General features: G+C 42.3%; 1 protein-coding gene across 2 annotated transcripts; it reads left to right on the top strand.

The window, feature by feature from the left end:
* The first annotated feature begins 2,469 nt into the window (after positions 1 to 2,469).
* LOC139963553 (uncharacterized) lies at positions 2,470 to 35,880 on the top strand. Of its 2 annotated transcripts, none has more exons than XM_071964409.1 (2): positions 2,470 to 2,626; positions 30,046 to 35,880. In XM_071964409.1, exon 2 carries the CDS (start codon positions 30,319 to 30,321, stop codon positions 32,353 to 32,355), a length of 2,037 nt encoding a protein of 678 aa, XP_071820510.1. In that variant the 5' UTR covers positions 2,470 to 2,626; positions 30,046 to 30,318; the 3' UTR covers positions 32,356 to 35,880. The 2 variants fall into 2 exon arrangements, with proteins under 2 accessions (XP_071820510.1, XP_071820511.1); XM_071964410.1 differs by lacking the exon at positions 2,470 to 2,626 and adding an exon at positions 17,057 to 18,049.
* Positions 35,881 to 60,948: the final 25,068 nt, after the last annotated feature.

Here is a 60,948-nt window from a genome sequence, read left to right as displayed (position 1 = left end):
GCTAAAATTGAGCAGAGAGCGAATAAGTACCAGACATATAAACACTGGATATGTAACTGCTTAAAGCAGATGGATATGTTTAATATCTTCATTTCTCTGGAGGTTAAATGTGGTCGTTTGTTTTCATTTGTGTTAATAGTTTGTCCTGTCCCAGGAATTGTTTAATACCTTTTCTACTATGAGTTATTTTATATACAATACCACTGACAAACAGAAATACATGTAATGTTATAATTCACTGTGGCACTTAATCTTTAAGGCTGGACATTTCCTAGATGTATATAGCTACATATAACCAGGGAGATGTTACAGGTGTTACACTATTTGATTTGATTTGATTTATTTATTTGTTTTTCACGTGTAAATTTACAGTGTGAAGGAAGTCTTCCAAAAAGCGTACAACAGCTTAACAAAGAAGAAGACTCCCTGTATGAAGGAAAGAAGAAAAGTATTTACATAACAATACAAAATAGAATAATTCGATAATCAATGAATACTATATATGGTGATAATATCTACGATAATGATTTGTTAAGGTGCAAATGAATGGGTGACTTATTAATATCTGGATATAACGTCTTTGGTCAGATGCTTTTTGAATATTTTACTGGAGACTTTGGTTTTGAAGCTCTCTGTTATGGAATTCCATGTCTTTATTGCACGATTTCTAAGACGAAGCCTCCCAATTGATGTTTTATAAGAAAAGTAATGTGCATTATCAGCATTCCGTGTGTTGTGGTGATGTATCACACTGTTACTAGTTAAAAAAATCATGAAATGTGTTTGGCAATAAACCATTCCATGCCTTATATGCAAACGTGGCAAGATTTACACGAAAAATGTCGGTAACTTTTAATAAGTCACTATAACACTCCTGTTACAACCGATAGCTCATACCTGAATCTGAGCGGAAGTTGTTACCTCAATTTGCTGTTGAGCAGGATTTTCCTTGATGTATATAGCTACATATAACCAGGGAGGTGTTACAGGTGTTACGCTATAACACCTTCTTGTTACAACCGATAGCTCATACCTAAATCCGAGCGGAAGTTGTTCCCTCAATTTGCTGTTGAGCAGGGTTGGCAGTTACATCTGTGAATTGTGTAGTAAAACGTGGTAAAAAAAAATGTTTTTACCGACTCATATAGGCTTATATGGAAACTTGCGTCGAACTGAATAACAATCAGTTTGTTCTTTGTGGAGAATTTAAAAGAATTCAGATACTTTCGTTTTCAAAATTGGTTTGGTTTTTTTCAAGCGCAATAAAAAAATGCTGTCCATGCCCCCCTGCCCAGGGAATTTGAAACTGGACACTGCATGGTGCGTAGACAAAGCATTGCAGCTGAGTCCTAATTATCAAAATTTAAAGTAGCTGGGTACTGTTGGACCCTATTATAATTAGTTACTCCAGAGCTCAGGTGAGCTAATTTTTCGTAGGTAAAGTAGGCCATTTGGGGTCCAAATGGAACCCACTTATACATGCTGGTGTTTATAGATTGAATTTACTCAGGAAGTCGGGTTATACCATAAGAGCAGGCCCGTAGCAAGAGTAACCGCTTGGGGGGGGGGGGGGTGGAGTGTCCCCTTCCCCTTTGAGAAATCTGTGCTTATCTCAGGGGGGTTGGATGCCAAATGATGCACAATTATGCCATTGTAGGCCTAAACCATGAAACTGATAAAAACTTAGCGGCATTTTTGGTGGTTTATTGGTTTAATGGGATAGGAATTTTATCCGTCAAGACAACCTTACCTTTCTTCTCTCTCTTTTTTCTTTTCTTTTTTGGAACTAGGAATCTTGAAAGAGAAATGAAAAATTGGGAGGGGGGGGGGGGCACGTGCCAACGTGTCCGCCTAAGAGTAAAAAGAGTAAAGCACTTTGACCAATCCTTTTTTGTGTCGAGAAATAACAACGAGGTCAATCAAGAGGCCAAGTTAACAGAAATGAAACTGAATTTGCAATGTATTTATTCTACGGTGGTTCTTAAAAGACATGGTAGTCTTGATAGATGTGTATTTACTTTTCAAGCTACATGTTCCTCAAAACACACACACACACAAAATTGCATGTTTTGTTAATTTAGATTTCTTGCAAAATATATCAAAAACGTTATATGTTTTGAGTTTTCAAGTAACACTAGCATGAATATTCACAAAATGGGTCATATATTGTATTTTTGCTGCGTAATTACCCCGATGGTTTGGCAAGAATTCAAAATCATGATATTATGTCGAGATTCTGTGTTGCAAATAATGTGACAACACGTCAAAAGAAGATATACGTTGACTTATCAAGTCAAACTAACATAACTTTTTGCAAAAGTTGTAAAATGAAGTGTCATAATAACACAGAATCCAGGTCCAGCCTGTCCTGTCAAGACCACCGTACAATCTTTTATTAGACTCATGTTGGGAAATCAATACTGGAAATCCCCAGGTATATACACTGAATGGTATTTGCACGTGCTGTATGTGCGTGGTACCGTGAAATCTCGAACTTAACCGCTGCATGACCTATTGCTCAGCAAAATAGTCCGACAAACCGTATCATAATGAGCCAGTCGGTATATGTAGATGGAGCAGGGATATCGTCTGTTTGGCAAACAATCTTTGGAAGGTTTTAGTACAGGTAAGTCCCTTTTCAATTCTACTTGGACGGGTAAATTGTGAACTGTAACTTATTTAAGGACAATATCTTAGTACATTGCCTATTATAAAGAATATAAGGCAAACTGTTGTCGGTAGTCCACACGAGTATGACGGTTTATCTCGCAGGCTTGTTGCGACCTTTGTATACACTACACGAGTTGTTGTAAGGATTTCCGTTCGCAATCTGTGTGGACAGTCTACGGTTCAATTCGGCTATTCTAGATTGCGTATTTCCATAGCTTCTGGCCAAGAACAATCAACTAGGCTACTGTAGGCCTATATCAGGAGAAGAAAAGTATAACCTAAGCAGTGAGCCTGCAAACTAAAATTTAGTAAATGATAATGATAATAATAATTGAGGATTTATAAAGCGCAGACATCTTCTATATAAATATTATAAAGAAGAAATGGATTAATCATTGCACGTATTATTTAATAAAACTTTACATGAGGGTCAACCTATTCTGAGATATAACAATGGCAGAATCCATTTTAAGATGAGGGGGGGGGGAGAATCGTTGTGAGGATAATTTTAGTTTTTGAAGATTATTTTTGCTTTTGTTTTTTTTCAACACAAATTTTTCAATAGTATCAAAAGTTTCATCAGTTTCAATAGTTTCCAAATTTTTCAAAAGTTAAATGTGGCACAAAATAAGTGGGCGTGAGGGATGGTCGGGGGGTGGGGAAGGGCTAGGCAGTAGACCCGGCTCTGTCGTCACTTCCCTGACACATTTCAGCTACCACCCAGGATACTCAGTGAAGGAATTGTATACAATACGACTGACAAAACATCAATAAATAACATTTAAACAACTGAATATATTGATTTACAATTAACAGTAGAACCTCCTGAAATTCTAGCTAGTTAACTGGCTAATATACATCATTGCTCACTTGAGGAATTATGAGAGATATATTTTCTAGCTTTTAGTTAATTAGATTGTTGACCAGCTTACTCCAAGTGTCTTTTTGTGTCACATATCTTGTCCAGTGTATTTGTGTATATCTTGTTGTAATAATAAGCTGATTGTGAAAGATGATAACGCCCTAAGTTGGGCACAAACCTATCTGTCAACAGTGGTTAAGTATATAAGTATAAGCACTGTGTGTTTTTGTAGGGGACTTAACAAACACATGTTTTCATGAATGACTGCAGAGATGCATGCATCCTTTTCTGAACAGACGTGAACATTTTTGAGATGTCGCAAGATTTGGTGCACAGGGGATTTACAGTAAGTTTTAATTCCTAATAAGTGTACTGTACTTTAAAAGAATAATCCAGGTCAAACTTTCTTTTTGATATGTTGAAGAGGAACGTAATGTAAGCATTCTGGTGAAATTTGTATTCAATTCCTTTTGACATATTGACAGTTGAAGTTATCTGATATTCTACCAAAAGTGAACTTGAGGCAAACAGGTGTGATGTCATAGTTGCATACTGACAAATAATGTTTTTTGTATTATTCTTTATTAGCACGCTATCATGAAAAGTTTCTTGAGATTATGTAATTGACCTGTCTTGGTCGTTAAACAACCTCTTTTTACCAATTAGTCTGCAACGCCTGCCACATAATTGTTCATGTATGAGGGTCTTTGTGTGAATGCTGTATGATTAACTACACTGTAGACATGAACACGTTTCCACACAGTGTTGACACAAAGGGCCTAATGGTGTTAAGAAGTTATGCAGGCTAATTAAAGAGTCATGAGGTTGAGTTACGACCGTGGCAGGTCGATTACATAATCACAAAACTTTCCTAGCTCTAGGGTGCTGTAATTCGGAGCCAATAAAGCAGATCTTTACAGTGTAAACTACAGAAAACCATCAAAGGAAAGGCAACTTAGGCAACTTTGGCAACTTTATATATCAAGGAAAGGTCAGGAAGAGGTTGAAACAATGAGTATCATCTCATACACAGTCCATGGATGGCCAAAAGTACCAAATCTCTGAATTTTTAATCTTCTAAGAGTGTTTATTCATATTGTAACTTAGCTCAACTGTCTGCTTGCATCCAGACAGGATATGTTGCAACTACATATTGCACTGTGGTAAAGCTATAGTTACTAAGGGCCACTGATTAAATCACTCATTTCCACTCAATTCCTACGTGTGCATGATTGGTATCTTGGCAATTCAACTGAAGGATTACGTTATATATAGCAATGGTTAGGATTAGACGACAACAATAATTGCACAATGTTGGTAAGTCATAAAACTACAGTCTTATGTCATATGTCATATAATAGTTATAAACATTAGAAGAAACCATCTCCAGTCAGTCCAGTGTATGGCCTATTTCAAGGTAATTTTGTACAGTTCCTGCCTGTATCGACTCTAAATTTAAGAGACCTTATCTTCTGAGGAACAGCACATGTGCTGCCAGTTGTCTTTAAAATTTATTTTAAGTTATTATCCATGCAAAATTGGTGCTGTAACTATTATTGTGTATGATATATCAAGTAATGGAAAAATTGACACATCCAGTGTATCATAAGCCATCTTAAGTCTTTATTGATCTACTATTGCCACTGAATGTTACCATGGTGATAATCAGCTTTTACATTTTGAAATTAGATATAATATATATAATATATGTATATATGCATGTATGTATTTACATATGCAGCACTCATCACTCCCATGTGACTGTGCAATTAACATCATTTCTACCCAGTGTATAGATGGTAGCAATTATACCATTAAACTTTTTCAAAATTTGTTAATAATTTGTTGAAGTATTCATGATTGACTGTAAATGTTATCCATCCCTCATTTAAGTACAGTAGAAGGACATTTCCTGTAAGCTGAATATCATTTTAATTAAGTAAATCATCACTTTCATTTCTTGCTATCGGTAATGGGGTTAATTTGGTTAAAGTGTCTCATCATACTGTATATTTACGTACCTTAATTCACACACAATTTCATCAGATTTGCTGTTTTATGACTTCACTATTAAACAGATACTTTATAAGACAAATACGGTTGTCAGGCTGGTTACAATCCTACAGTTTGATATTTGCCCCCAAAAATAAAAATAAATAAATAAGGAAGTGATTTCGGATTTGAATGGCTCTATAGAAACAACAAATATAAAGATGAATTGTCACCTCAAACAAAATTGCGGACCAATCAGGAACCCTTTGTACGTGAAGTTTCCTTTTATATCTCATTCATACTGTATACATGTACAAACATTCTGATCGGTCGTACACTCCCGTTACCGAGGAATACATCGATCAATGAAGAGAAAAAAGAAGAAGAAGAAACTACATAAAATGAATGTTCTATAAATCTCAAATTCATTTCAGGTTAGATCAAGTCTATATGTAAATCAATGTTAGTTGAAAAAAATTCTTAAAATCCCCCGACTGAGTTATGAGATGGGGACATATATGAACCTAAATTATAGAAATGTTAAGGACGAATTGCGGGATTTCATAAAGGAGTGGAGTTGGTATGGCAATCGGGTCATTGAAGCCGAGTCCAATGTATATGGTTATGAGGTCGGGGTAGTGGGGTGGGGCCCTTCTCCAGAAAAAGAAATGGTGAATTCAGAGGCCAAATAAAGTAGATGAAAAATGAAAGATTGTTCTGTAAACATAAATATACTCTTTGATGATTTGTTTAAGACTGAACAGAGGCATTTTGCTACACATGATGTATAGCAGTTTAAATAACTCAGGAACCAAGTAGTATTTTTATAAGTGGCAAAACTTCAGAGCCTTCAAACCTGCTACACAATATTTGACCACTGAATTATTCTGTGTGATAGCAATCAATTTTAAGACATTTACTGTAACATTGAAGTGTGTCAATTGATATGCATTGAAATTCTTTTTGTTAAATGCCTTAAGGGAATTTTTTAGTGGCAGTCTATATGAAAAAAAAAAACTCCATAATTTTTTCATCGCCACAGTGCTTGTAGGGGGACTTTTCATCCTATGATTCAGGAGAAGTGAATTTTTGAACCTCGCGCCAACTTAAGTCTCATACATTTTGAAAAGATTAAAATTTTCTGGCAGGACAGGCCGACATTTCAAGCACTCTATCACAGAAACTAAAATTCATCACAGGGCAAGGCTTATAGGGTTATACAAAGACAAAAAATGATATGACTTGAAGGACTGGATCCCATTTTTCACCCGAAAAATCCTTTAAAACTGTGTCTCTCATTCACTCATTCTTTGCCAAAGGCCTATAATTCCTGGAAAAGATGAACCTCATTATATTGGTTTATGTGATTGTAAGGAACCTGTCCAAACTGAAATTAATGATAAATAATAAAAATATAAATTAATGATTAATAATAAAGGCCATGATGATAGGCATTGCTAGTTGCATCTTTATAATGGAGTGCATAATGCAGACACTCTTGTGTGCTTTCCATTGAAGAGTCATAAAGAATTGGTCAGGACGTGATAATGCTTCAACATAGGTTGGCTTGTTCCTACTATATAGGAATGATGCAATAGGGAGATTCCCATTTGAAATAGTTGGGATCATTTTCCTGGCAAACGGATGATCGTACTGGGTGATTGTGAGGGTTACAGGGTAGTAAGAAAAAAATCTGTTTAAAAAGTTTAGCTTTTAAGGTTTGTTCAGAAGGGAGAATTCAGTACTACAATATCATATACCTGTGCATGTCACAGGGTTGGCCGGTTTTTACCGGGCGGTTTTTACCGCCCCGGTAAAAACAAGTTTTTTACCGGTTTTTACCGGGAGGTTTTTCCCACCTATAAGTGGGAAAAACTGGGAAAAACCGGGAAAAACCTCAAATTATATAGAATTCCTAAAAACTCATGTGGAACTTGTGGGTAGAATCTACAAGAAAATGGCATCTTATGGTAGGGGGTTGGGTTACATCCAAAGAACAGCTATGATTTATAACTTTTGAGTTTACCGATTAGACTATTATAAATAATTCAAATAAATAATATAATGGATGCTCAAATCAACCAACTTTATTTTCCTATCGAGATGCATATTTCCATTATCTAGAGAATGGACTCGTATCAAACTGTTGGTGCCTCCTAGGGCTATGGTTCGTCATATTATACATGCCACATTAGTCCGCTCAGATCCAAATGATGATTCACATCCAAGAACGATCACTTCATGTCTGCGATAAATTGTACTCTGTTCACACTTCGCACTAGGCACTGTACTATGCTTATATTGCTTATAGGCACTGTACTATGCTTATATTGCTTATAGGCACTGTACTAAGTGACTGTTGTGACATCAACTAATTTGAGAATAAGTAACAATTGGAACAGTTACTTGTGTTGTTGATACTCCTACCTCTTCAGTTAGCCTATACACAGGAAGTGCCCAGTATCACCTCACCTGTCCACCTCAAAGTGTTTAATCACTCATGCATGAAGTTGTATAATAATTGGACCATGTTTGCATCAAGGTAAACAGTTTGGTTGTGTGAATGGCTCCATAGGGCCATTGTGCGTTTAAAACTTTAATTGGGCCCATGTGCCTTACAAAGTTTCAAAGCAGTTTCTATTGAGCCCCCTGGATTGAAGTTCACCTCAATAGACTGTTGCCTACTGTATTAATGGAATGGAATGAACTGTCTGAGCACATAATATTATATTATTATATGGTTCCTTGTCCCTTTGAGGCTTTGGATGCCATGGTTCGCCACTTCGTTCTATCCTCCGCTGTTCATGCCACATAATAGGCCTGAAGAATTTAGGAGGGGTGAATGCCCCAGTGTAGACCTATAATGGTTTGGGCAATAGGCAATGCATACTGCTAAAGAGATCGTGACAGAATAACTATACATGTGCAATACGAAAAATACTCTTTTTTCCACAAAAAGTAGAATAAGAATGTGATAAAATAGCTCAAAATGAAGCTAAGAAACTCCCATATTCAATAAAATATGCTTGTCATGAAACAATATCGTGCCTACTGATGACCCTGCATTTTACGGACAATTAATACTAGTTTTCGAGACGGAGGCGGTTTTTACCGGTATTTACCAGTTTTTCCCGGTTTTTACCTGGTTTTTACCGCTTAGTGGGAAAAACAGGGTTTTCCCGGGAAAATGCCAACCCTGGCATGTCAACACTTTGCCTTAATTTAAAATTAAAAATTAAAAGGGTTGAACTTAATAATATTGTCTGTTCCTGGCCTCGTCAAAACAATCATAATACTAAATTGGCAGAGGTTCAAATCTCTGAATTTTCAGTTGAGTACAAAATCTGTTTTAATAGTGTTTTGGAAGGAGTTAAGTATTTGGGTGAAAGTACTATTCATGTCTGATATCCTCTGGAGGAAATGCTGAAATAATGTTGACTCAGTTTGTACAAAATCTGTTTTAATAGTGTTTTGGAAGGAGTTAAGTATTTGGGTGGATGTACTATTCATGTCTGATATCCTCTGGAGGAAATGCTGAAATAATGTTGACTCAGTTTGTATAAGTGTTGTTGACTTGAGTCAGTGACTTGGGCTCTTATCACATATTTCTTGATATGCGACTTGACTGGGGATAAATGACCTTTGACTTGACTACAAATGAACTGCGACTTAACTTGACTCAAGTACAGTACCAATACAGTGACTAATTGACTAGAATTTAATTAATATGATTTTTTAACAGTATCAGATCTTGCTATCAATTGGTTTTTTATAAAATTGGGAAAGAAATAGTAATTTCATGGGAGTGAAGCAAATATTCAGTTGATTTTAACTTGACTCAAGTTAACTTGACTCAGCGACTTAACTTGACTCAAGTGCCGATACAGTGACTAATTGACTAGAATTTAACTTATTTGACTTTTGGACAGTATCAAATCTTGCTATCAATTTTTTGTTATAAAATTTGGGGAAAGAAATAGTAATTTCATGAGAGTGAAGCAAATATTCAGTTGATTTTAACTTGACTCAAGTTAACTTGACTCAGCGACTTAACTTGACTCAAGTGCCAATACAGTGACTAATTGACTAGACTTTAATTTATTTGACTTCTTGACAGTATCAGATCTTGCTATCAATTATTTGTTATAAAATTGTGGAAAGAAATAGTAATTTCATGAGAGTGAAGCAAATTTTCAGTTGATTTTGTTCTGGCACAATCTACTTGCTAAAGGAAGACGCATATCGTTTTACTGTACAAGTAGTTCAAAACTTACCATTTTCTCAGTAATTATATATTTTTCCTAGCATATTCTAGCATACTGGATTCTGGTGTCAAAAGTATGAATTTAGTCTTCAGTAAAACTTGGCATTTACACTAGCATATCATCTGGGATCCCTAATAATTGACACATACCAAGTTACGATGAGAAAAGAAGATTTTGCAACGTTTAGACGATATTGCACCATTAATATTTCAATATTACTGTGTATATCCCATCATTCTTGAGCTCAGTATTGTTTTGATGTCTCATTGACAGGTTTCTTAATTGTGCTGCATGATTTCTTTTAGCATAAATATAAACTATTCATTTGGGTATCTCATCTTTCTTGAGGTATGAATTATGCAGAGTGTTTAAGCTTTGTGTTTTAAGCTACAGTATGTGGAGTGAGAAATATAGGTGCTGAGTTTATTGGCAATACCGCTTTGATTGTTATATATGGTGGTATAACAGTCTTTGGTTTGATGATGTTTTAGGCAGGTGCACAACCAAATGTACCTGGGGAGGGAGAGGGGGAGGGACTAAAAAACAAGGCCTCAGTCTCCCTCCCTCTCCCCCTCTCCCCCTCTCCCCTCTCCCCCTCTCCCCCTCCCCCCTCTCCCCCTCTCCCCCTCTCCCCTCTCCCCTCTCCCCCTCTCCCCCTCTCCCCCTCTCCCCCTCTCCCCCTCTCCCCCTCTCCCCCTCTCCCCCTCTCCCCCGCTCCCCCTCTCCCCCTCTCCCCCGCTCCCCCTCTCCCCCGCTCCCCCTCTCCCTCTCCCCCTCCCCCTCTCCCCTCTCCCCCTCTCCCCTCTTCCCTCTCCCCCTCTCCCCCTCTCCCCCTCTCCCCTCTCCCCCTCTTCCCCTCTTCCCCTCTTCCCCCTCTCCCCCCTCTCCCCCCTCTCCCCCCTCTCCCCCCTCTCCCCCCTCTCCCCCCTCTCCCCCCTCTCCCCCCTCTCCCCCCTCTCCCCCCTCTCCCCCCTCTCCCCCCTCTCCCCCCTCTCCCCCTCTCCCCCTCTCCCCCTCTCCCCCTCTCCCCTCTCCCCTCTCCCCTCTCCCCTCTCCCCCCTCTCCCCCTCTCCCCCTCTCCCCCTCTCCCCCCTCTCCCCCTCTCCTCCCAACCCAACACTGACAGACAAAAGTTTGCAAATTTTCTCCTTCCCTTAATCTAGTCCCCCATGAGATTCAAATTATCCCCATGTTACACAGGCTACATACTAGTAAGAAGCTGGTCAGTCAGGGTAAGTTCTGAACACTGTATTATCTTATTTCCTGATCATATTTATATCTATGTCGTGCAGTTTCATATGTACAGTAATTAAGAGAGGAAGGGAAATGTTGCTATCCAATCCACCCCTTACGTACAAGATTAAATTACTTAGGCCTATGTTTAATCGTGACACAGCTGGAGTTATTCATTACTGATACATGTCATTCACTGGAAAACCCTGCCTCACATCATTCACAAAAGTACCTTGTTGGACCTAATAGCAGTGGATGATTATATGGGCTATACCTATGCTATGACTGTAAAAGTTGCTTTTATATTTGACTTGACATGACTTGAAATCTCTGACTTGGTTTATACAACACTGACTGATTGTATGCAACTACCACAGAAAAATTGTATTGAAGTCAAATCTCTTCCTTTGGATTACCCCCCCCCCCCCTCCCCTCATAAAACCAAATCATTCTTAGAGCTTTATGTGTAACTTAATGCTGCCTTTGTTACCTTAGCCTTGTTTTGCTGGTAGGTAGGAACTAATTCTATGCTTACATGATGAATCCCAACATAAAAAGATACAGTGTTATTTATTGGCATACAGCTTTGATACCAAAGCACAACCACTTTATAGTTATCATTTCTATCCAAAGAAATTGGCTAAAGAAAAAAAAAATTACTGAAAAATAATAGAGCGACTATTTGTTACCGCAGCAAAGATTGCAAAAACTGTTGCCATGCAATGGTGGTAATGTATTTTTACAGTATAGTTCAGATGCTCCATGCAGCTACTCTCTGTTCAGGGGTCATCAACACAACACACATTTTCATTCTTGGTTAAGTTCCCTTCAAGTTCACACCAAAACCAACTCTTCAACCAATGCAGTACATAACCAACATAGCAACATATAAGTCAATTCACTTAGTAGGAAATGGATCCCTAACCAGAGGAAATATGTTGTTGTAAATGAAACAGGAGTAGTTGGATGTTGAATTCCAATGCAGGCAATTTCCAGGGAATTAAATCTTGAAAAAAAGCCAAACCACAAACTTGTGCTCCCTATCAGTCTGAGACTCTTAAAGCAGCATTTTGTGTTTTGTCGCCGTTTTCCACTTTTTTGACAAGTCCATCGAGTTTTTTACAATCACAAAACAGCAAACTAAGATATTAGCCAAGTTTTCCCTGCTAAAAGCGTTATTTGGCGAGTAATTAAGGACATTTGCAGATAATGAGAAAAGTGTCCTCTGACAAATTACACATTTAATATTAATCGCATACTGTTCCCCAACCCACTAGTTTGAAATCAACCAATCAGAGATGCAGGTTTAGTTATGAGCCGTTGCTAAAAATAGATTCAAAACGTCGAGTTGGTAACTTTGTACAGTACAACCAGCTCCCTGGTACTCTAACAGCTCCCTGGTACAACTCCCATAGACAATCTACACAAACCGTTCGTAGCTTTTAAATATTCATATTATGGGCGAGGTTTATTTCATCCCAAAGGAAACTATCTTCAAGAAAAACAAAGTTGAAAGTTGTAAATTTTTCGACTTTTATGCCACCATTTGAAGTAAGATTTGAATAGATAAGCTAGTTATGTATGTCGTTATGGCATCGTGGAATCAGAGAGGTTGAGAAAAACCATAGAAAAGGACGCAAAATGCTGCTTTAATATATTGCCATCAGGATACAGTGTCGTACATATATACATCATATGTAGAGTGACTGACAACAGTCTCTGCATTAAACAAGGTGTTAGGTGGTGGGCATGGGGAGGGGATTGCACAAGAGGGAGGGGAGTGGGCATGGGAGGAGGATTGCACAAGAGGGAGAGGAGTGGGCCTGGGGAGGGGATTGCACAAGAGGGAGGGGAGTGGGCGTGGGGGGGTTGCACAAGAGGGAGGGGAGTGGGCGTGGGGAGTGGGATTGCACAAGAGGGAGAAGAGTGGGCCTGGGGAGGGGATTGCACAAGAGGGAGGGTGGGCCTATGGAGGGGGTTGCACAAGAGGGATGGGAGTGGGCCTGGGGAGGGGATTGCACAAGAGGGAGGGGAGTGGGCATGGGTAGTGGAATTGCACAAGAAGGAGGAGAGTGGGCCTGGTGAGGGGATTGCACAAGAGGGAGGAGAGTGGGCCTGGGAGGGGGTTGCACAAGAGGGAGGGGAATGGGCGTGGGGAGAGGGATTGCACAACAGGGAGGAGAGTGGGCCTGGGGAGGGGATTGCACAAGAGGGAGGGGGTGGGCCTACGGAGGGGGTTGCACAAGAGGGATGGGAGTGGGCCTGGGGAGGGGATTGGATAAGAGAGAGGGGAGTGGGCCTGGGGAGGGAGAGTGCATAAGAGGGTGGGGAGTGAGCCTACGGAGGGGATTGCATAAGAGGGTGGGGAGTGGGCCTGGGGAGAGGGATTGCACAAGAGGGAGGAGTGTCCTCCCGTCCCCCCATGTAAACCATAAATTGTAACTTAATCAACTCAAGTTACAACGTAAAGGAGACACATAACCCATCCATCATTAATTGGATATATTACGACAGAGAAAACTGTCATAAATAATTACTTCCTCAAATAGCTAAGAAAATTCTGATTCCTTTTTGGAGAAAAATCTGATTCCATTTGGAATACATATAGATATCACAGATCTAACATTCCTTCATGTGCAAGGTTGAAGACTTGACCAAGTTTAAAATACTGAATGACATCAAGCAACTTCCACTTCGTTTCTGTATGTTTTTCTATCTTTATTGCAATGTTTATGTTCTGTCATGGAGATGGGTTTTGCAAATCCTGAATCCAAAATGTAGAAGCTCTTGACATGACTAAATGATGACAAACGTTGGAGTCAAGGTCAAACACTGTTTTTACAGTTTATCTTGAAAATAATAAAAAAATGGGCACAGAGAAAGTAAAAAGGTTTTCAGATCCTGGTACCATGCACTTTTACATCACAGATTTACAGTTTCATGGCAGCTCACAGACAGGACATGTTAAACTATTGATATTGTGTCTCCCAAATTGAGCAAGATCTTTCTGACCTGTTTTTGGGGAAGTTATTCATCACAAAGGTCTGTGTCGTACATTAAAGGTATACTGTATTGGCCCCAAATATGCTAGATATTCAAACATGGTCTGCACCTTTGGTCAAAATTCTTTAACTTTTTTTATTACAACCTTCGAGGAAACAGTTCCTCACTGGGACATTCAGTCATCTTGTGTGTTCCTTAAAAAATGTCTGAGAACAATTTGGAGAGTAAAGACCTCCAGGAAAGTACTTTTTGAAAACTTCTAGCAATTATAGCCAGCTATAATTTAAGGGCCTATACTGACTACCTTTAAAGCTAAGGATGACGGTTGGGTGTGTGTAGTCGCTTAAAATAACACGGATCAATTTGTTTGGGCAAAGGTGAGAGCTCTTCTGCTTTTGTTTTAAACATCGTTTGTTGTCACTATATAAGCTATCTGCATTTTCAAGTTACTTCCTGAATACTACAGTACTGTATGTCAGGCTTTGTGGAAGATGTCATGGTTTTGGTTGACTTGTGAAAATCTGAAATTGGACCAATTCTAATCATGCACTATTTGTATCTTGGTGAGTTTTAATGATAATAGAAGCATTTCTAGTATACTGTGTAGGGTTAATTAATTAATTAATATACGTCCGGATATCCCCCGAACATGTCCTCTTCTGTATTAAAGCGCGCGTCCAGGTAGATTTTAGTACAGCATTTTACAAAAAACGTCCAGATTTTATTGCTAGCTCCAACCAAGTTGTAATAAATTACACAATGGACAGAGTTTCTCAACAGGGTATTTGCCTTCTACAGTAACAGCTGATTCCATTTGCGTACTGTCAATATAGTACAGTCCAGGAAACCCTTGTGCAGGAATTATTCTAGGCAAGTTTGAGCTGTTGGCCATGATTCTGGGATTATACCTGTACACAGAAAGTCCTTTCAAGAGGGTCAAATTCCGTAAATTGCTTAAAACAGACTTTATCTGTCAAACTACACTGTTATCAAATGTCAATACAGTAGTATATACATCATGGCTTGAGCCATTTTATCTTCACTGTGTGGACTCCATGGTCTAGAATCTTCAATATTGGTACTTTGGAACTAACACATCATACGATTGTGTTGCAACATAAACTGGTTATGTCATATCTGTGACATATGTGTATATTCAATGGCAGGGTGAGTGTCTTTATACTTTTGGGTCTTTTGTGTCTTTATATATATATATATATATATATATATATATATATATATATATATATATATATATATGACTCCACAGAAACTTAAATAAATCTAGAACTTAAATTTGGAGACCTAGTTTTTAGGCAAGCTGACCGAAGTCAGTCTCTTACATTCATATTTAACGTCTATGATTATGAATTGTTAATTGTCAACGACTCTGTAACTGGACGACATACATTAATCTGGGAGTGACTCGAACTCGGGACCTTATGATTGCAAGGCACCGGCGTTAACCACTGAGCTAACACTCCTAGACAGTGGTTTGGTACTAATAAGTTGAGCTATGCGTGTAGGGTATTTTGTACATAAAAATAACTGCACATTCTTAATGATTTGTAAGTAGGTTGGGTTTAAAGGGGCGTGGGACCAGCCACAGGGAGATACTGCCAAAAGTCCTTCAACTTTTGCTGACCTTGTTCTGTATATACTGTCAAGGCAAGTAAACACTGGTTGTTTTATTTGTGTTTCCTTTAATGATTCCAGAGGGAACTAAATATGTATCTGAATTTTAAAGTGAGTCATGTGATTCAGAAGTGATTATGGGAGTGCATAGCACAAGCTAAAGTGTTACCAATGTGTGTAATTAACTCATTCAGATATGAAAGTGAACTTAGGACATGGCAAACAGATGTGTGATATTGTCTGTACTAAGTTTATAGCCAAACATGTAAACAGGTCTGTCCTCGCTATGCCTGTTTAGTTTTGCATAATTAAGTACCCTTGAACTACAATCTGAAATAATAGGTAAAAAGGCTGATATTTTGTCTTTCGTGAGGAAGTTTGTTGTAAATTCTTTTCTTGTTTGACAATAAGCATTGAACCGCCGGGCTGTATTTAACAATTCAACACAAAAGACTAGTTTTGTATACCCTGAAGCAACTGGGCTGTGAACTAAATATTTGATTATCATTATGATTGATATCTCTGAACAATTGAGAGTCTGCATTGTTTGGGTTTTGAAGTTTAAAGTAAAACTGACCCGTACTTCCTCTATATTTTGCTGTGTCATGTTCTTGGCTTATACAGTTCAATGGGCGGATCATATCCCATTCGTCGTCGCCCGATTGTTTTATTTTGGACAATACCATTCGATAATAGGTTGGCGTCGAATTTGATAATGGTAAAAGCTATATAACTAATATTCATACACTAAATCAAAATAGGTTTGAGGGATGTGAAGTGTCTTTCCGTTTTAGGTTGTACACAACTACAAACACCCCTACTTCATAGTGGAATATTCGGACCGGAGACGAGTGGGGCTTGATCCCAATAATGCACTGTATTGTATACATGTGTCTATTGTTCTAGATTATGAAGATATAGATGGGAGCTGACAAATTTTTACTTCAAAAAGTAATTTCTGAATATCTTCATACACATTTTATTTTAGCATCCATAAGAGGGGGAGGGGGGCGGTTGGGGAACACACATAAATATGTTGCGCACATCTGTGTGCACCCTCCCCTCCCCCCTCCAACTTCCACATGACCGGCGCTGCCCACTGGACGACGTCATTACTTTTGTTGAAATTATGTTTTCACGTGCTTGTATCTCTCTACAGTTCATGTTGTAAAAGATGAGGTGAAAAAAATTGGAAGATATATAAGTTAATAAAGTTTCTTTGACCCTTGAAATAATTTTCACCTCTCTTAGAGTGTGTATTTTTTGTTTGGGGTTTAGATAATTGAAAACTTTAGTAGCTGTAGTTTCAGTTATGATCCCTTCACTGCAGCTTTGCCAGGCCGTGTGGCAAGGATAAGACAGAAAACTCTGTAGCTTTTACAATTGTGTTTGTCCGTTTTCAGCTTGGTTTCTTTCTTTGTCATCCCTCGGTATTTTCGATGATCACGCTATATCAATTTTACATGCAACATGTGTTTCCAGACATATATCTGGTGATGTCATTTACCTGTAACCGATCTAAATATTCACGATGATGTCATTAAGGTGCAGTACCTTCTTTTGCTCCATTTCGTCATCAACAGTGCTTGAGTGTTTCCTCTAAGCTGTGAAATTCTGTTGGGAACAATTTAACTTCCAAAACCTCTTTGAACGTTCAGCAAAGTGGAAATGAAACGGTGTATATTACACATTACACAGCTAAACAATAATGCCTGGTTTGTTATTCCTTTTGGTAGAGTAATTATTTGTGAGGTGTCTAACTATTGTTCTTTAATATTTAGAGTAGTTGAGTAAACACATATATACAGAAGGGAAAAGCTAATAATAGCAGTGAAGCAGTCTGGCATGGAGTTCAATTCTTCGATGGCATTTTACTGCATGTGAAAACAAATTCTACAATTAGTTGAATTGCCCCTGGAGCCACAATTGACTGTATATGCTGAGCTGACTAACAAGTGGGATTTTTTATTTCTGGAAAATTCCATTTTCTCCTTTAACCGGCGGGGGGTCTTTGCAACGGCAGACATATTTTGTGATCATCAAATCATGGATGCTTCCGGATCCTGGATACTGGGTGTGATAAGAGGCCTTTTGTCGTGCTGTGTATTAACCAAATGAATGAATATTCACTGGAATTCATTGATCACCAATGAATGATTAGGAAAGGAAACTTTGGAAAGTGATATTATTTGGTCGGATGAAAACTTTTCTTTTTTTGTCAAAGATGTTTTGGGACTTGAAAGATAATGTACTTAGGTCCTTGAGTGTATGAGTTTACACAAGTTTCTGTAGAAAAGAAGTATCTTGGCAGATTTTGCATGGTGCTTTCATGCTGTGTTTATTAAGTTAAAGCTGAAAAACTGCCATTAATTACTCCAGCTCTGAAGAGGTGAGTGCTTTAAAATTCCTATTCTTCCGTGGCATATTTATTACAGCGAAGGTTCATTGTTATCCTTCATGTGTACTCATCTTAGTGTATGACACAGTGGGCGGGTTTAGGGGCCGGGTGAGGGGGGGGGGGAGGGGACGGGGAAATGGTTTAAAGGTTTGAAATTGTTTATCATTAGCATTTTGATTCCATCTTTTGATAATGTTCCGTTTATATTAGGTTAATTGTGGACGAGTGGCACATTCCTGTCGGTCAAAGACCTGTAAACTGTAATTTTAAACTGTAATTTAAAATTTTAATTTTAAGTTTTATGTCTAAGAGGACCTGAGGGTAAAGTGAGTCAAGTGCATGGGGGGGGGGGTGGAGAGTTAATTGAACATGTTCTTCCACTTGCATTAGAAGAATATCCTTTTTTATTTTACAGTATATACTGTATAATGAAAGGTACGTTCATCTGATTCAAAAGAAAAAATAAATGTCTCAGTGTAATTATGCAATTTTCCAGAAATGATCTTTACAATATGAAAATGGAAAGTAAGTACATAAACATATATGTGCCTGCTATGAGAAGTCATATACTCAACTTAAATGCAATTGCTACATCCAACATATATGTATCACAACAATAGATCATGAATGTAAAAGAACCATATTACTTTCATCAAAATATTGTCTGTGATATGAATGGCTCACATTTATCGCACATAAAATTATATTGCATGTATAAACCGGCCTTTGATGCTGGTGGGTATAAGTTGTCGAGGTAATCATGCAGTTTATACATAACTCAATTTTTTTCTTTTACAATAAATACCAAAATTTTGTAATCAATTCAAATTTAAATAGTGAACCAATTCTTTCACAAAAGGTACGTGCACATACAAAAGTTTGGTAACCAAAATAACTCGGAACTGTCCTGTGGCTGTGATATTCGGATGACAGACAATGTGAGTGACACTTTTATGGAAAAGAAACCAAATATTCCACACTGCTGGACTAGACTTTCAAAATCTCATCTCGGTTTCTTAAATTCCTAACCCGAGATAGGATTGATTGAAAGTAAACCTTTTTTGGAATGGCTTATAACCCTCCATTCTTCCAGTGAGTGGAACACATTTAGTGGTCTTTGATGTCCAAAACAAATATTGGCGATCAGAGGTTTTATGTTGATTTCTGTTGAGAAATGAGACAAAGATTCCTGAACAGCCCAGCCCAGACCATGATATGATGGATAGGCTAGGATTAGGTACATGTAAAGTGCTATGAAAGCATGATGACCATAAGGATAAATGTGAGTGCTGATGTATTGCTTGAAAGGGAATCTCCCAGAGTTACTAATAGTTGGTCTATTTATATTTAAATAAACATCACACAGCAAACCTCAGCTTATGAATATGGTATTTCTATATAGTTAAACAAACAGTGTATATGTTTTATGATGCTAGAAATTTACAGCAATAAACTTTACATCCAAGGCAGTCTCATATGACAGGTATCTCTTTAATATTTTGGGAAATCTTTCTGTGAGGCATTGAGGAAGTGAGAACATCACAGTAAGATCATGTTGTTTCCTTTATAATGATCCTCGCACTTGGACTGTTTGTGTGAAGTTATATTCTGAAATGACTCCTCAATTTTAACCTTAATGAATAATAGTGTCTCCCATTCACCCCTGAAAGAAACTACTCAGTCAAAGAAGAGTAAATATTACATACTACCATATGACATCATCGGCTAGTATATGTAGCACAAATAATGACAATAGTGTTCTTTTGAAGAAGAAGTAGTCAACCTGTTTGTATAGTTTCATGAATCTTCCTTATTTGCTTTTGACTAGTACTGTTCCCCAGCTTCGGAAATTTTACAAGATACTTAACAACGAAACAGATCCTTAGGCGTTATAATTCACAGGATTGGTGAGCGACCTCTGTTCCAAGGCAAATATCTGTCACAGAAAAAAAAAAAAAGATTCTCATTTTATATACATAGTAACTTTAATAACAATGTCCATGCAGTACAGTAGGTGCATGAGGATAATAACAGGGGATGCATATATAAATACAACACAAGTAGAGGAAGATTTCCTGAAATATTATTATTGTAGAGATCCAACACTATCATAATGTATTCTGGATAGATGAATAACAGTACAGTACTGTGTAATAAAGTAAAATGCAAAGTAACAAAGTAAAGTACTGTATAAGAGTAAAATGTAAAGCAAGTATGTCACGAAGAGGAACCTGGAGTAACTCTGTGTACATAGAAAGCTTCCCTGCTTCAATTTATATTCTCCAGCAAACAAAGTTTAAGCTAAATCCCTAACCACACAAAACAGCCAACAAAAGAAGCACCATTGGGAAAACGCTAAAGAAGTGATTCTCGCCAGCTGAACCTGAACACACTACCCCTAAGACCAGATAAACAGGAATGACATACCCTATTGTGTTGATAGTTTATGTCAGCTAAATGACGATGACCAGGAGAATAAAGGAGTGGTCTAAATCTATGAGATAATGGCATGGACATTTGATAAGCAGTGAACAATTTTGACCAGGACTAAATAAGTCTGTGCATGCAGAAACCTTGCAGAGATATAACTATGATGCAGCATAATCTGAGTTTGTACAGTACAGGAAACTAAATTGTTTAAGAGAGATGAAGAGTAGAAAGAATTGGAAAAGGTTAATATACTTCAACGATTGTGAGAGTCAGTATACTCAGAGAAGGTTGTAACTGACTTGTAAAATACAGTACCTCACTGATCTTTTCTGTTGCTATCACATATAGTCTAAGTTGACCAGATGTCCCTGCAACTTTAGGGGACAGTTCCCGGAATTCCTTTAAAGTTAAAGAAAATCCATACATAATGCAAATATTTGCAGCTTAGCCAGATTTTGTAAAAGAATTTTACAGCAGATGTTAAAAAATACATAATTTTGGTATGTATTATAGTGGTATAGAGTGGTAGCAATTTTACTGCAGAAAATTATTAATATTTCTGTTGTTATCACAAATAGTCTAAGCTTAGTAACCAAAAGTCTCCAACTTCAGGAGTTCAGGGGACAGTTCCCGGATTTTCATGCGCCGTCCTGGATTAAAAATATATCCCCGAATAATACATATTGTATCCATGGAAGAGGATCCCTGAATTTACGAAAAGTGGAAGAATCTCAGTTTTACCTGTTTCATATTCACATATAATATGATCGCTGAATTTGTAAAAAAGCACCATTGAAGAATCTCAGTTTTACCCTGTTTGGTTTTCCATTCATAGGGACAGCGTGAACCTGTTGTGAACTGTGTGGTTTTTATTGATAATGTTTCATAGCTATAGTCCTCATTCATAGCTCTGTGATAAAGGCAAATCAAGATCTTTGAATGATTTTTTCACAGCCAGTGATTCACGTGAAAGGTATCATTATCTAGCAAAGAATAATATGACTTCCTGTGTCATTTCAGCATTTTGGTGGTTTTAAGTCTTGTGTTGATTTTTTGGCAAAGGGGTTTTTATCTTGGACTTAATATATTAAGTTTGTGAATGAGGTGTTTTGAATGTGCACTCATGTAGTGACCATCATCCTTGATACGCAGAACCCCAAAACAATGAGAGATCCTCAAAATGCCCTCCATTGAAAATATAATTGTGTCAGCATGGCTGGGAGGGTGAGGGTGGGGGGGGGGTGGGGAGAGTGTCAGCATCAGTATCATGTCCCTGGATTTTGTGGACAAAATATGTTCACCTTAATATAGTCTCCATGATCATTTATGCCCAAAGTATAATTTGAAGTAAAAATATTCTCATGACATTTGACAAAGTTATTTCCTGCATACATGTACAAGAAATTCAAAATTCTCATTGCATAGTATTGTACACACAGGCACTGTCTTATCTGTTTCAACCACTGCATGTGTAATATGCTACATGGTTTAATTGTCAGCAACTGAGATTGCTGGAAGCTTGCAGACTAATAGATATTGGTCACTTCATGCAGTATCCGATTGGTCAGGTCAAGACCAGACCTTTCATGGTGTTAAAAACTCACCATAATCTTCCAACTCTGGTCGTGGATACGACAGGTTTCATCAGTGCAGATGCTGTGGTATTATTGCAACTAAATATTGAAGCCTCTTATATAGAGGGCGATATCGTAGGAAAAACCACCGATCAGAATATTGCATCTTCACATTTGTGTTACTCGTCATTTCTGTTTGATTTAGTATATGATATACATATTAGAAACCAAAAGCAACTTGTAGAAGAAAAGAAACATGAAGAAACATGTAGAAGGGATGTTTTATAAAATCTCACATCTTGCAGAGACAAGTTTTGCAATCACACGACCTGATGTGCCTCCAGTGAAGTATGCTTTATTTGTATACCAGTCATGAAGCTAGGAGTGTTAGCTCAGTGGTTAACGCAAAACGGTGCCTTTAAATCATTACGTCCCCGGTTCGAGTCACTCCAAGATTAATGTATGTCATCCAGTTACAGAGTTGTTGACAATTGATAATCATGGACATTAAATATGAACCTAAGGACTGACTTCGGTCAGCTTACGGCTTTGATAAGCCAATGAGGCTTGTTCGTGACTTCCTACTTGCAGGAGGATCGAAAATACATACATACAAACATACAAGATTGGCCAATATCTTGTCTAAAATTATAAGGTAAATGTGATGTTATAATTGCAGTGTCAGAGCTGTGTTTGTGACTTGAGTCACCTTAGAAGTTCATTTAGCTACAGTACAGACAGACAGACATACAATACTATATAAAGGTAAAAGATCCCATTTTATAAGAAACAGATTGTCACAGAGACACTAAAAATAATCCTGTGCAAAACGGAAATCACAGAATGTTCAACACTCTTTCCTTCTTTTTCTTTGTTTCTCGAAGTGAAACTTAACTGTATTATAATTGCCACACCAACGACTTGCAAAACATCTTTTAATTATAAACATTTTACTAACTAAACCAATTTTTTTGGTGAACAATATATGTATTAGTTGTCAAAACTTTACCAATAATCATTACAAAAAAGATGTTTTCAACACACATTGCCAAATATGCATATTTGTGATTTTTGGTGCATAATGAACATGGCGCTGCCATTTCTCTACCAAAGGATGAGCGTCTCTGTACTGTTAGTGATATACAATTATATATCAAGTAACGACATGTTAAGTATTAACGGTATCACAAAAAAGAATCGAAAGCATCAGGTCAAGTGCTCAAGTTGTGTATGTGTGTGAGAGTTCATGTATATTCCAAAGATGCTTTCTGTATGCACTGGCTATCACAGTACATGTGAACGGAAACTTGCAGCTTTCACTTTTGGTTGAAGCAAGTTTGAATGAATTTTGGATTCCATCGTTTACCATTAAATTTATTAACAATGCATTCGACAGAATAGCTGGACTGCTCATAAATAATATTTTCCTATTGAGGAATATACAAATTTTTGGTGGAAAATTTTGGTTAAAATTGTCATTTTGCATGAATGTTATATAGTACTGTTTATGAAATGCGTATCGAGATGAAAACGTGCACAATCTGGTAAAATAATAATACCCAGTCATATGGAAAGTTGATTCAATAGAAAATCTAGACTGCTAGATTTAATTTATTTGATAAATTTCCATCAATTAATATCAAATGCAAAATGACAATGTTGCTTTGCATGGGCAGAACTATCCCAACTAATTCTTTATAATCTTGCATAAATTTTCTATCGTACACAAAGTCGTTCCTGCACGTAATGTCACATTTTATTTAGTTATTCGTTTTGCCACAAAAGTACAAAGTGGAGGGAAGTCTTCCATAAAGCTTTAAAGCTTAACAATGTGGAAGACTCCCTGAAGAAAGAAAATAAAATAAAAATAAAATACATAAACACATATACATAAATATAAATTACAAATTAAATGTTCAATATAGTAATTACATACAGGTATAAGTTGGTAGTAGTCAGTAACTAGCTATTATTTCCTTACATAACCACTTCTTAAAGGATGTGACTGACTTTTTACTCTTTAAATCGTTCGTTAGAAGAATCCATGTTTTTGTTGCACGGTTTTGTAGGCTTAAAGTTCCAAAGAAAGTTAGAGATCAAACAACAAAGAATAAATTTTTGATCAAACAACACTACATGAAACTTTAATATTTGCAGTGCAAATATTTGCAGTTTTTGCCAGAATTTATACAAGGAATACCATAGTAGATGATGCCACATAATCTTAGTTTGTACAGGATAGAGGTGTAGCATATAGTCACTCACTAAATTGTTCAAGAGAGAAGAATAAGAGGAGAAAGAATTGGAATGGGTTAATATACTTCAAAGTTTGCGAGAGTCAGTATAAACTCGGAGAAGGTTGTAACTTAATTGTAACATACAGTACCTCTGCACTGATCTTTTCTGTTGTTATCACTATAGTCTAAGGTGACCAGATATCCCTGCAACTTTTAGGGGACAGTTCCCGGATTTTCATCAAAGTTAAAGAAGATTATTATGCATGCATAATGCAAATATTTGCAGCCTATTGCCAGATTTCATATAAGAAATTTTCAGCAGATGTTGAAAAATACATACTTTTGGTGTGTTTATAGTGGCAGCATTTTTTTTAACTGTTTGAAAAAAAATAATATTGAGGATTTATTTAGCACAGACATATCCACTGTACCGATAACGGTGCTCAAGGGGCATCACAATATTACCCTGGTCAACGATAACCTGTCAAACATAGAGACAGTCCATCCATATGGCAGCAGCTAGACAGCATCCAACTGATAATTTATCTCACAGGTCCCCATTTATACACCTGGATGGAGAGAAGCAATAGAGAAAAAGTGCCTTGCTCAGGGACACAGTGTAATGATCTGGCCAGGACTTGAACCTGCAAGCCTTAGATCACAAGTTTACTGGCTGATCCACTTTACCACAACGCTCTCACAAAGATGCAAGGAAAACGTCAGTGTAGCCTGTATAAAGTTGCATCATCATGGATGAGTGTACTTTATCGCGGGGGGGGGGGGGGGGAGGGAGTGGGTGAAGAGAGTTTGTACCATTGTACAAATTGGGTGTGGAGGGTTAAGCTGTTCAATCATGAATGTTTGTTTGTACAAAATTAGACAAGTTTGATGCTAGCAGGAGCTTTGTCATAGGCAGAAAAAATAAATAAAAAATGGGTTATATAATTGGACAGATGGGATATGAACAAGTTGATTGAAGCATTGGACAATAAAAAGAAAGTAGAATTAGACTGAACAATAAACAATGTGATGGACAAAGCAGGTCAGGAAAAGAATTGCGGATGAGATAAACAGGTGTCGTTGTACCTCACTACCTCCCTCGCCCCCCCCAACCTCCCCATATATCTCCTATCTCTCCTAATAACCTCCATTGTTAATTATTTCTGCACAGTTTATCTCCTGTAAAATCTTCCATTGGTTAATCCCTTTCATCTCACTGTCCATCGTTGTACAGTAGATACATATCAGGTCTTTCTCCAGGCGCGTAGCCAAGGGGGGGGCGAAGGGGGCAGCCGCCCCCCCTTGAGCATATTTTTAAACATTTTTTTAAATGTTTTTATGATATCGCTAGTATTTTCAAAAGAGAAAATGCTAAGATACAACTTTCAAGGCCTGGGAAGTGCCATTTCCAGCGATCTGGGAGGCATTTTCAGCCAAAATTTTCTTGTGCGCTTCACGCCAATCATGGTGGTGCTCCGCTTAGATAGTTTGCAGTGTCGAATCTACAGTTTCGCCCCTCCCTTGGCAAATTCCTGGCTACGCGCTTGTCTTTCTCATTCTATACATTTGGGGTTTATAAGTTAAATGTATATATTAGCACAATTTGGTAGGAGTAAGAAAGTATTGAAATAAAAGGAAGTGAAGACAAATTTTCTTTTGGGCTTGGCAAATAGATTTACTCCTTGAACAAGGAAAGAGAAAGCAAAACACATACAGTATGTTAACGTAAAGCTTTACAGTAATAATAAAAACGCCCTGCCCCAACTGCAAAGTAAATAAAACGGGTCATCAAAGTTCAATTGGAGAATTTCCTTTGTACAGAAATTTGCTTCTCTGTCAAATTACTTTATTATTGTCGGAACTTGTTCATCGCTGCTGTAATGGCCTATTCTAAGAAAAAACTGTAAACCATATATAACATACCATCAGGACAAAGAAATTGTCAGGTATACAACTATAAAACAACACGGCATAATTTTGTCTTTGTGACAGCATGGATGAGTTTTCAGCTGTTGAGACACAGGACGTAGAGTACAGCAAACTGTCACAGTGTATAGAGTTAAATATAATCGTGACAGAATTGTGGCAGGTGACAAGTTTTAAGAGGGTTGGTGTTCTCATGAAGCTGTTTACATGCTTTGCAGTTTCAAATCAGATTTCCTTTTAAACCAACTGTAAATCCTTTATTTTTTTCCTTCTCCTTAAAAAGCATTGCAGACTCTCCCCAAACCGCGTGCTTCCATCTGAAAAAGTTATCTTTCTGTTGCTTGCAAGTGGCGTTTTGTTTGTGTCGTTTCAAATGCAGCAAGTATTGAAACGTGATACCTTAATTGGTATCTTTAGCTGGACCTGAGATGTCCATCGCTGTATCGTTTGTATACTGTGCTGTGGGTATTGACCGCAGCTGTATGTACTGACTGTACACGAGTGTCTAATTACCAACGGTAGCAAGCTGTGTGTTTATTTTCTGGGATCGATGGTGGTGTTTAACACTTCTCTTACACCTCATTCGAAAACTAGGTCAGATTACTGGCATTAGACGTTTCTTTTTGTGTGAGTCTTCACACCCTTTAAGCAGTAGAAATGGGATCTTCAGTCACGCCCTAAATTAACAGGCGGCGTCGTCATATCGGTCGTTTTCAGTGCTGCGAAACTTGATAAGCTGCAGTCTCTGAAAAACCACTGAGAATTCCTTGAGGAATCTCAAAGTGACTGACACTTCTGGGCAAGGTTCCTGCACATTCCCTGTGAATAATCAGTCGGGGGGGGGGGGGGGCGTACCATGCCACAGCCCAAATTTTTCTTCATTTATCTTATTGCCAGTTCGCATGAATGACAGTACAGTGCCGGTTATAAAAAACTTTTTCTACCTGCAAACATGACACTGGTTTTTTATATTCATTTGTATAAATTTTTAAATCATTTATGGGGTAGCTATTGGTGAAAAGTGGAAATTTTCCCTATTTTTGTAAATCATTGCGGTGGTTTATGCCAATGTAAATTTTCTGCTAGAAATGAATATTTTGAACAAACAATAGGAAAAATTAAGAAACATTCACTATAAAGAATGAGAATTCTTAATCATGCAAGCAAAGGCGGCGGAAGCACTTTTAATCTGGGGGGGGGGGGGGGCACCGACATCAAAGGGCACTTTGCAGAAATTCGATTGGACTGATGCCTTATATTTACAGTAGTACCCTTTATAACTCTTATTGTATTATCTTATTTGCGTATACACATCACTCCATCAACCCCCCCCCCCCTCCAAGGAAAATATGCATACTAGCACTGCAATATCCAATGTGCAAATTGGGAAACAAGGAATAAGTTTTCTTTTGAGACAAAAATCATGCTAGTTGCTAATGTAGGAATCTTCCGAATTAGAGTTTACTTCTTGTCAATATCTTAACAAATTTTTTCCATTTGAAATAGCTTTGAGTTCTGACCCACAGAAATTCATTAAAAGTCAGGGGCGTAGCCAGGATTTGCAAAGTTGTATGCACGACTATCTGAGCGGAGCGCCACCATCGGTTGGCGCGGAGCGTACAAGAAATTTTTTGGTTTTACAAACCCCTCAGATGGCTGGAAACGGCCCTTCCCGAATGTTCATTATGGTTCCCTGACCTCTTGCTAACTTAAGACACCTCCATTTTTATGTAGAAAAAGGGCACATTTTTAACCTGAGGAAAAGTGGGGGGGCACGTGCCCCCCGGTTCCGCCGCCCTTGCATGCAATCGTTTTAAAGCTTTGCCAAAGATAGCACCAATTTTCATGTAAGGTACCTTACATAAACGAAACCCCCACTCCCCTAAGACCCCTCCCCCAGGAATCCAGGATGGCATCCCCTGTACAGGGTGACAAAGGAAGGATCTGCCCCAGGTGTCAACTATAGGTACGCCACTGAGCACATCCTTGAATCTGTTACCTAATCAAAACAAAGAACTGCACAATGATTGAAGGTTTTAGAGAAACAAGGGAACAGGAATTTCTTCAACTACTGTATTCATCATCAACTACTTTGTATCGGGACTATCTTCTCTGTTAGTGTTTACAGTTTATTTGCTGTTTTGAACCTTCTGAACAACATATCCTGAAAGTTCATTCCAAAACTCTGACAGGAAAATGATGAAATAATATCATCAATGTTCCAGATAAATTGGCTGACAGGTATTTCTCCTGTCTGATAACTTAAATGGCCTGTGTGTGACATAACAGATGTTAGTTTACTGTAGGCTTTAAAGGGTGTGAAGACTCGCGCAAAAAGAAAAGTCTAATGCCGGTAATCTGACCTAGTTTTTAATGAGGTGTAACAGAAGTGTTAGACACCACCATCGATCCCAGAAAATATACACACAGCTTGCTACCATTGGTAATTAGAAACTAGTGTACAGTACTAAAGTCAGTACATACAGCAGCGGTCAATACCCACAGCACAGTGTACAAACAATACAGCGATGGACATCTCAGGTTCAGCTAAAGATAACAAGGTATCACTTTCATTACTGTACTGTCTGCATTTTGTAGCGACACAAGCAAAAAGTCAATTGCAAGCAACGGAAAGTTAACTTTTTCAGATGGCCGCACACGGTTTGGGGCGAGTCTTCAATGCCTTTAACTATTTAAAGTAGTGTGTTAACCAACTGGAGATTTTAGTTTTGGTATTATGTCATAAAACTAGACAAAGATGAGTATACTGCAGACAGTGCAGAGTGAACTGAAACGTACAGAATGTGGTTTCTGTTTCATTAAGAGTCGTCTTTGACTACATGTGACCATCAATTTATGATAACAGCTTTTGAGAGTTACATTATAATGGAAGTGAAAGGGAAGGAAGTTGTCACAGCAACAACACGTGCAGTGATGGTGTTAGAAATTCAACAGGAAAAGAGAAAATGCAAGATCGACTCTACATTAGATACTTAGATATATATATGTCTATGTGAATTTCCAAAAAAGTTAATTTACCCTCCATAACTTTAGGAGAACTTGAAATTGTTGATAGATAATGTTTAATTATTTCAATTCCTGTACAGCGCTTCCAGCAGCGTTGTTGATGAACGCGCTATAAAAGTACTATTTTATGATTATTATTATTATTATTAATTGTATAATCCAATTTTTTTACTATACATAGGCCATACCTAAATAGAATGCGTGATATGAATATGTTTTTACGAATTTGGTCTGGTTTATATACATCACCCTGCTAAAGTGGTATCCATTTATGGATTATGAGTAAAAAACGGCCTTTGTTTTACCTCACAGCATTATTTTTCCCTATTGACAAGAACGTTGATAGTGCAAACTCCTCCCTATGCACACATGATGTGACAAGATTGTACATTATGTACATGTAGTTTAATGGTCCCAAGTCCTTGAATCCTTTCAGAGTCCAACCTTGTACAAGTCCTCAAACAAAATTTACTCAAGTCCTACAGCAGTGGTTCACTCAAGTCCTACAGCAGTGGTTCACTCAAGTCCTACAGCAGTGGTTCACTCAAGTCCTACAGCAGTGGTTCACTCAAGTCCTACAGCAGTGGTTCACTCAAGTCCTACAGCAGTGGTTTATTGCGTGACATAAAATCATCAATAATGAAATCACTGGTAGATTCAAGAGTCGCACCTATTTCACTTCATCACTTACCTGAATCCCCGTAATACTTGCACTCTGAGATTGCAAGTAACCATCTAAACTGAAGGTAAAATATCACAGAATTTATCCTCATCTATTCTCTTTATTTCACAGTTTCTCAAGAACAGCCTAATTAAGCGTGAAACATTTATGTGAAGTGGAGCTTGGATATATCAGAGGACTGTCTCTCACCATCGAGGTTCTTCGCTGTCAAAGCTGCAAATTAACTCAAAAGATGTCTTAATCGGAGAATGGCGCCTACCTTGATCATACACAACCTCGGCTTACAATGGATCCAGTCAGCTGTCAGTATTGGCTCTGAGAATTGAAGGGAACATTTTTTTTTGGCAATCCTGAAGCTACCTAGATTCTTCGATTTTTTACACGATGGCATTGATCAGACGGAGACTAAGCTGCAAGAAAGTAGATTTCTTGGGAAATTTTGATGAGTGCTACACCCTCCAAGGACATACCCACAAACATTTAGCCCAAAAGTTTTTCACAGAAATCACCGATCAACAGAAACAGCTCTTGTTATTCTTCGGGGAGAAAGGAATGGGCAAGACTAGACTCGCAAAGCAGACAGCCAGAGAGTTGGCCAAGCTCGTGAACAAGGACACGAGCGAGCCGGCGCTGTTTCTGTTTTTCGTAAATTGCGAGAGATTTGGAAGAGAGAAAGGAGCAGACCTTTCAAATATCAAATTAGAGATTGCTCAAAAGGTCGCCGCAGTTGATGAGAATCTCTCGAAAGTCTTGAGCAGTTCGACCATCGATGAATTCTCGACCAAGCTCTCGATGGGGCTTCGACAGAGGGTCTTTCTCTTTCTCATGGACGGTATTGACCCTTCTTGCAAAGGTGTGATCTCTTTCCTGGACAACCTGGTACAGCATAACGAAAATATTCTCGTCCTAACGACTTCGTGTGCTCACTTTAATCTACCCCGCTTGGGACCGAACGTTTCATCTTACGTGTGTACCGGACTAGAGGAAGACGCTGCCGTTGCTCTGCTGCGAGAAGTAGCGGGCAACGTCAAAGATCTGACGGAGTATCAACAAGAATTGGTCAGTCACTGCTACTTTAATCCGCTGCTCATCATGACCGTCGGACAGCAGATGAACGAGACTACATGCAGTATGGTATACACTGCCAAAGAGGTACACGAAACATTTCAGCATTCGTTCTCCTTAGCAGTGCAGCGTGACAACGTTCCCGCAAAGGACGACGTGTTTGGCAACGTTATGAAACTGGCCAAAACCATCTCCGAGAGTATCGGTACGAACTTTGTCTCCATCGTAGACCAACCGTCTACCTATTTCACGGCTGGAGACGTGGCCAGAGACCTGGGTAACGAAAGCGCTGCCGTCGTGAAAAAGTCCTTCCTACAGGAGCTTTCTAATCGCAGTATCCTTAGCCAGGAGGATGGGTTCTTTTCTGTCAGTGAAATTTTTAAGCAACATTTTGCAGACCAGAGAATCCTCTTGAACCAAACTCAAGACCAATTCGTCCAAGAGATATACAAGGAACTGCGCAGTACATTGCATAAAAGCTTGTCACAGACAGGCGTAGTAAAGATGCTCATGATACACAAAGACAGTATTTGTAAGATCTCAAACCTTGACAAAAGGATATCAAGGGTGAAGGATTCGACGGGTACGTTGAAATATGCCTATCAGGTACAACTGATAATGGCATGCGTTGCTTTCTTACAGAACATACCTCTCAGTGTAGACTTAGTTTCAGAATTTAAGGAAATCGTTTATACGATTCTCCTAAGGTTTCAAGCCCGTAAGACCGAAACGCCCTTTCACAATGACGACGACCAGCAGAAGCGGACAACAGATGTGAGTAAACAGCTGAATCAACTTAGTATTTCCGACAAGAAAAGTGATAAACACATGCCAACGCAGAGAAGGGAAATACTAGAGGCTGCACGAAGGAGGGAACCATCACCTGGACATGAGCAAGGTCGCAAAGAGTATTTGAAATCATCAAGACATGGTGGAGATGCCGGAGCACAAAAGGATGACAAAGAAGGGGCTGATGACTCTGTGAGAGACAGGTTTAGCTTAGAGGTCGCTACTTCCCCGTTTTCTAGTTTCAACAACTTCTCAAGCTTGTCATCCTCGGATGACGCTCAAATGAAAGGAGACACCCAAGTGCCCACGGAGATAGGTGAAACTGCAACCAATCCGGTGAACTTTATATGCAGAAACCTCCCAAGACACTTGCATGAAACCCAACCGAGCTTCCAACCGTCACAACCCCAAGAGGTGTCCTACCATGGAGATAACTCTTCCCTTCCTCCGAATGTAACACTACCGGAAGAACAGTCATTTCATGAGTGGGAAAGTCCAGCATCTGATGCTACTGATGAATGGTCCATGTTTGCCAACGCCGCAAGTTCAAACTACAGAAATATGTGACGTCTTCCAGTCAAGGAACACTGACGAATGTTGGGTTACGTAAACAGAGTCTCGTGGTGAGGTTTCTGGTGAGATGACAAGGCTATTGAGTTATTTGTGATTTTTCATAGTTAATGACTTTCTTGTTAAGAGAAAAAGATGCAAAACACACCTTCTTGAAGATTCCAGTTGTGGATAACTTACGAACCAAAGATATATGTATCTAGAGCTTAGTTTTGTGAATTGCAATTTAGGTCACATGACTTGTGTTGAGGGCATGTACAGGCATCCCTATTATTTATGAATTTTTCTATTCTTTTTTTCATTTTTTTTTATTCCTGGCAAACCCATTGAGTATAGCTTTCCCAAAAGAGTGATTTAGAAGTTATCGGAATGGAATGCACAACTCACCTGCAACAGAAGTGCCAGGCTTCTCAGGAATCGGAAGATTACAGAAACGAAGTACGCCAAAATGAGTGAGAAATATGTAGCACGTTACATCATTTAACGTGATTTGAGCTAAAGACTGAGGTTCTGAAATGTCTGTGATTGTTGAATCAAAATTATGACAAATGTTCTTGAAAACCATGCTTGATGTTATTCACAGACCATGTTGTTTCCTCTACTTTACTTGACTTGCTGTGAACTTTTCAACAGTCAATTTTTATTCTTTTTAAGCCTAAATATAGTGGTTTTGCATAAGATGAAAGAGTCGAATTTGAACAAAGTAGTCCTACCTCCCTTATCAATCTTTTTACCAAATATTTACACAAACTTGTAGAAGGATTTTTTTTTAGGGACAGGGGGGGGGGGGAGGGGAGCTGGTGGACATTGGCAGATCAAATCCAAAAGGGTTCTAGTGCAACATTTTTACACCTTTTACCAACTTTTAGTCATTGATATTTTAATTTATATTTTAAGTCCACAATTTTAAGTCCACAATATTATACTCTTTGTAGTGTGAGAAATCCACTAATGCATCTCTTTTGAGAAGGTTGACTTCATAATTTATCAATTTTAGTTGATATGTTTTGTATTTTTGTGAGAAAAAAAAAGAACGGATTTATTAAGTGTTATCTAATTAGGTCTTCCAAATATACTTCAGTGTCTTTAAATTCTTGTTATACTTTTGCTATTTTGATCATATCAAACTGTAATTTTGATGACATTTGAACAACTCAATATGTGAAGAGGGTCATAACTATAAATCAGCAAATTTATATGGTTTTAACTTATAAATAGGAAAATCCTGCCATTTTTGTGTGTAAGAATAGAAACTTTTGACCTTGCTTTCAATCTATCCAAATATTGATACACTTGATTTATATAATATTTTGTTTTCGTTGTTTCATCAATATCTAGAAGGTGAATCTTTTTTTTTGTTTTTTTGGCTCAGATATTTGATTACCGTTTTTAAAAGCAACTGCGATTGAGTGCACAATCTTGGACATCGTTTATAACAGTATATATATTGTTGGTTTCTTTTAAGTGTCAAATATGAACAAGAAAGAAAGAAGAACAACAACAGCCTAGTTTTCTGAATTTTGAAAGAGAATTTGTATTCAACATTGCAAGCTAAGATCACCCACCCACACCCCCACCCCCACCCCTTTCCCCCACTAGCCTAAAGATTCTAGAACAAAAACTTAAAGGTGGTAAGTTGGACTGTAATGGTATAAATATTATATAAACCAATTTATGAAACTGGAAAGATTTGATATACCATCATATCTGTCACGTCATCCAAGGATACCTGAGAGATATTATATTTATTTCTTACAAAATGTATGGACTTTGAGAATTACCATAAACTGTGGAAGAAATTATGTCAAGTTTGTAATTTTGACCAAGAAAAAAGTTGAGGTGCCTTCTGCTGTTTATTTTTGTCTTTTTTGGTGAGGCCCAGTGGCACATTAATAATATGCACTAAAATGTTAGCTTTTATCTTGTGAGGAACTGAGAGCCTGGATATTTAAACCAAGTGTTTCTACGATGGCTATACCATTGTCACAAAATTATTGTTGTATTATTTGTATTATTATTATGATTATTACTATTATTATGATAAGTTTTAACATATAACTAAGAATGAACGTTCAGCAATTTCAAACATCCTTTAATATTACTGGATTAAAATGCTATAAATTATTACCCATATGTATTATATCTTCACAACATCCCATTATTATTTTTTATTTATGTATGATTTTTGTGTGCTTTTATTGTTTTTATATGTATGAGTTCACCAGATGTCAAACACTGAAAAACCTTGTAAACAGGATATATCAAGACAGCAGGAATTGATACTTCTCATACTATTCATGTGGATGTGTTATATTGAGTGAAGAACTCTTTTGTGTCTAGTAGAGGTCAAAGGTCATCGGAGGTCACCAGAGATCAAATATTGAAAAAATTTAAACAAGATATCTCAAGGTATGGATACTGTTCATACTTGGCATGTGGATGTGTCATATTGATAGAAGAACTCAATTGTTTTGGTGGAGGTCAAAAGGTCATCTGGTCACAAGCAGTCAAACTCTAAAAACCTTTTAAACATGATATCACATGTTAGAAATCATGGATTTGTCTCTTACATGGCATATGGATTTGCCATATTAAGTACAATAATCTTTTTGTTGTTGGTATAGTTCAAAGGTCACCAGAGGTCAAACTCTTAAATTTCTTAATCATGATATCACAAGGTAGGAATCATGGATACTTCCCATACATGGTGTGTGGATGCATCACATTGAGTACAAGACCCCTATTGTTTTTGGTGGAGGTGTGTATTTCCTTAACAGTAGACTCACCTGTGTTTAATAATAATAATAATAAATGAGTCTTATTTAGCGCCAAATCAGTAGACAAAAGCCACTGCTCAAGGCGCTTTACAAAAAAAAACAGATTAATTTACAAAAGAACAAGTGAAAAGATGGGTCTTAAGTAGACTTTTGAATGTAGAAAGTTTAGAGCATGTTCGAATGTGATCTGGTAAATTGTTCCAGAGATAAGAGCCAGAGTATTCAAAGCTTCTGTAACCATATGTCTTCAATCGTGGTTTAGGAACAGTTAAATACAATTTGTTGGACGAACGAAGTGTGCGGGTTGGAATATATGGCAAGAGAAGTTGCGACAGGTACACAGGCTGTTCCAGATGATGAGCCATGTTGTAATTGTACATCAAACTTGTGGTTTCATAATGTTTATATTATAAGAGCTATTTCTGGTGAACAAGCAGACATCTAGTACGTGTAATGATGTCATCGAAAGTTCAATCCATATTTGCATTCTGGCTTGACTCCAGTGAACTGTAAGGTCCTGAATGAGGAACTAAAACAAGAGTCAAGTAACAATACCAAACCACTTTATTGCTTTGATCAGGATGTTTTATGATTTTTGTGATTACATTTAAAAGCACTATAATCCTTTGTTTTCACAGTGTTCTATGTTAATTTCATGACAAATGTAAGTGCCATATGGAACCACTATAATAACACCATTTGTTAACAATAAAGCACAAAGTAGTTCTTGGAATTACAGCATTTATTTCAATTTTATTTTTGTAATAATTTATTAGCTCTTGTTTTAAGTCTGCTGTCAACATTCTCATTTGAAACCACCACATAGAAAGAATAACTGCATAGAAAAAAAAATGCAATAACTGCATAGAAAATAACTGCTGATTATTATGATTATTAGGAGATATGACATACTGTGACTAATAACTAACAGTGTGTATGTTTCAAGCAGGGGTGGGTGTGTGTACAACATATGTTTCATCACTTCTGTTGTCACAAAAGTCTGATTTGTATATTACATGTCTCGCTTTCCTTTAGTATGCATGATTGTCTCAATTTACCAAAGCCTACATGAGACATCTCACTGACAACTTCTTGTGATGATAGGGAAGACCATAAAAATTGATAACACCCACCTTAATACTGATCAAAACAAACCAAATACAAGTCAAATTTTTAACATATTGCAAAAATAGGACTGCACCTGTTGCAGGATTCGTCATCACAGTTAGGGCATAAAATTTATGGAGGATGTCTGATGCGGGAAGTTCTCACAACAAGAGTCGTTTTACCCCCTACTTCAATGCCGTACATCTCGAAATGATCTCTTTTAGTAAATCTTAACGAGTGTCTCCCATCATATGCTGATGTACGTATAGTATACATATAGCAGGCATGAGACTCTTCCGCGGAAACGCGGATTTCCGATTTTTTTTTTTTCATTTTCACGTTTTGTCTCGTAATTCGCGTTTTTTATTATTTTTTATTATTTTTTTTAATTAATTTTTTTTTTTTTTTTGGCCGAACATGCTGGACTGTGAAGGGAAGGAACACCTAATTTGACCAGTGGTGGAATCAAGTAGCACAAAGCAAGCAAAAAAGCCTTTTTTGGTTCAAAAAAGCTAATAGATAAATTATACAAGCAGAAATTCCACACTTTTTTGGCGAGTTACGTGATGTGATAGATTCCATCTAGAGTCCACCATTTTGCATCTAAGCCCTCCTTACCTGACAAAAAATTTCTAAAGGGGAGGAGGACACCCCCTCCCCTTAAACCCCTCCCACAGGACGGCGATCGATAAATTTCAGATTTTTTTTCCCCCAGCTCAGTCTCATCCCTGATATAGTATACATAGTGTATAGCATATGTCTTAAATAACACACAAGAAGATGAGTGCAAAAAGGGAGTGAAGACTCGCGCACAAAGAAACGTCTGATGCTGGTAATCTGACCTAGTTTCAATGAGGTGTAACAGAAGTGGTTGACACCACCATCAATCCCAGAAAATACACACGCATCTTGCTGTATACCATCGGTAATAAGACACTAGTGTACAGTCATTACATGCAGCTATCGACAATACCCACAACACAGTGTACATAGCAGCGATGGAAATCTCAGCAGGGAGTTGTTATGGAACTCCCTGATCTCAGGTCCAAATAAAAGATGACAAGGTATCACGTTCCACGTTTTACTGTCTGCATTTTGTACCGACGAAAAGAAAACTTCACTTTAAAGCACCGGAAAGATAACTTTTTTAGAGGGCGGCACGCGGTTTGGGGCGAGTCTTTAATGCCTTTAAAGTGGCATTGATATTTGGTAGTTCACCGAGGTGAGTTCACTTAAAGGCCTACTAGTAAATGCCTTTGATAATTTCAGTTTTATGACAATTATGATCGATAGAAGGGACATACCCCAAATTTTTTTCTCGGGCGTAAGCAACCAACGACTTTCCGATCATTATTTGATTTGATTTGATTTGATTTATTTTGTTTTTTCACGTGCAAATATACAAGGTGAAGGAAGTCTTCTATAAAGCTTACAATAGCTTAACAATGTAGAAGACTCCCTGTTATTTGTTTTTGATTCAGATGGCGGTCAGTGAATCAATCTATCCTGTTAATTGTTATTTGCAAAAGTGTTTTAGTGGTAAAAGAGAGTTTGTTAAATGGGCAAAGATCGTATATTTCAGATATCAAATTCCTGATAGTTTTCATATAATCCTTGATTATATAAGGAGTTTTACTATCTGGCTGTACGTAAAGTCATGATTCACAAAAAACAAAAACAAAACCGTGGCTGTATTTGAAGCAGAGACTGAAAGCAGTTCCTTGATTTCCCTCAAAATTAACAGAGACCAGGAAAAGCATGCAAGTACTTGAATTCGTTATTAAACTACATGCAGAAGTCCTTTCTGTTTGAAAGAAACATTACGTAATAACGTACGTTGGCCTAACAAAAAGTTTGCCTAATAACAAGTTTCAAAATGAAACCATGCGCATAGACAGGAAAATTCCTGCAGAGAAACATTCATAACTTAAAAGTGTTCCTTAAATCATACTATAACTTCTATTGAACGTTTTGTTCCTTTAATATTTTAGTCCTTGCTGAAAGCAAAAGGAAGCATTGGTCATGATATGCTGTATGTGTGCGTATATGTGACACTTTGGCTTGTAAACACGATAATTTGATATTCAAAAGTTGGATGGGCTTCAAACTTTGTATGTAGATGCACCATATTGAGTTCTAGGTTGCTATAGTGTTTTGGCATAATATCTCAGTTCATACAGTGGCGCGACGGCTCGGCGCACTGTACGAGCTGGTGATCGAGACTCTCTTTTGCATCGGTGGTTCGAAACCCCGTGACGTCTTTTGCCGATCTTTCACATCGAGTGCCTACATGGGGAGCTGTAAGTATTAGTTAATCCATCTAATATCTCAGTCCGTGCAGTGGCGCGATGGCTCGGCGCACTGTACCAGCTGATGAGCGAGACTCTCTCCTGCATCGGTGGTTCGAACCCCGGTAACGTCTTTTGCCGATCTTTTACAGCGAGTGCCTACATGGGGAGCTGTAAGTATTAGTTAATCCATCTAATATCTCAGTCCATACAGTGGCGCGATGGTGTGGCGCACTGTACGAGCTGATGAGCGAGACTCTCTTTTGGATCGGTGGTTCGAACCCCGGTGCCGATCTTTTACAGCGAGTGCCTGCATGGGGAGCTGTAAGTATTAGTTAATCAAACTAATATCTCAGTCCATACAGTGGCGCGATGGCGTGGCGCACTGTACGAGCTGATGAGCGAGACTCTCTTTTGGATCGGTGGTTCGAACCCCGGTGACGTCTTTTGCCGATCTTTTACAGCGAGTACCTGCATGGGTAGCTGTAAGTATTAGTTAATCAACCGAATATCTCAGTCCATACAGTGGCGCGATGGCTTGGCGCACTGTACGAACTAATGAGCAAGACTCTCTTTTGCATCGGTGGTTCGAACCCCGGCGACATCTTTTGCCGATCCTTTACAGCGAGTGCCTACATGGGGAGCTGTAAGTTTTAGTTAGTCGACCTCATATCTCAGTCCATACAGTGGCGCGTTGGCGTGGCGCACTGTACGAGCTGATGAGCGAGACTCTCTTTTGCATCGGTGGTTCGAACCCCGGTTACGTGTTTTGCCGATCTTTTACAGCGAGTGCCTGTATGGGGAGCTGTAAGTATTAGTTAATCGACCTAATATCGCAGTCCATACAGTGGCGCGATGGCTTGGCGCACTGTACGAGCTGATGGGCGAGACTCTCTTTTGGATCAGTGGTTCGAACCCCGGTGACGTCTTTTGCCGATCTTTTACAGCGAGTGCCTACATGGGGAGCTGTAAGTATTAGTTAATAGACCTAATATCTCAGTCCATACAGTGGCGCGATGGCTTGGCGCACTGTACGAGCTGATGAGCGAGACTGTCTTTTGCATCGGTGGTTCGAACACAGCGAGTGCCTACATGGGGAGCTGTAAGTATTAGTTAATCGAGCTAATATTTGATTTGATTTGATTTATTTATTTGTTTTTCACATGTAAATTTACGGTGTGAAGGAAGTCTTCCAAAAAGCGTACAACAGCTTAACAAAGTAGAAGACTCCCTGTATGAAGGAAAGAAGAAAAGTATTTACATAACAATACAAAATAGAATAATTCGACAATCAATGAATACTATATATGGTGATAATATTTACGATAATTATTTGTTATCGTGCAAATGAATGGGTGACAAATTAATATCTGGATATAACGTCTTTGGTCAGATGCTTTTTGAACAGTTTACTGGATACTTTGGTTTTGAAGCTCTCTGTTATGGAATTCCATGTCTTTATTGCACGATTTCTAAGACGAAGCCTCCCAATTGATGTTTTATAAGAAAAGTAATGTGCATTATCAGCATTCCGTGTGTTGTGGTGATGTATCACACTGTTACTGGTTAAAAAATCATGAAATGTGTTTGGCAATAAACCATTCCATGCCTTATATGCAAACGTGGCAAGATTTACACGAAAAATGTCGGTAACTTTTAATAAGTTGAGATTCTTCAAAAGTTGATTTGTGTGTTCACGAGGTGCAACACGTGAAATGTGGCGCATGGCTTTCTTTTGGAGAATAATAAGAGGATGAAGATTGGTTTCTGGCGTGCCAGACCAGATAATTGAACAATATGAGATGTGTGGAACGACCAAAGTTTGGTAGAGAGTCTTTAATATGCGCTCTGGTAGGAGAAATTTCAACTTTGATAAAATCCCAACGCTTTTCGCTGCTTTCCTGCATACTGTAGAAATGTGCTCATGCCACGAAAGCTTATTATCAATATATACACCTAAAAACTTAGTAGTATAAACTTGTTTTAGAATTATACCACCCATGGTGATATCTTTATCCCAGCTAAAATTTATGGAAGTATTAAACGCAATATAATTAGTTTTGCCAATATTAAGTGATAGTTTATTGGCAGAAAACCAGTTATTAAATTTACTTAGTTCATTAGAAATTTGAATATGGAATGAACTTGCATTTATATCTGAATCGAAGAAAATACTTGTATCATCAGCAAATAATGTTATGTTTGCAAAATTTAGAAATTTGGCAGATGTCATTGACATATAAAATGAACAGCAATGGGCCTAAAATTGAACCCTGTGGGACACCGCATTGAATTTCTGAAATACGAGAAGTAGAGCTTTTGTAAGAGGTATATTGATAACGATTTGTAATATAACTGTCTATCCAATTCAGTGTTGTTCCTCTAATACCGTAGTGGTGCAATTTACTCATTAAGATAACATGATCAATAGTGTCGAAAGCCTTTGAAAGGTCTAGAAATACACCAATACAAGTTTTATTGCTATCTAAGCTGCTGGATAATTTGTAAATGGCATCTGCCAATGCAAGTTCAGTAGAGTGATCTGCTCTAAAACCATGCTGCTGATTACATAGAATATCATGCTTGTTAAAAAAATTAAAAATACGATTAAACATAAGCCTTTCAATTATTTTAGAAAAGCACGACAACAATGATATAGGCCGGTAATTTTCGTAATTATCTTTGTCACCCTTTTATACACCGGTATAACTTTTGAAACTTTTAATTTACCTGGAAACGTCTAAGTCCATACAGTGGACTCAGTCCATACAGTGGCGCGATGGCTTGGCGCACTGTACGAGCTGATGAGCGAGACTCTCTTTTGGATCGGTGGTTCGAACCCCGGTGATGACGTCTTTTGCCGATCTTTTACAGCGAGTGCCTACATGGGGAGCTGTAAGTATTAGTTAATCGACCTAATTTTTCAATCCGTACAGTGGCGCGATGGCTTGGCGCAATGTACGAGCTGATGAGCGAGACTCTCTTTTGGATCGGTGGTTCGAACCCCGGTGATGACGTCTTTTGCCGATCTTTTACAGCGAGTGCCTGCATGGGGAGCCGTAAGTATTAGTAAATCGACCTAATATTTCAGTCCATACAGTGGCGCGATGGCTTGGCGCACTGTACGAGCTGATGAGCGAGACTCTCTTTTGGATCGGTGGTTCGAACCCCGGTGACGTCTTTTGCCGATCTTTTACAGCGAGTACCTGCATGTTGAGCTGTAAGTATTTGTAAATCGACCTAATACATCAGTCCATGCAGTGGCGCGATGGCTTGGCGCACTGTACGAGCTGATGAGCGAGGCTCTCTTTTGCATCGGTGGTTCGAATCCCCCGGTGATGACGTCTTTTGCCGATCTTTTACAGCGAGTGCCTGCATGTTGAGCTGTAAGTATTTGTAAATCGACCTAATATCTCAGTCCATACAGTGGCGCGATGGCTTGGCGCACTGTACGAGCTGATGAGCGAGGCTCTCTTTTGCATCGGTGGTTCGAATCCCCCGGTGATGACGTCTTTTGCCGATCTTTTACAGCGAGTGCCTACATGGGGAGCTGTAAGTATTAGTTAATCGACCTAATATCTCAGTCCATACAGTGGCGCGATGGCTTGGCGCACTGTACGAGCTGATGAGCGAGACTCTCTTTTGGATCGGTGGTTCGAAAGCCGGTGACGTCTTTTGCCGATCTTTTACAGCGAGTGCCTACATGGGGAGCTGTAAGTATTAGTTAATCGACCTAATATTTCAGTCCATACAGTGGCGCGATGGCTTGGCACACTGTACGAGCTGATGAGCGAGACTCTCTTTTGGATCGGTGGTTCGAACCCCGGTGACGTCTTTTGCCGATATTTTACAGCGAGTGCCTGCATGTTGAGCTGTAAGTATTTGTAAATCGACCTAATACCTCAGTCCATACAGTGGCGCGATGGCTTGGCGCACTGTACGAGCTGATGAGCGAGGCTCTCTTTTGCATCGGTGGTTCGAATCCCCCGGTGATGACGTCTTTTGCCGATCTTTTACAGCGAGTGCCTGCATGTTGAGCTGTAAGTATTTGTAAATCGACCAAATATCTCAGTCCATACAGTGGCGCGATGGCTTGGCGCACTGTACGAGCTGATGAGCGAGGCTCTCTTTTGCATCGGTGGTTCGAATCCCCGGTGATGACGTCTTTTGCCGATCTTTTACAGCGAGTGCCTACACGGGGAGCTGTAAGTATTAGTTAATCGACCTAATATCTCAGTCCATACAGTGGCGCGATGGCTTGGCGCACTGTACGAGCTGATGAGCGAAGCTCTCTTTTGCATCGGTGGTTCGAACCCCGGTGACGTCTTTTGCCGATCTTTTACAGCGAGTGCCTGCATGTTGAGCTGTAAGTATTTGTAAATCGACCTAATACCTCAGTCCATACAGTGGCGCGATGGCTTGGCGCACTGTACGAGCTGATGAGCGAGGCTCTCTTTTGCATCGGTGGTTCGAATCCCCCGGTGATGACGTCTTTTGCCGATCTTTTACAGCGAGTGCCTGCATGTTGAGCTGTAAGTATTTGTAAATCGACCTAATATCTCAGTCCATACAGTGGCGCGATGGCTTGGCGCACTGTACGAGCTGATGAGCGAGGCTCTCTTTTGCATCGGTGGTTCGAATCCCCGGTGATGACGTCTTTTGCCGATCTTTTACAGCGAGTGCCTACACGGGGAGCTGTAAGTATTAGTTAATCGACCTAATATCTCAGTCCATACAGTGGCGCGATGGCTTGGCGCACTGTACGAGCTGATGAGCGAAGCTCTCTTTTGCATCGGTGGTTCGAATCCCCGGTGATGACGTCTTTTGCCGATCTTTTACAGCGAGTGCCTACACGGGGAGCTGTAAATATTAGTTAATCGACCTAATATCTCAGTCCATACAGTGGCGCGATGGCTTGGCGCACTGTACGAGCTGATGAGCGAGGCTCTCTTTTGCATCGGTAGTTCGAATCCTCGGTGATGACGTCTTTTGCCGATCTTTTACATCGAGTGCCTACATGGGGAGCTGTAAGTATTAGTTAATCGACCTAATATCTCAGTCCATACAGTGGCGCGATAACCTGGCGCACTGTGCGAGCTGATGAGCGAGGCTCTCTTTTGCATCGGTGGTTCGAATCCCCGGTGATGACGTCTTTTGCAGATCTTTTACAGCGAGTGCCTACATGGGGAGCTGTAAGTATTAGTTAATCGACCTAACATCTCAGTCCATACAGTGGCGCGATAACCTGGCGCACTGTGCGAGCTGATGAGCGAGGCTCTCTTTTGCATCGGTGGTTCGAATCCCCGGTGATGACGTCTTTTGCCGATCTTTTACAGCGAGTGCCTACACGGGGAGCTGTAAGTATTAGTTAATCGACCTAATATCTCAGTCCATACAGTGGCGCGATGGCTTGGCGCACTGTACGAGCTGATGAGCGAGGCTCTCTTTTGCATCGGTGGTTCGAGTCCCCGGTGATGACGTCTTTTGCCTATCTTCTACAGCGAGTGCCTACATGGGGAGCTGTAAGTATTAGTTAATCGACCTAATATCTCAGTCCACACAGTGGCGCGATGGCTTGGCGCACTGTACGAGCTGATGAGCGAGGCTCTCTTTTGCATCGGTGGTTCGAGTCCCCGGTGATGACGTCTTTTGCCGATCTTTTACAGCGAGTGCCTACACGGGGAGCTGTAAGTATTAGTTAATCGACCCCATATCTCAGTCCATACAGTGGCGCGATGGCTTGGCGCACTGTACGAGCTGATGAGCGAGGCTCTCTTTTGCATCGGTGGTTCGAGTCCCCGGTGATGACGTCTTTTGCCGATCTTTTACAGCGAGTGCCTACATGGGGAGCTGTAAGTATTAGTTAATCAAACTAATATCTCAGTCCATACAGTGGCGCGATGGCTTGGCGCACTGTACGAGCTGATGAGCGAGGCTCTCTTTTGCATCGGTGGTTCGAATCCCCCGGTGATGACGTCTTTTGCCGATCTTTTACAGCGAGTGCCTGCATGTTGAGCTGTAAGTATTTGTAAATCGACCTAATATCTCAGTCCATACAGTGGCGCGATGGCTTGGCGCACTGTACGAGCTGATGAGCGAGGCTCTCTTTTGCATCGGTGGTTCGAGTCTCCGGTGATGACGTCTTTTGCCGATCTTTTACAGCGAGTGCCTACACGGGGAGCTGTAAGTTTTAGTTAATCGACCTAATATCTCAGTCCATACAGTGGCGCGATGGCTTGGCGCACTGTACGAGCTGATGAGCGAGGCTCTCTTTTGCATCGGTGGTTCGAATCCCCCGGTGATGACGTCTTTTGCCGATCTTTTACAGCGAGTGCCTGCATGTTGAGCTGTAAGTATTTGTAAATCGACCTAATATCTCAGTCCATACAGTGGCGCGATGGCTTGGCGCACTGTACGAGCTGATGAGCGAGGCTCTCTTTTGCATCGGTGGTTCGAGTCTCCGGTGATGACGTCTTTTGCCGATCTTTTACAGCGAGTGCCTACACGGGGAGCTGTAAGTTTTAGTTAATCGACCTAATATCTCAGTCCATACAGTGGCGCGATGGCTTGGCGCACTGTACGAGCTGATGAGCGAGGCTCTCTTTTGCATCGGTGGTTCGAATCCCCGGTGATGACGTCTTTTGCCGATCTTCTACAGCGAGTGCCTACATGGGGAGCTGTAAGTATTAGTTAATCGACCTAATATCTCAGTCCATACAGTGGCGCGATGGCTTGGCGCACTGTACGAGCTGATGAGCGAGGCTCTCTTTTGCATCGGTGGTTCGAGTCCCCGGTGATGACGTCTTTTGCCGATCTTTTACAGCGAGTGCCTACACGGGGAGCTGTAAGTATTAGTTAATCGACCTAATATCTCAGTCCACACAGTGGCGCGATGGCTTGGCGCACTGTACGAGCTGATGAGCGAGGCTCTCTTTTGCATCGGTGGTTCGAGTCCCCGGTGATGACGTCTTTTGCCGATCTTTTACAGCGAGTGCCTACACGGGGAGCTGTAAGTATTAGTTAATCGACCCCATATCTCAGTCCATACAGTGGCGCGATGGCTTGGCGCACTGTACGAGCTGATGAGCGAGACTCTCTTTTGGATCGGTGGTTCGAACCCCGGTGACGTCTTTTGCTGATCTTTTACAGCGAGTGCCTACATGGGGAGCTGTAAGTATTAGTTAATCGACCTAATATTTCAGTCCATACAGTGGCGCGATGGCTTGGCGCACTGTACGAGCTGATGAGCGACACTCTCTTTTGGATCGGTGGTTCGAATCCCCGGGTGATGACGTCTTTTGCCGATCTTTTACAGCGAGTGCCTGCATGTTGAGCTGTAAGTATTTGTAAATCGACCTAATACATCAGTCCATACAGTGGCGCGATGGCTTGGCGCACTGTACGAGCTGATGAGCGAGGCTCTCTTTTGCATCGGTGGTTCGAATCCCCGGTGATGACGTCTTTTGCCGATCTTTTACAGCGAGTGCCTACATGGGGAGCTGTAAGGATTAGTTAATCGACCTAATATCTCAGTCCATACAGTGGCGCGATGGCTTGGCGCACTGTACGAGCTGATGAGCGAGGCTCTCTTTTGCATCGGTGGTTCGAATCCCCGGTGATGACGTCTTTTGCCGATCTTTTACAGCGAGTGCCTACATGGGGAGCTGTAAGTATTAGTTAATCGACCTAATATCTCAGTCCATACAGTGGCGCGATGGCTTGGCGCACTGTACGAGCTGATGAGCGAGGCTCTTTTTTGCATCGGTGGTTCGAGTCCCCGGTGATGACGTCTTTTGCCGATCTTTTACAGCGAGTGCCTACATGGGGAGCTGTAAGTATTAGTTAATCGACCTAATATCTCAGTCCATACAGTGGCGCGATAACCTGGCGCACTGTGCGAGCTGATGAGCGAGGCTCTCTTTTGCATCGGTGGTTCGAATTCCCGGTGATGACGTCTTTTGCCGATCTTTTACAGCGAGTGCCTACATGGGGAGCTGTAAGTATTAGTTAATCGACCTAACATCTCAGTCCATACAGTGGCGCGATGGCTTGGCGCACTGTACGAGCTGATGAGCGAGGCTCTCTTTTGCATCGGTGGTTCGAGTCCCCGGTGATGACGTCTTTTGCCGATCTTTTACAGCGAGTGCCTACATGGGGAGCTGTAAGTATTAGTTAATCGACCTAATACCTCAGTCCATACAGTGGCGCGATGGCTTGGCGCACTGTACGAGCTGATGAGCGAGGCTCTCTTTTGCATCGGTGGTTCGAGTCCCCGGTGATGACACCTTTTGCCGATCTTTTACAGCGAGTGCCTACACGGGGAGCTGTAAGTTTTAGTTAATCGACCTAATATCTCAGTCCATACAGTGGCGCGATGGCTTGGCGCACTGTACGAGCTGATGAGCGAGGCTCTCTTTTGCATCGGTGGTTCGAATCCCCGGTGATGACGTCTTTTGCCGATCTTCTACAGCGAGTGCCTACATGGGGAGCTGTAAGTATTAGTTAATCGACCTAATATCTCAGTCCACACAGTGGCGCGATGGCTTGGCGCACTGTACGAGCTGATGAGCGAGGCTCTCTTTTGCATCGGTGGTTCGAGTCCCCGGTGATGACGTCTTTTGCCGATCTTTTACAGCGAGTGCCTACACGGGGAGCAGTAAGTATTAGTTAATCGACCACATATCTCAGTCCATACAGTGGCGCGATGGCTTGGCGCACTGTACGAGCTGATGAGCGAGGCTCTCTTTTGCATCGGTGGTTCGAGTCCCCGGTGATGACGTCTTTTGCCGATCTTTTACAGCGAGTGCCTACACGGGGAGCTGTAAGTATTAGTTAATCGACCTAATATCTCAGTCCATACAGTGGCGCGATGGCTTGGCGCACTGTACGAGCTGATGAGCGAGGCTCTCTTTTGCATCGGTGGTTCGAATCCTCGGTGATGACGTCTTTTGCCGATCTTTTACAGCGAGTGCCTACATGGGGAGCTGTAAGTATTAGTTAATCGACCTAATATCTCAGTCCATACAGTGGCGCGATAACCTGGCGCACTGTGCGAGCTGATGAGCGAGGCTCTCTTTTGCATCGGTGGTTCGAATCCCCGGTGATGACGTCTTTTGCCGATCTTTTACAGCGAGTGCCTACATGGGGAGCTGTAAGTATTAGTTAATCGACCTAACATCTCAGTCCATACAGTGGCGCGATAACCTGGCGCACTGTGCGAGCTGATGAGCGAGGCTCTCTTTTGCATCGGTGGTTCGAATCCCCGGTGATGACGTCTTTTGCCGATCTTTTACAGCGAGTGCCTACACGGGGAGCTGTAAGTATTAGTTAATCGACCTAATATCTCAGTCCATACAGTGGCGCGATGGCTTGGCGCACTGTACGAGCTGATGAGCGAGGCTCTCTTTTGCATCGGTGGTTCGAGTCCCCGGTGATGACGTCTTTTGCCTATCTTCTACAGCGAGTGCCTACATGGGGAGCTGTAAGTATTAGTTAATCGACCTAATATCTCAGTCCACACAGTGGCGCGATGGCTTGGCGCACTGTACGAGCTGATGAGCGAGGCTCTCTTTTGAATCGGTGGTTCGAGTCCCCGGTGATGACGTCTTTTGCCGATCTTTTACAGCGAGTGTCTACACGGGGAGCTGTAAGTATTAGTTAATCGACCTAATATCTCAGTCCATACAGTGGCGCGATAACCTGGCGCACTGTGCGAGCTGATGAGCGAGGCTCTCTTTTGCATCGGTGGTTCGAATCCCCGGTGATGACGTCTTTTGCCGATCTTTTACAGCGAGTGCCTACATGGGGAGCTGTAAGTATTAGTTAATCGACCTAACATCTCAGTCCATACAGTGGCGCGATAACCTGGCGCACTGTGCGAGCTGATGAGCGAGGCTCTCTTTTGCATCGGTGGTTCGAATCCCCGGTGATGACGTCTTTTGCCGATCTTTTACAGCGAGTGCCTACACGGGGAGCTGTAAGTATTAGTTAATCGACCTAATATCTCAGTCCATACAGTGGCGCGATGGCTTGGCGCACTGTACGAGCTGATGAGCGAGGCTCTCTTTTGCATCGGTGGTTCGAGTCCCCGGTGATGACGTCTTTTGCCTATCTTCTACAGCGAGTGCCTACATGGGGAGCTGTAAGTATTAGTTAATCGACCTAATATCTCAGTCCACACAGTGGCGCGATGGCTTGGCGCACTGTACGAGCTGATGAGCGAGGCTCTCTTTTGAATCGGTGGTTCGAGTCCCCGGTGATGACGTCTTTTGCCGATCTTTTACAGCGAGTGTCTACACGGGGAGCTGTAAGTATTAGTTAATCGACCTAATATCTCAGTCCATACAGTGGCGCGATGGCTTGGCGCACTGTACGAGCTGATGAGCGAGGCTCTCTTTTGCATCGGTGGTTCGAATCCTCGGTGATGACGTCTTTTGCCGATCTTTTACAGCGAGTGCCTACATGGGGAGCTGTAAGTATTAGTTAATCGACCTAATATCTCAGTCCATACAGTGGCGCGATAACCTGGCGCACTGTGCGAGCTGATGAGCGAGGCTCTCTTTTGCATCGGTGGTTCGAATCCCCGGTGATGACGTCTTTTGCCGATCTTTTACAGCGAGTGCCTACATGGGGAGCTGTAAGTATTAGTTAATCGACCTAACATCTCAGTCCATACAGTGGCGCGATAACCTGGCGCACTGTGCGAGCTGATGAGCGAGGCTCTCTTTTGCATCGGTGGTTCGAATCCCCGGTGATGACGTCTTTTGCCGATCTTTTACAGCGAGTGCCTACACGGGGAGCTGTAAGTATTAGTTAATCGACCTAATATGTCAGTCCATACAGTGGCGCGATGGCGTGGCGCACTGTGCGAGCTGATGAGCGAGGCTCTCTTTTGCATCGGTGGTTCGAGTCCCCGGTGATGACGTCTTTTGCCTATCTTCTACAGCGAGTGCCTACATGGGGAGCTGTAAGTATTAGTTAATCGACCTAATATCTCAGTCCACACAGTGGCGCGATGGCTTGGCGCACTGTACGAGCTGATGAGCGAGGCTGTCTTTTGCATCGGTGGTTCGAGTCCCCGGTGATGACGTCTTTTGCCGATCTTTTACAGCGAGTGCCTACACGGGGAGCTGTAAGTATTAGTTAATCGACCCCATATCTCAGTCCATACAGTGGCGCGATGGCTTGGCGCACTGTACGAGCTGATGAGCGAGGCTCTCTTTTGCATCGGTGGTTCGAGTCCCCGGTGATGACGTCTTTTGCCGATCTTTTACAGCGAGTGCCTACATGGGGAGCTGTAAATATTAGTTAATCGGCCTAATATCTCAGTCCATACAGTGGCGCGATGGCTTGGCGCACTGTACGAGCTGATGAGCGAGACTCTCTTTTGGATCGGTGGTTCGAACCCCGGTGACGTCTTTTGCCGATCTTTTACAGCGAGTGCCTACATGGGGAGCTGTAAGTATTAGTTAATCGACCTAATATTTCAGTCCATACAGTGGCGCGATGGCTTGGCGCACTGTACGAGCTGATGAGCGAGACTCTCTTTTGGATCGGTGGTTCGAACCCCGGTGACGTCTTTTGCCGATCTTTTACAGCGAGTGCCTGCATGTTGAGCTGTAAGTATTTGTAAATCGACCTAATACCTCAGTCCATACAGTGGCGCGATGGCTTGGCGCACTGTACAAGCTGATGAGCGAGGCTCTCTTTTGCATCGGTGGTTCGAATCCCCCGGTGATAACGTCTTTTGCCGATCTTTTACAGCGAGTGCCTGCATGTTGAGCTGTAAGTATTTGTAAATCGACCTAATATCTCAGTCCATACAGTGGCGCGATGGCTTGGCGCACTGTACGGGCTGATGAGCGAGGCTCTCTTTTGCATCGGTGGTTCGAATCCCCCGGTGATGACGTCTTTTGCCGATCTTTTACAGCGAGTGCCTACATGGGGAGCTGTAAGTATTAGTTAATCGACCTAATATCTCAGTCCATACAGTGGCGCGATGGCTTGGCGCACTGTACGAGCTGATGAGCGAGGCTCTCTTTTGCATCGGTGGTTCGAATCCCCGGTGATGACGTCTTTTGCCGATCTTTTACAGCGAGTGCCTACATGGGGAGCTGTAAGTATTAGTTAATCGACCTAATATCTCAGTCCATACAGTGGCGCGATGGCTTGGCGCACTGTACGAGCTGATGAGCGAGGCTCTCTTTTGCATCGGTGGTTCGAGTCCCCGGTGATGACGTCTTTTGCCGATCTTTTACAGCGAGTGCCTACACGGATAGCTGTAAGTATTAGTTAATCGACCTAATATCTCAGTCCATACAGTGGCGCGATGGCTTGGCGCACTGTACGAGCTGATGAGCGAGGCTCTTTTTTGCATCGGTGGTTCGAGTCCCCGGTGATGACGTCTTTTGCCGATCTTTTACAGCGAGTGCCTACATGGGGAGCTGTAAGTATTAGTTAATCGACCTAATATCTCAGTCCATACAGTGGCGCGATAACCTGGCGCACTGTGCGAGCTGATGAGCGAGGCTCTCTTTTGCATCGGTGGTTCGAATCCCCGGTGATGACGTCTTTTGCCGATCTTTTACAGCGAGTGCCTACATGGGGAGCTGTAAGTATTAGTTAATCGACCTAACATCTCAGTCCATACAGTGGCGCGATGGCTTGGCGCACTGTGCGAGCTGATGAGCGAGGCTCTCTTTTGCATCGGTGGTTCGAGTCCCCGGTGATGACGTCTTTTGCCGATCTTTTACAGCGAGTGCCTACACGGGGAGCTGTAAGTTTTAGTTAATCGACCTAATATCTCAGTCCATACAGTGGCGCGATGGCTTGGCGCACTGTACGAGCTGATGAGCGAGGCTCTCTTTTGCATCGGTGGTTCGAATCCCCGGTGATGACGTCTTTTGCCGATCTTCTACAGCGAGTGCCTACATGGGGAGCTGTAAGTATTAGTTAATCGACCTAATATCTCAGTCCACACAGTGGCGCGATGGCTTGGCGCACTGTACGAGCTGATGAGCGAGGCTCTCTTTTGCATCGGTGGTTCGAGTCCCCGGTGATGACGTCTTTTGCCGATCTTTTACAGCGAGTGCCTACACGGGGAGCAGTAAGTATTAGTTAATCGACCCCATATCTCAGTCCATACAGTGGCGCGATGGCTTGGCGCACTGTACGAGCTGATGAGCGAGGCTCTCTTTTGCATCGGTGGTTCGAGTCCCCGGTGATGACGTCTTTTGCCTATCTTCTACATCGAGTGCCTTCATGGGGAGCTGTAAGTCTTAGTTAATCGACCTAATATCTCAGTCCACACAGTGGCGCGATGGCTTGGCGCACTGTACGAGCTGATGAGCGAGGCTCTCTTTTGCATCGGTGGTTCGAGTCCCCGGTGATGACGTCTTTTGCCGATCTTTTACAGCGAGTGCCTACATGGCGAGCTGTAAGTATTAGTTAATCGACCTAATATCTCAGTCCATACAGTGGCGCGATGGCTTGGCGCACTGTACGAGCTGATGAGCGAGGCTCTCTTTTGCATCGGTGGTTCGAGTCCCCGGTGATGACGTCTTTTGCCGATCTTTTACAGCGAGTGCCTACACGGGGAGCTGTAAGTATTAGTTAATCGACCCCATATCTCAGTCCATACAGTGGCGCGATGGCTTGGCGCACTGTACGAGCTGATGAGCGAGACTCTCTTTTGGATCGGTGGTTCGAACCCCGGTGACGTCTTTTGCTGATCTTTTACAGCGAGTGCCTACATGGGGAGCTGTAAGTATTAGTTAATCGACCTAATATTTCAGTCCATACAGTGGCGCGATGGCTTGGCGCACTGTACGAGCTGATGAGCGACACTCTCTTTTGGATCGGTGGTTCGAACCCCGGTGACGTCTTTTGCCGATCTTTTACAGCGAGTGCCTGCATGTTGAGCTGTAAGTATTTGTAAATCGACCTAATACCTCAGTCCATACAGTGGCGCGATGGCTTGGCGCACTGTACGAGCTGATGAGCGAGGCTCTCTTTTGCATCGGTGGTTCGAATCCCCCGGTGATGACGTCTTTTGCCGATCTTTTACAGCGAGTGCCTGCATGTTGAGCTGTAAGTATTTGTAAATCGACCTAATACATCAGTCCATACAGTGGCGCGATGGCTTGGCGCACTGTACGAGCTGATGAGCGAGGCTCTCTTTTGCATCGGTGGTTCGAATCCCCGGTGATGACGTCTTTTGCCGATCTTTTACAGCGAGTGCCTACATGGGGAGCTGTAAGGATTAGTTAATCGACCTAATATCTCAGTCCATACAGTGGCGCGATGGCTTGGCGCACTGTACGAGCTGATGAGCGAGGCTCTCTTTTGCATCGGTGGTTCGAATCCCCGGTGATGACGTCTTTTGCCGATCTTTTACAGCGAGTGCCTACATGGGGAGCTGTAAGTATTAGTTAATCGACCTAATATCTCAGTCCATACAGTGGCGCGATGGCTTGGCGCACTGTACGAGCTGATGAGCGAGGCTCTTTTTTGCATCGGTGGTTCGAGTCCCCGGTGATGACGTCTTTTGCCGATCTTTTACAGCGAGTGCCTACATGGGGAGCTGTAAGTATTAGTTAATCGACCTAATATCTCAGTCCATACAGTGGCGCGATAACCTGGCGCACTGTGCGAGCTGATGAGCGAGGCTCTCTTTTGCATCGGTGGTTCGAATTCCCGGTGATGACGTCTTTTGCCGATCTTTTACAGCGAGTGCCTACATGGGGAGCTGTAAGTATTAGTTAATCGACCTAACATCTCAGTCCATACAGTGGCGCGATGGCTTGGCGCACTGTACGAGCTGATGAGCGAGGCTCTCTTTTGCATCGGTGGTTCGAGTCCCCGGTGATGACGTCTTTTGCCGATCTTTTACAGCGAGTGCCTACATGGGGAGCTGTAAGTATTAGTTAATCGACCTAATACCTCAGTCCATACAGTGGCGCGATGGCTTGGCGCACTGTACGAGCTGATGAGCGAGGCTCTCTTTTGCATCGGTGGTTCGAGTCCCCGGTGATGACACCTTTTGCCGATCTTTTACAGCGAGTGCCTACACGGGGAGCTGTAAGTTTTAGTTAATCGACCTAATATCTCAGTCCATACAGTGGCGCGATGGCTTGGCGCACTGTACGAGCTGATGAGCGAGGCTCTCTTTTGCATCGGTGGTTCGAATCCCCGGTGATGACGTCTTTTGCCGATCTTCTACAGCGAGTGCCTACATGGGGAGCTGTAAGTATTAGTTAATCGACCTAATATCTCAGTCCACACAGTGGCGCGATGGCTTGGCGCACTGTACGAGCTGATGAGCGAGGCTCTCTTTTGCATCGGTGGTTCGAGTCCCCGGTGATGACGTCTTTTGCCGATCTTTTACAGCGAGTGCCTACACGGGGAGCAGTAAGTATTAGTTAATCGACCACATATCTCAGTCCATACAGTGGCGCGATGGCTTGGCGCACTGTACGAGCTGATGAGCGAGGCTCTCTTTTGCATCGGTGGTTCGAGTCCCCGGTGATGACGTCTTTTGCCGATCTTTTACAGCGAGTGCCTACACGGGGAGCTGTAAGTATTAGTTAATCGACCTAATATCTCAGTCCATACAGTGGCGCGATGGCTTGGCGCACTGTACGAGCTGATGAGCGAGGCTCTCTTTTGCATCGGTGGTTCGAATCCTCGGTGATGACGTCTTTTGCCGATCTTTTACAGCGAGTGCCTACATGGGGAGCTGTAAGTATTAGTTAATCGACCTAATATCTCAGTCCATACAGTGGCGCGATAACCTGGCGCACTGTGCGAGCTGATGAGCGAGGCTCTCTTTTGCATCGGTGGTTCGAATCCCCGGTGATGACGTCTTTTGCCGATCTTTTACAGCGAGTGCCTACATGGGGAGCTGTAAGTATTAGTTAATCGACCTAACATCTCAGTCCATACAGTGGCGCGATAACCTGGCGCACTGTGCGAGCTGATGAGCGAGGCTCTCTTTTGCATCGGTGGTTCGAATCCCCGGTGATGACGTCTTTTGCCGATCTTTTACAGCGAGTGCCTACACGGGGAGCTGTAAGTATTAGTTAATCGACCTAATATCTCAGTCCATACAGTGGCGCGATGGCTTGGCGCACTGTACGAGCTGATGAGCGAGGCTCTCTTTTGCATCGGTGGTTCGAGTCCCCGGTGATGACGTCTTTTGCCTATCTTCTACAGCGAGTGCCTACATGGGGAGCTGTAAGTATTAGTTAATCGACCTAATATCTCAGTCCACACAGTGGCGCGATGGCTTGGCGCACTGTACGAGCTGATGAGCGAGGCTCTCTTTTGAATCGGTGGTTCGAGTCCCCGGTGATGACGTCTTTTGCCGATCTTTTACAGCGAGTGTCTACACGGGGAGCTGTAAGTATTAGTTAATCGACCTAATATCTCAGTCCATACAGTGGCGCGATGGCTTGGCGCACTGTACGAGCTGATGAGCGAGGCTCTCTTTTGCATCGGTGGTTCGAATCCTCGGTGATGACGTCTTTTGCCGATCTTTTACAGCGAGTGCCTACATGGGGAGCTGTAAGTATTAGTTAATCGACCTAATATCTCAGTCCATACAGTGGCGCGATAACCTGGCGCACTGTGCGAGCTGATGAGCGAGGCTCTCTTTTGCATCGGTGGTTCGAATCCCCGGTGATGACGTCTTTTGCCGATCTTTTACAGCGAGTGCCTACATGGGGAGCTGTAAGTATTAGTTAATCGACCTAACATCTCAGTCCATACAGTGGCGCGATAACCTGGCGCACTGTGCGAGCTGATGAGCGAGGCTCTCTTTTGCATCGGTGGTTCGAATCCCCGGTGATGACGTCTTTTGCCGATCTTTTACAGCGAGTGCCTACATGGGGAGCTGTAAGTATTAGTTAATCGACCTAATATCTCAGTCCATACAGTGGCGCGATGGCGTGGCGCACTGTGCGAGCTGATGAGCGAGGCTCTCTTTTGCATCGGTGGTTCGAGTCCCCGGTGATGACGTCTTTTGCCTATCTTCTACAGCGAGTGCCTACATGGGGAGCTGTAAGTATTAGTTAATCGACCTAATATCTCAGTCCACACAGTGGCGCGATGGCTTGGCGCACTGTACGAGCTGATGAGCGAGGCTGTCTTTTGCATCGGTGGTTCGAGTCCCCGGTGATGACGTCTTTTGCCGATCTTTTACAGCGAGTGCCTACACGGGGAGCTGTAAGTATTAGTTAATCGACCCCATATCTCAGTCCATACAGTGGCGCGATGGCTTGGCGCACTGTACGAGCTGATGAGCGAGGCTCTCTTTTGCATCGGTGGTTCGAGTCCCCGGTGATGACGTCTTTTGCCGATCTTTTACAGAGAGTGCCTACATGGGGAGCTGTAAATATTAGTTAATCGGCCTAATATCTCAGTCCATACAGTGGCGCGATGGCTTGGCGCACTGTACGAGCTGATGAGCGAGACTCTCTTTTGGATCGGTGGTTCGAACCCCGGTGACGTCTTTTGCCGATCTTTTACAGCGAGTGCCTACATGGGGAGCTGTAAGTATTAGTTAATCGACCTAATATTTCAGTCCATACAGTGGCGCGATGGCTTGGCGCACTGTACGAGCTGATGAGCGAGACTCTCTTTTGGATCGGTGGTTCGAACCCCGGTGACGTCTTTTGCCGATCTTTTACAGCGAGTGCCTGCATGTTGAGCTGTAAGTATTTGTAAATCGACCTAATACCTCAGTCCATACAGTGGCGCGATGGCTTGGCGCACTGTACAAGCTGATGAGCGAGGCTCTCTTTTGCATCGGTGGTTCGAATCCCCCGGTGATAACGTCTTTTGCCGATCTTTTACAGCGAGTGCCTGCATGTTGAGCTGTAAGTATTTGTAAATCGACCTAATATCTCAGTCCATACAGTGGCGCGATGGCTTGGCGCACTGTACGGGCTGATGAGCGAGGCTCTCTTTTGCATCGGTGGTTCGAATCCCCCGGTGATGACGTCTTTTGCCGATCTTTTACAGCGAGTGCCTACATGGGGAGCTGTAAGTATTAGTTAATCGACCTAATATCTCAGTCCATACAGTGGCGCGATGGCTTGGCGCACTGTACGAGCTGATGAGCGAGGCTCTCTTTTGCATCGGTGGTTCGAATCCCCGGTGATGACGTCTTTTGCCGATCTTTTACAGCGAGTGCCTACATGGGGAGCTGTAAGTATTAGTTAATCGACCTAATATCTCAGTCCATACAGTGGCGCGATGGCTTGGCGCACTGTACGAGCTGATGAGCGAGGCTCTCTTTTGCATCGGTGGTTCGAATCCCCGGTGATGACGTCTTTTGCCGATCTTTTACAGCGAGTGCCTACACGGATAGCTGTAAGTATTAGTTAATCGACCTAATATCTCAGTCCATACAGTGGCGCGATGGCTTGGCGCACTGTACGAGCTGATGAGCGAGGCTCTTTTTTGCATCGGTGGTTCGAGTCCCCGGTGATGACGTCTTTTGCCGATCTTTTACAGCGAGTGCCTACATGGGGAGCTGTAAGTATTAGTTAATCGACCTAATATCTCAGTCCATACAGTGGCGCGATAACCTGGCGCACTGTGCGAGCTGATGAGCGAGGCTCTCTTTTGCATCGGTGGTTCGAATCCCCGGTGATGACGTCTTTTGCCGATCTTTTACAGCGAGTGCCTACATGGGGAGCTGTAAGTATTAGTTAATCGACCTAACATCTCAGTCCATACAGTGGCGCGATGGCTTGGCGCACTGTGCGAGCTGATGAGCGAGGCTCTCTTTTGCATCGGTGGTTCGAGTCCCCGGTGATGACGTCTTTTGCCGATCTTTTACAGCGAGTGCCTACACGGGGAGCTGTAAGTTTTAGTTAATCGACCTAATATCTCAGTCCATACAGTGGCGCGATGGCTTGGCGCACTGTACGAGCTGATGAGCGAGGCTCTCTTTTGCATCGGTGGTTCGAATCCCCGGTGATGACGTCTTTTGCCGATCTTCTACAGCGAGTGCCTACATGGGGAGCTGTAAGTATTAGTTAATCGACCTAATATCTCAGTCCACACAGTGGCGCGATGGCTTGGCGCACTGTACGAGCTGATGAGCGAGGCTCTCTTTTGCATCGGTGGTTCGAGTCCCCGGTGATGACGTCTTTTGCCGATCTTTTACAGCGAGTGCCTACACGGGGAGCAGTAAGTATTAGTTAATCGACCCCATATCTCAGTCCATACAGTGGCGCGATGGCTTGGCGCACTGTACGAGCTGATGAGCGAGGCTCTCTTTTGCATCGGTGGTTCGAGTCCCCGGTGATGACGTCTTTTGCCTATCTTCTACATCGAGTGCCTTCATGGGGAGCTGTAAGTCTTAGTTAATCGACCTAATATCTCAGTCCACACAGTGGCGCGATGGCTTGGCGCACTGTACGAGCTGATGAGCGAGGCTCTCTTTTGCATCGGTGGTTCGAGTCCCCGGTGATGACGTCTTTTGCCGATCTTTTACAGCGAGTGCCTACATGGCGAGCTGTAAGTATTAGTTAATCGACCTAATATCTCAGTCCATACAGTGGCGCGATGGCTTGGCGCACTGTACGAGCTGATAAGCGAGGCTCTCTTTTGCATCGGTGGTTCGAGTCCCCGGTGATGACGTCTTTTGCCTATCTTCTACAGCGAGTGCCTACATGGGGAGCTGTAAGTATTAGTTAATCGACCTAATATCTCAGTCCATACAGTGGCGCGATGGCTTGGCGCACTGTACGAGCTGATGAGCGAGGCTCTCTTTTGCATCGGTGGTTCGAGTCCCCGGTGATGACGTCTTTTGCCTATCTTTTACAGCGAGTGCCTACATGGGGAGCTGTAAGTATTAGTTAATCGACCTAATATCTCAGTCCTTACAGTGGCGCGATGGCTTGGCGCACTGTACGAGCTGATGAGCGACGCACTCTTTTGCATTGGTGGTTCGAACCCCCGGTGATGACGTCTTTTGCCGATCTTTTACAGCGAGTGCCTACATGGGGAGCTGTAAGTATTAGTTAATCGACCTAATATCTCAGTCCATACAGTGGCGCGATGGCTTGGCGCACTGTACGAGCTGATGAGCGAGGCTCTCTTTTGCTCCGGTGGTTCGAGTCCCCGGTGATGACGTCTTTTGCCGATCTTTTACAGCGAGTGCCTACATGGGGAGCTGTAAGTATTAGTTTATCTCAGTACATACAGTGGCGCGATGGCTTGGCGCACTGTACGAGCTGATGAGCGAGGCTCACTCTTGCATCGGTGGTTCGAATCCCCGGTGATGACGTCTTTTGCCGATCTTTTACAGCGAGTGCCTACATGGGGAGCTGTAAGTATTAGTTAATCGACCTAATATCTCAGTCCATACAGTGGCGCGATGGCTTGGCGCACTGTACGAGCTGATGAGAGAGGCTCTCTTTTGCATCGGTGGTTCGAATCCCCGGTGATGACGTCTTTTGCCGATCTTTTACAGCGAGTGCCTACATGGGGAGCTGTAAGTATTAGTTAATCGACCTAATATCTCAGTCCATACAGTGGCGCGATGGCTTGGCGCACTGTACGAGCTGAAGAGCGAGACTCTCTTTTGCATCGGTGGTTTGAATCCCCGGTGATGACGTCTTTTGCCGATCTTTTACAGCGAGTGCCTACATGGGGAGCTGTAAGTATTAGTTAATCGACCTAATATCTCAGTCCATACAGTGGCGCGATGGCTTGGCGCACTGTACGAGCTGATGAGCGAGGCTCTCTTTTGCATCGGTGGTTCGAATCCCCGGTGATGACGTCTTTTGCCGATCTTTTACAGCGAGTGCCTACATGGGGAGCTGTAAGTATTAGTTATTCGACCTAATATCTCAGTCCATACAGTGGCGCGATGGCTTGGCGCACTGTACGAGCTGATGAGCGAGGCTCTCTTTTGCATCGGTGGTTCGAATCCCCGGTGATGACGTCTTTTGCCGATCTTTTACAGCGAGTGCCTACATGGGGAGCTGTAAGTATTAGTTAATCGACCTAATATCTCAGTCCATACAGTGGCGCGATGGCTTGGCGCACTGTACGAGCTGATGAGCGAGGCTCTCTTTTGGATCGGTGGTTCGAGTCCCCGGTGATGACGTCTTTTGCCGATCTTTTACAGCGAGTGCCTACACGGGGAACTGTAAGTATTAGTTAATCGACCTAATATCTCAGTCCATACAGTGGCGCGATGGCTTGGCGCACTGTACGAGCTGATGAGCGAGGCTCTCTTTTGCATCGGTGGTTCGAACCCCCGGTGATGACGTCTTTTGCCGATCTTTTACAGCGAGTGCCTACACGGGGAGCTGTAAGTATTAGTTAATCGACCTAATATCTCAGTCCATACAGTGGCGCGATGGCTTGGCGCACTGTACGAGCTGATGAGCGAGGCTCTCTTTTGCATCGGTGGTTCGAGTCCCCGGTGATGACGTCTTTTGCCGATCTTTTACAGCGAGTGCCTACACGGAGAGCTGTAAGTATTAGTTAATCGACCTAATATCTCAGTCCATACAGTGGCGCGATGGCTTGGCGCACTGTGCCAGCTGATGAGCGAGGCTCTCTTTCGCATCGGTGGTTCGAACCCCCGGTGATGACGTCTTTTGCCGATCTTTTACAGCGAGTGCCTACATGGGGAGCTGTAAGTATTAGTTAATCGACTTAATATCTCAGTCCATACAGTGGCGCGATGGCTTGGCGCACTGTACGAGCTGATGAGCGAGGCTCTCTTTTGCATCGGTGGTTCGAGTCCCCGGTGATGACGTCTTTTGCCGATCTTTTACAGCGAGTGCCTACATGGGGAGCTGTAAGTATTAGTTAATCGACCTAATATCTCAGTCCATACAGTGGCGCGATGGCTTGGCGCACTGTACGAGCTGATGAGCGAGGCTCTCTTTTGCATCGGTGGTTCGAGTCCCCGGTGATGACGTCTTTTGCCGATCTTTAACAGCGAGTGCCTACATGGGGAGCTGTAAGTATTAGTTAATCGACCTAATATCTCAGTCCTTACAGTGGCGCGATGGCTTGGCGCACTGTACGAGCTGATGAGCGAGGCTCTCTTTTGCATCGGTGGTTCGAGTCCCCGGTGATGACGTCTTTTGCCGATCTTTTACAGCGAGTGCCTACATGGGGAGCTGTAAGTATTAGTTAATCGACCTAATATCTCAGTCCATACAGTGGCGCGATGGCTTGGCGCACTGTATGAGCTGATGAGCGAGGCTCTCTTTTGCATCGGTGGTTCGAGTCCCCGGTGATGACGTCTTTTGCCGATCTTTTACAGCGAGTGCCTACACGGGGAGCTGTAAGTATTAGTTAATCGACCTAATATCTCAGTCCATACACTGGCGCGATGGCTTGGCGCACTGTACGAGCTGATGAGCGAGGCTCTCTTTTGCATC

Source organism: Apostichopus japonicus, chromosome 22 (genome assembly GCF_037975245.1).
Source record: "Apostichopus japonicus isolate 1M-3 chromosome 22, ASM3797524v1, whole genome shotgun sequence".
NCBI classification, from domain to species: domain Eukaryota; kingdom Metazoa; phylum Echinodermata; class Holothuroidea; order Aspidochirotida; family Stichopodidae; genus Apostichopus; species Apostichopus japonicus.
The sequence above is the reverse complement of the archived record's forward strand: the minus strand, read 5'-3'. Positions and strand labels throughout refer to the sequence as shown.

Coding starts and splice junctions, on each gene's coding strand:
- LOC139963553 (XM_071964409.1), top strand. CDS start 30,319: ATGGCATTGATCAGACGGAGACTAAGCTGCAAGAAAGTAGATTTCTTG.